This window comes from Galeopterus variegatus, unplaced genomic scaffold, assembly GCF_000696425.1.
Source record: "Galeopterus variegatus unplaced genomic scaffold, G_variegatus-3.0.2 Scaffold294, whole genome shotgun sequence".
Taxonomy (NCBI): Eukaryota; Metazoa; Chordata; class Mammalia; order Dermoptera; family Cynocephalidae; genus Galeopterus; species Galeopterus variegatus.
The window spans coordinates 291782-355438 of record NW_007726405.1 but is presented as its reverse complement, the minus strand read 5'-3'; the positions used below and the strand labels follow the sequence as shown (position 1 = coordinate 355438).

General features: G+C 40.2%; 1 protein-coding gene across 2 annotated transcripts; it reads left to right on the top strand.

The window, feature by feature from the left end:
* Positions 1–8473: 8473 nt before the first annotated feature.
* IFNAR1 (interferon (alpha, beta and omega) receptor 1) lies at positions 8474–40297 on the top strand. Of its 2 annotated transcripts, XM_008567120.1 has the most exons (12): positions 8474–8660; positions 19641–19764; positions 25748–25926; positions 28360–28511; positions 28624–28765; positions 29484–29598; positions 32556–32755; positions 32859–33013; positions 35480–35630; positions 36485–36627; positions 37350–37865; positions 39481–40297. In XM_008567120.1, exons 1-11 carry the CDS (start codon positions 8588–8590, stop codon positions 37614–37616), a joined length of 1701 nt encoding a protein of 566 aa, XP_008565342.1. In that variant the 5' UTR covers positions 8474–8587; the 3' UTR covers positions 37617–37865; positions 39481–40297. The 2 variants fall into 2 exon arrangements, with proteins under 2 accessions (XP_008565342.1, XP_008565343.1); XM_008567121.1 differs by lacking the exon at positions 19641–19764 and having other exon boundaries at positions 8584–8660.
* Positions 40298–63657: the final 23360 nt, after the last annotated feature.

The window sequence follows — 63657 nt, the reverse complement described above, 5'->3', positions numbered from 1 at the left end:
TGGGACACAATAACTAACTACATTGTATATTGACAAAATAAAAATAAAAAAAAAAAAAGAAAAAGAATTATCCTGGCTGGGCCGGCCCGGTGGCGCACTGCTATGGTGCGCTGCTTGGGAAGTGCGGCGGCGCTCCCGCCGAGGGTTCGGATCCCACATGCAGACCGGTTCCCGCTCACTGGCTGAGCTAGGCGCGGGGGCATCACCGAGGGTTGCGATCCCGTTGCTGGTCCCGGTCCGGTACGGGGGCGACACTGAGGGTTGCGATCCGTTGCCGGACACAGAAAAAGACAAAAAAAAAGAATTATCCTGGCCAAGGCGGGAGAGAATTGGGATATTTATACCCCTGCATCCGTCAGGCATTGTTTAAGAGCTGGCCCCCAGGGGAACTTTAGTTCCCAAAAACTTCTGGCCTGCATCCAGGGGTTAAATGACTGCTGCATTGTTTCATGTTTCCAGGATTTTTCCTATCTTTTATAAACTCTATGAAGGAATTTTACTTACAAAGGAGTAAGGCTGTCACTGGTATCCCAAAAGGTGCACTACATGACTTGTGCAAACCATAGTAGCCCTGCAAAAAAAGCCATGTCATCCATCCATGTACAGGTTCAAGCTTAAAATTATTCCTGAGTTAACAGTGGGATATTTCCCTTTATCTGCCCCATGGTACAGAGCCCAAGAGTTTTCCATTAATTTCCATATAAAGGCTTTTCATTAACATGGTAAACAAAAGAGAGCAGAAGCCGTAAGTCAGAGCACTCTGAGTGCCTGAGTTTCAGGCAAACAGAGAGGTGACCTGCAGACAGAGAGGTGACCTGCAGACCAGAACCCGACCGGGGCTGCAGACTAGTAGCAACCAACATGGAAAGGAAACAAATATTAAGACTTCTATTTTTATTTTTCAAATCTTTAAAAAATGTCTTTAAAATACCTTTTAAAATGTCTATGAAAGGCATCCTTTTCAAATGTCTGTTTTATATATGATTGACGATATACATAAAATAGTACAGTAGTATGTATTTAACTTATAAATAAATAATGATACACATATTGGGAATGTATGATCAGAGTTTATTTGTTTCTTTGTTTTTTTCCTGTTGGTATTATGTAACAAAAAATATCTAAAGGCACTGGTCTTGGCTCAGAGATGGCAGGAAATAGATGAGGAGGTACAATAATTAACGGGTTAATTAAAAGTCTATCAACAGAATGATAGTGCCAGAAAGTGCCTCTGCCTGCCTCACCCCTTCTTGATGCAGTTGGGCATTTACCCTTAGACAAAAAAGTTAGAGATTTATTCTTTTTAAAAAATGAGTTAACTATCCTGGGAATATTATTGGGGTTTTCAGTAGACCAAAGCAAAGTTTCACCATTTGGGCAGTTGCTGTTCCCAACCTTGCAATGGCAGGCTCCCTGCTTACCTACCCTATAGGGAAACTTCCAGAGACAAGTTCTGCCTCAAAAACAGATGACTTCATTTTCTTGGGAAAGACACTGTTTATACTAGCTACTTAGAGAAATCAGTCTGTCTTCTCTTTTTCAATATAAATGGATACCCAAAGATTACCAGACAATGAGGAAAAACTAGCAGCATTACAGAGAAAGACAAACAGAACAAATTGACTCAAAGAAACACTTGTAAAACATAGGGACAGAAGAGAATGTCACAAAAACCCAAGTCCTAAAATATTTCACATTAGTTTACCCATAAAACAAGAACAGAATGCTACATAAAAAAGAACAATCACAATAAAAAAGTGATTTTTGAAAATTAAACACATATAGCAGAATTAAAATTCCATTAGAAGTCAAGTAAGTCTCCCAGAACCAAGGGCAAAAACAAAAAAGAGATTAAAAACTAGGGAGAATAGGCTTAAGAGACATCAAGGGTCAATCCAGGAAGTACAATTTTCTACTAATCAGAGTTTAAGGGAGAACAGAGAAAAGGGCAGGGATGGGGGGGAAGTATTTAAAACGTAGTGCAAGAGTTGGACTTCTGCTTCTGGCCATGATGGAGTAATATGGACCAGATTTACTATCTTGCTTTAAACTACTAACAAACAAAAAACACATAGTAAGCAATTTTTTTTTTTTTTTTTTTTTTTTTTTTTGGTTTTAGACAATAGGCAGCCCAGGACAGTGATCCCTGAGAGAAGGGAAACAAAGGAGATGAACTCTACAATTGCCCAAGCGCACTTTCTGGAGAGAATTTTCCGACCTCAGCATAAAGAGGAGGAACCCAGATCCCTGTGGGTTGAGAAGATGGAACTGGGAGTTCAAGAAGGCTGAGGCAGCTAGATTTCACAGGGCAGAGTACCAGACAGAAGACAGCTGCACACAAAGAAAAAGCTCTGAAGAACCACAAAAGGTACCCATCAAATATTCACCTAAATACTTATCAAACCATATGTTGGGAGGAGACTTGAGGCCAGAAAGAATCACTCAAAAAAGCAAAGGGATCAATCCCCAGGGCTCATATAGGGTTGGAAATAGTTCACCAGTTATAGTGGAAAACCTCATAATTCATGGAGCATGAGGTGAATTATTCAGGGGGATATTATCTCAATAGTGGGGCAAATTTGGCCCTACATTAAATACTTCTCTGGTCCTACCTGACAAAAAGAAGTCTCAAAAGGACCAAACCATTTCCGAGTAACTTAACTGCATCCATAAACAAAGCTCAAGCATATTTATAGAAATACAAAAATATCTAGCACACAACAATGTAAAGTTTACAATGTCTGGCATCCAACAAAAATTACCAGGTGTGCAAAAGGCAGGAAAATACAACCCACACTAGAAGAAAAGTAAATCAATAGAAACAGTAGATAGAATTAATAAGATTGGTACATTAAAAGTTATTAAAACCATGTTTCATATGTTCAAGAAGGTAGAGGAAATCGTTAGTATGTTAAGGAGAGACATGAAATATATATTTTTAAAAAGACCAAACTTCTAGAGATGAAAAGTACAATGTCTGAACAAATAAAAAAAATGTACTATGCAAAAAAAAAAAGTACAATGTCTGAGATTAAAAACACAGAGTTTAGATTGATAGCTGATTAGACACTAGAAAAAAAGAGCAGAGAACTTGAAGATATAGCAATAGAAATGATCCAAAGTGAAAGACAGAGAGAAAGAAAAGGCTGAAGAAAAAAATGAAAAGGGTATCAGTGAGCACGACTTCAAGTAATCTGATATATGAGTATTTGGAAAGAGAGTAAAGAGAGGATAAGAAAATTTTTTTTGAAAAAAGAATGGTCTAGGGTTCAGCCCATGGCTCCCTTGGGAGAGTGTGGTGCTGATAACACCAAGGCCACAGGTTCGGATCCCTATGTAGGGATGCCCGGTTAGCTCACTGGGGAGAGCGTGGTGCTGACAACACTAGGTCAAGGGTTAAGATCCCCTTACTGGTCGTCTTTAAAAAAAAAAAATGGTCTATAGTTTTCCAAACTTGATGAAAACCGTAAACTCACCTATCCAACAAGCTCTATGAACCCCAAGCACAAAAATAGTACAGGAAAATTTCCTTCAGCTAAAGGGAGACACAGTCTTCAAATGGAAAGAGCCCACTGAATGCTGTTAAGCAATCAGGTGTCTGGGTGGTAATTAAAGTAACAATCAAACCTTTATTCATTTACTGCAACAGTGCAAGCAAGAAGCAAAAAGGGAGCACCAGCTCCCCAGTGTTCCCTTTTCCCCCACAGAATGGTTCAGCCAAAGAAGTGTCAGGTGGATGAATTGGTTCCTTCCTCTTTATGGATTTTATGGACTGGTGGAAAGGAGAGGGAGAGGGACCAGGAGTGGAAAGATACTGAATCAAAGTAGAGAAAAGTGCCTCAACCTAAGTCCCTAGTAAGGAGGCCTCTGAATGATGGTGCCTGGCTAGGAATGCAGATATGCTTATGGGCAGGGCTGGCCAGGGGAGAGGGGGGTCCCTGAGTCCTTGACTACAAATCCCTCTAGAAAACTGTGAGGCACTGCTATGCACCAAATCTGGTATGGGGAGGGCAGTTTCCTCCCCCATGAAGCCTAGCAGACAAAGCTTTGTAATTTCTGTGATCAGGACTGAAAGATCATGCAAGATTATGGCCGGAGGCCAAACTCCTCAAAGGAGTAGCAGAATAGTTGGGGAATAAAAGCCCCCCCTTCCCTTTCCAATACACTGATAGATATAAAATCTGGATAAAAGGAGAGAGATCTGGACTGAAGACAAGTTTGGGAGTTATCAGCATAAAAGAAGCCAATGAACTCACAGAAGGGGAAGAGATCACTAGGGGACATCACTTAGAATGAAAAGAGAAGGGGTGCTAGGACAAGGCATTGAGGGACACCAATACTTAAACCACAAGCAGTGCAGTGAGTTTGCAATGGAAATCGAGAAGAACAACCAGAGACAGAAGGGAGAGCAAATGAATCAAGAGATCCCAAGAAAAAGGGCACAGAGAATGATAGAAATCAAATGCTGTTGAGAAGTCAAGTAAGGTAAAAGCTGTAAAGAGTCTAATGGATTTGAATACTAGAAAATAGCTAGTGATCTTAGTGAGAATGGAGTAAGAACAATGATAGGAACAGAAAGCCAGACTTAGCGGGTTGAGGAATAAATGGGAAGTGAGAAAACAAAGACAGGTACAGACAAATGTAGCCAAATTTGGCTATGGATAATAGGAGACTAAAGGACAGCTTCTGGAGGTGCTGTGGATTTTTGTCTCCCCAAAACTTAGTCCCCACTCTGACAGTGTAAAGAGGGTGGGAAATCCTACTATGTAATTGAAAGGTGGAGTCTTGAAGAGGTGATTGGTTTGTAGTACCCTGCCATAATGAATGGATTAATAATGGTGGTCAGGGGCATGGTTCTGAGGGCTTTAAAAGGAGAGCACATGAGAGCCTCTCCTTCTCTGCTCCACTGTCTTCTGCCACGTGAGACCCCTGCGTTACTATAAAGCCACAACCAAAAAAGACCCTCACCAGATGTGTTCCCTGGACTTTGGACTTCACAGTCTCCTAATGAAGCAATAAATTTTGTTTTCTTTATAAAATACCCAGTTCCATGTATTTTGTTATAAGTAACAGAGACAGACTAATACAGGGGGGAATGGAGGATATGCCTTTTAAGTTGGGAGAGACTTGAGAATGTTTAACTCCTGACGATGAGCCAAAGGGAGAAGACCAAGTCATGGGAGAAGGTAATCATTGGGAAACTGTCCCTACAGAGGAGTTCTAGAGAACCAGATAGACAGATTATCATTCAATTTAAAGAGGGACATCTTCCTCATAAGAGAAGGAAAAAAAGAATGAATGCAGGTGTAGGTAAGTCTGAAGTTTTGGTGGTGGGAAGCTGAGACCTGATCTGCTGATTGCTTGTGTTTTCCAAGAAAGTAGGAATTGGGTGGGAAAACATCTGTTCCAACATCTGTTGAAAATGAGAAGAGAAGTAGTGGGTAGAGATTTGAAGTAAGTACAGAGGTTTTTAATTTCAGCTCGACTGAGGTTGGAGACTATGAAGTTTTCATCATTGGGGTTATGTGATCCTTCAGGTTTTCTCTAGCAAAACTAGATCATCCCCCATGCCCTTCTAAAGGAGGAAAAACAATAACCACAATGGTCAGCAAAAAATAGCCAGAATTTATTGAGCATCACGTGTCAGACCCTACACTAAGCTTTTTACAAGCACTAATTAACTTAAACCTCATCACACCACTATGACATACATACTTTTTGGTCCCCAGAAGGAAACAAGATTAAATAACTTGCCCAAGGTCCCAGAGTGATGGAGCTGGGATACTACCCCAGGTCAAGTCAACTTCAGAACTCATACTGGTAACCAGTAGACCCAGTGTCTGTTTCAGAGATACTTAGTTACCTGTTGGGAAGGGGCGTGGCTGTCCTCCTTGGTATCACTTAAAACAGACATGTTTCTTTCCCTGTATTCAGTGAGTATGCAACCAAGTCTTAATCTTTCCTCAAGAAACACTGAACACAGACTTTCAAATATGCTGTTCTATTTGCTTGGAACACTGTACCCCTCTTCTTTTCCAATCGATCTCTTACTTATACTTCCACTTAAATACCTCTTGCTCCAGGTCATCTGCCACAGTCTGTACGCTTTACCACCAACTAGTTAAATGTTCCTACTGTTTGCTTCATCGTTTTATATATATATACATATATACATATATATATATATATGTATATATGTATATGTTTTGTTTTGTTTTTTTACTTAGTTGCCTGTCTACTGGGATGAGGAAAGGAGTAGGATGATAAAGCATCAAGGAGAAAGGCAATTCTGGAGGTTCCAGAGTTGAATTGCTCAGAGTCCTCCCTGAGCATCCTGGAGCTAGTATTTACACACCCTAAAAGTCTGGGCTGCTGGGTTGCTGCTTAGGTGGTGACTCCGCACTTTACTCTATCAACCTCTCTGCCCAGAAAGAAGTGAACTAATTCTTCTGAAAGGTTCTGGAGCAGTGGTTTCTAAACTGGGGTGTACCCACCCTAGGGGCTTGTGTTGGAATAAAGGGTCCACTGGGGTGCAATGAAATCCTATTTGCATTCTTTAATAAGAAATAAATTAAGCTTTACAAGTATTTGATATATGGCCTAGCACTAGCACCTTCACTTAGTCCAAATGTCAAAAGATCAGATGTGACATTCAGTGATGTGTGACACACCTGAAGCAGAATGGGAAGCCCACAAGGTGGAAATGAGCAGTGATGCTTCCACCTGTTCACTTCTGGAGTTTGCGACTATGTCTAGCCATTTACTTGGCCATAATAAATGTGTTTGCAGATTATGTTACCTAATTTTAACTAAACTAATGCTCACAAAATGGATGTGACAAGACTCCTGCAAGTAAATTAAAGATAATATTATTAGCACAGAATTGAATAAGATGACGGCAGAATTGATCCATCTCCTATTGCTGTTATGAACATATGATGATATAAAAACAATGAAAATCTTATCAGACTCTTCAAGAGTCAGCTTTAGAAAAATCATCACAAAGACTATTTGTGAAATGTAGTCACACCCATTGTCATTAACCATTCACCTCTCCCTAAATTATATTGAGCCTTGACACATTAGCTATTCATAGTACAAAGCCATAACATTAGGAAAACGTTGTCCAAAAAAGCAAACCTCTACAATTTTTTCAAGCGTGTTTAAAGTTCTGTGATGCTCATTTCCTCTTGTTCTTTACAAAATTTCACAACTATTGGTGACAATATTTAGAAGCTGTTTTTTTTTAAAGATGACCGGTAAGGGGATCGCAACCCTCGGCTCGGTGTCGTCCGCACCACGCTCAGCCAGTGAGCGCACCGACCATCCGAACCCGCAGCCTCGGCACCACCAGCGCCACACTCTCCCGAGTGAGCCACGGGACCGGCCGTAGAAGCTGCTTTTGAGGTTCTTAATAGCAAAGACAAAAAGTTACATGCTACTTGTGCTTCTTGCACAACATGATGATAAAGTAAAATATATTCCTTAGTCAGCAATGCTATTGTCAGATGTATAGAAAATATGTCCGAAGATTTTAAGAAACAAGAGTTAAATTTAACAGTGTGGGTATTTTGCCATATAATTATATGGCAACGTGCCATAAAGTACACGTTTCTAAAGTGCAAGTACGCCACAAAAGCAAGCAAGAGAAACAGAGAGAGAGAGATGACAGTCGAGCGCTTGCGTATCTTGGAGGGATGTTCTTGAAGGCCTTGAATAACAGCCTTGAGAAGGGTCTCATATCCTGATTTCCAATTATTAGAAAATTAACAGCTGTGCATATTCAATCGCGTTGTTCTTTACATTCATTTTAACATGTAAATGATAATAATAGTTTAGTTGTTATAAATATTTGATAGCTTATTTCATCTCTCATCCTTTAAATTTCATTTTGCCTATTTTCATAATGTACATAATCTATTATTAAGGTATTTAAGGAAACAGCCATTTGAATGGTGGGCTCAATTGTTTTCTGATAAGGTCGGTGATCATAAAAGCTCAGAGACCGCTGTTCTGCAGACCACCTCAAGCCTAGAGGCTGTCACGGTTCTCTCCAAGGGGCCCGCGCGCTCCTCGGCCAGGTCTCCCCGAAAACGAGCGCTCGACGTCTCTTTGCTCTCCTCTGGAGCTCCCATCCTTCGCTCACAGCGCTCTGCACACACGAAACGGCCTGGTTCGCTCAGCGGCTTCCTCATTCAGCGGCTGGGGACTCCCAAGGCCGCTTGCCAAGGCCCCTAGATCAGTGACTGTGGGAGGGAAGGGCAGGACAGGAAGCGCGCGACACGCGCCCGCCCCCCGGCGGCCAAGAGCGGCGGAGGAACTCCAGCACTGCGACGTCTGCGCAGGCGCAGTAGCAACGCGCCGCGTTGCGGGGAGGCCTCGGGTTGGGCGCGATCTTCTGGGAACGAGAGGGTGGGCCGCGACTGCGCAATCACTTGCCGGAAAGCGAGCTCGCGAGGAGGCGGCGGGGCGGCCTGCAGCTTTCCAAGGCCCGCGCGCGTGCGCGGGAGGGACGGCTCCAGCGTGGAGGTTTCCCGTTCAAGGCGACTGAAGATGTGACTGACGGGCCGGCGGCGGCCAGCGAACGATGCTGGCCCTTCTAGGCGCGACGACCCTGGTGCTGGTCGCCGGGGCGCCGTGGGTGCTGCCCGCAGCCGCAGGTGAGAGGCGGGGGGGCGGGACGCGAGGCTGGGCTGCGGCGGCGGCAATGGAAGCCCCGGCGGCGATGGAAGCCCCGGCTGCTGGGAGGTGGTGAGGGGCGACAGACGCCCTCTCTGGGGAGCCTCTGCGTCGGTGCGCGGTGGTTTAGGGTCCGTAGCCTCAGCGCTCAGATCAAAGCTGACTTGGGCTGGAAAATCGAACAGGACAAAGTGGTGTTCAGAACCCTTCCACGCCGCTTGCTTGGAGCCGGCGTCCCCGTCCCCGGGCTGGCGGACCCTCCCGGCCGAGAATCTGTGGGCTCCCACCCCCGGGAAGCGGGCTGTGCGAGGGAGCCTTGAGTCGAGTTGGCTTCTTTCTGAAAAAACCGGCAGCTCGGCTGGCCCGATTGATCACAAACAAGGCAATTCCTGAAACGCATTTGCTGGATTTAGTAAACAGTTGCTCAGTCCCACGTGAGAGTGAGATGTATTGGAAGAATTCCTCCGCCCTCAGGGTTCGTACAGCCTATTAAAAATAATGATAGTAAATACAAAGGCAGGGAGACACCAGGCTAGTTTGCTGCGATTATTAATACTTAGCCTGGGTGCATCAGGGGAATGGCAAGTATTATAAGGTTGATGAAAGAGTGATAGGTAGTTCTGTAGTGAGGAGGGGTACCCAAAGAGAAAAAGTGCTTTGCATCCCAGAACAGAAATCCAGGAGGTCTGTGAGGCTGCTAGTGGGTTTAAAATACTTAACTATTTGCTTAGAAAGACATATAACTATGTGGTATGTGCTGCATGATATCCTATTTCTCAAACTCTACAAATAGGGTGCGAGGGTCCTGGTGCAACCCATAATAATTTATTTGATGTCTTTTGTCCATAAGAAATTTGCATTAAACTCATGTTTGCTTTAATGTAAAAAGAATTTCTCTAGAATTTTTATGTAGAATTGACATTCCAGGAGGATGTGCATGAAGAAATTAATTTTAAACTTGGCTACAGGAGAGCTGCTAAAATATAATTTTTAGGCAATTGGCCTTTATTGAGCTCTTAACTATGTGTCAAGCACTAATCTGTTTTAAAGGTATAAATTCATTTAACTTTTAGAACCACGAAAGATACTATTATCCTCATTTTATATATGAGGAAACTGAGGCAGTGCAATACTAAGTAACTTGCCTAAAGCCATACAGCCAGCCATAAAGCTTGAGTGGTATATTAAATCCTAAGAGACTGGCCTGATAGCCCTGGTGCTTAACCAGCCTAAACTGTTTTACTAAAGGCCAAACAATTTAAATTCTTGATTATTCACCTACATGTTAGGTGCCTAACTATCAGTATCTTTCAATTAACTAATGTGCTTTTTCCCCAAATGGGTAATAATGTTCAAAACTAAATGAAATGTTAACACAAACTGGACATCATAAATGTTGCTCTTTCAAAAGTCATAAAAATAGTCATACTTTTAAACTAGTACATTTACTTCTGTGATCCTAGACTAAGAAAACTATCCAAAATATGGGAGGACATTTTTATTCATATTTGTATGGAAATGTGTGTTTGGATTTATGTCACATAAAAAGATAGTAAACTGTTCTGAAGATGACTGAAGATGAATGTGATATGTTGGAAGCAACCAGGAGGGAGGGAGGGAGGGAGGGGGAGAGAGAGAGAGAGAGAGAGAGACAGTTGGATTAAATGCCCATTTTTAATTTTGCAAGCTAAAAGGTGAAATTAACTTATTTTTAAAAGGGTATTGCTAATTTGAATAGAGCAAAATCTGTTAAAATGAAAATCCTGCTTGGTAACTTTATTTCCAGTCTCCCAAATGCCAGGATTCTTCTAACTCCAGAATCTCCTTTCTTTAGCGATAGAGGAAATTTTTTTTTCTCTGAGGAAATCCTAGCTCTGCCCGCATCACATTTCCTCTTCTTGTTTCAAGACCTGGAATTACTAGAATTGGAATATCCTGGACAGGATATTATAAATACTTTAAATGTTAATTGGATCTTTTGTTAGCCCCTGTGTGTTAGTCCATTTTCTGTTGCTACAACAGAACACCTGAGACTGGGTAATTTATAAAGAAAAGAGATTTATTTGGCTTATGATTCTGGGACAGTGCATCTGGCATGGGCCTCAGGCTGCTTCTACTCATGGCAGAAAGTATCAGGCAACCAGAGGGTACAAGCAGATCACATGGCAAGAGGAAGCAAGAGAGAGAGAGAGGGAGGTGCCAGGATCTTTTAAACAACCAACTCTGTGGGAACTAATAGAGCAAGATCTCACTGAGGCCCCCTCCCCCAGGGAGAGCATTAATCCATTCATGAAGGATCTACCCCCATGACTCAAACAGCTCCCAACACTGCCACATTGGGAATCAGAGTTCCACATGAGTTTTGGAGGGGACAGCACATCCAAACTCTGGCTTCTGATCACAGAAGTGCTAACAACAAAGAGGTGGGTGGCCATTGTTATACCTTCCCCCATTGTTGCATACTCTCCCCCTCAAGTGATTTCCAGGGGATTTAAGGGCCAGCACCCTCTCTTTTGCCCACCCCACCCTCCTGCTGTCTTTTTTTTCCCCCCACTTTTGGGAGTTAGACATTAAAGACTAGGACATCACAAAACACTTGCATGTATGGAGAAAATTAGATAGCAACTGTGCATACCCAGGGAAAGGCTCAGAAAAGACCTTAAGTTTGCACCTCAGGTTAATCTTTGGCACAGAGACAGCCTGCAACAATAAAAAGACTTCTGATCACAGAAGTGCTAACAACAAAGAGGTGGGTGGCCATTGTTATACCTTCCCCCATTGTTGCAAACTCTCCCCCTCAAGTGATTTCCAGGGGATTTAAGGGCCAGCACCCTCTCTTTTGCCCACCCCACCCTCCTGCTGTATTTTTTTTCCCCCCACTTTTGGGAGTTAGACATTAAAGACTAGGACATCACAAAACACTTGCATGTATGGAGAAAATTAGATAGCAACTGTGCATACCCAGGGAAAGGCTCAGAAAAGACCTTAAGTTTGCACCTCAGGTTAATCTTTGGCACAGAGACAGCCTGCAACAATAAAAAGAGCCCCAAAACAATAAATAAAAACAATAACAACAAAACAGCAAACCCTAGAAAGGGAGAGAATCTGATTTCCAGAGTTACCATGTTGTTAGATTTAAATGCCCAGTGTTCAGCAAAATATCACAGGGCATACAAAGAAATAGGAAAGTATGACCCATTGAAAGGAAAAAAAGCAAATCAACAGAAACTGTCCCTGAAAAAGAGAGCTGACACACTAGGCAAGGACTTTAAAACAGCTGTTTTAAATATGCCCAAAGAACTAAAGGAAGATGGGGGAAAAGTCAAGAAAATGATAAATGAACAAGATAGAACTGTCAATAAAGAGATAAAAAACCTAAAAAGAAACCAAAAAAAAAAAATTCAGGAGCTGAAAAATACAATAACAAATGAAAAATTCACTAGTGGAATTCAAAGATAGATTTGAGCAGACAGAAGTGTTGGCTAATATACCCTCCACCAGAAAAGTAAAATGGCGTTAAAGACTGAGATACATAAAAGGGCATCTGAGAAAGTTTCCTGGAAAGCCCCACCCAGAAAAATCCTCTAGCTGCGATGTCACCTTGGGCAATTTTGCCTGCCTATGAGAAAGTCCCAGCTCAGCTTAAACCCCACTCGCTTCCCTCCCCTTCCTTCTTAGCCAATAGGAACAGTCCAGCTCAGCCTGACTGGATATAAAAGGCCCACTCCGACTCTCCCTGCTGCTGCTCCCAATTTCGAGAGGGCAGGCCCACTTGTTCATTTTGCCTGCCTAATACACTTTTGTTGAGTCCCTGTCTCCTGGTGTGTCTTATTTTGCGCTCGGGCTGGGGTTTTTCCTTTCAAGAAGAAAGAATCAGTAAATTTGAAGATGGGAGGATAGAATTATCAAATCTGAGGAACAGACAGAAAGAAGTTTGAAGAAAAGTGAACAGAGCCTAAAGGACCTGTGGGACACCATTGAGCGGACGAACATTCGCATTTTGGGAGTCTCAAAAAGAGAAGAGAGAGAAAGGGGCAAAGAGAAAATTTAAAGAAATAATGGTTGAAAACTCCCCCAAATTTAATAAAATACGTGACTGTAAACATACAAGAAGCTCAGTGAACTCCAAGTAAAATGGACTCAGAAGCGTAGATGAACACAATATACTCTAAAGAGGAAAGAACGCCAAGAGAGGAATGAACACCAAGATGCATTGTAATCAAACTTTCAAAAGACAGAGGGGAGTGACTCATCACATACAAGGGATCCTTAGTAAGATTATCAACAGATATCTGAAACTTTGGAGGTCAAAAGTCAATGGTTCAATATATTCAAAGTGCTAAAAGAAGAAAACTGTCAACCAAGAATCCTGTATCAAGCAAAACTGTCCTCCAAAAGTGAGGGAGAAATAAAGATGCTTTCAAATAAACAAAAGCTGAGGAAGTTTTTTTTACCTTTACACCTACCGTGCAAGAAATGCTAAAGGAAATCCTGAAAGGTAAAATGAAAGAACATTAGACGGTAACTCAAAGCCATATGAAGAAATAAAGATCTCAGTAAAGGTAAGTACGTGGGCAGTTATAAAACTGTTATTGGGGCCGGCCCGGTGGCGCGGCGGCGCTCCCGCCGAGGGTTTGGATCCCATATAGAGACCGGTCCACTCACTGGTTGAGCGCGGTGCGGGCATGACACCGAGGGTTGCGATCCCGTTGCCGGTCGCGACACCGAGGGTTGCGATCCCGTTACCGGTCACGAAAAAAGACAAAAAGGAAAAAAATAAAACTTATTGTAACAAGTTTGTAACTCTACTTTTGGTTTCTATATGACTTAAGAGAATAATACATTAAAAAAATAATTATTAGTCTAAAAGCTAGTATTACTGTAACATTGGTTTGTAACTCCACATTTTGTTTTCTGCATACTTTAAGAGACTATTGTAACAAGTTTGTAACTCTACTTTTGGTTTCTATATGACTTAAGAGAATAATACATTAAAAAAATAATTATTAGTCTAAAAGGTAGTATTACTGTAACATTGGTTTGTAACTCCACATTTTGTTTTCTGCATACTTTAAGAGACTATGCATTTAATTATATTTTGGGTCATAAACTTGTGATTTTGTGGCATCAACAACTATGAAATAAGTAGGGACAGAGCTGTAAAGGAGCATAGTTTTTGAATGTTATTGAAGTTAAGCTGGTATAAATTCAAATTAGAGTATTATAACTTCAGGATGTTAAATGTAATTCCCATTGTAACTACAAGGAAAATAGTTATCGAATATACACTAGCAAATGAGAAAGAAATTCAAACATTTCACTACAGAAAAAATCAGCTAAACACAAAAGAAGATAGTAATGCAGGAAATGAATGACAAAAAAAGCTGAGGTATATAGAAAACACATAGTAAAATTATAGAAGTAAGTCCCTCTTTATCATTAATTACATTAAAAGGAGTAAAGTAAAAGGCAGATTGGCAAAATGGATGAAAACACATGATCCAACTATATTCCATCTAGAAGGAATTCACTTTAAATCAAAAGACAAACAGATTGGAAGTGAAAGGATTGGAAAAAGATATTCTATGCAAAATAAACTTTAAATCAAAAAAGGTTACAAGAGACACAGAAGAACATTATGTATTAGTAAGAGGTTCACAAACATTTATGAACCTAATGATAAACCAATCAAAATATATGAAGCAGCGCTGGCTGGTTAGCTCACCTATTTAGAGCATGGTGCTTTTAACACCAAGGTCAAAGGTTCAGATCCCCTTACCAGACAGCCACCCACCAAAAAAATACCAAAAAACAAAACACAGAATATATGAAGCAAAAACTAACAGAATTGAAGAGACAAATAGTTCTATAATAGTGGTTGCAGACTTCAATACCCCCCTCTGAAAAATGGATAGAACAGCTAAACAGAAGATAAGTAAGGAAATGGAGGACACTATAAACAAAGTAAAAAGGCAACCAATAAAATGGGAGAAAATATTTGGAAATCATGTATCTGATAAATGATTAATATCCAGAATATATAGGGAATTCTTAAAACCCAAACCCAACATTTTCACTTGAACATATGCATGTTTTAGGAAAAAAGTTTTGAAAATCTAGAATTTCCATTTAAAATAAGAATAAAATAACTTTGTCCTTTAGACATGTGCATTACTTTTTAAATGAAAACTATTCTTAAATCAAAACTCAGTGTTTATTTTTCCTAAGTTTCCTTATTTCTAAAAATATAAACCCTCAAATCTAAATAATGATACATTATAAGGAAACATTTAAATATTAATTAGATTAATAATCTAATTTAAAAATCTGGTAAAAAACAACAGCAGCAAAACCTGATTCAAAAATGGGCAAAGAACTTGAATAGATGTTTCTCCAAAGATATACAAATGGCCGATAAGCACATGAACAGGTGTTTAACATCACTGATCATTAGAGAAATGCAAATTGAAACTACAATGACATACTGTCTCACATGCACTAGGATGGCTGCTCTCAGGAAAACAAAGTAACAAGTGTTGATGAGGATGTGGAGAAATTGAAACCCTTTTGCACTGCTGGTGGAAATGTAAAATGGTAAAGCTACTGTGGAAAACAGTATGGCAGTTCCTCAAAAAATTGAACAGAATTACCATCTGATCCAGCAATTCTATGTCTGGGTGTATATATCCAAAATAATTGAAAACAGGATCTTGAAAAGATAATTGTACATTTATGTTCATAGCAGCATTATTAACAATAGCTAAAATCTGGGAGCAACTCAGGTGTCCCTGGACAAATGAATGGATAAGCAAAATTTGCTATATACCTACAATGGAATACTATTCAGCCTTAAAAAGGAAGGAAATTCTGACATTTGCTACAAGACAGATGAACCTTGAGAAAATTATGCTAAGTGAAATTAAGCAATCCACAAAAGACAAATACTGTATGATTACACTTATATGAGGTAGTTAATATAGCCAAAATCATAGAGACAGAGGTAGAGTGGTAGTTGCCTAGGGATAGTGGGAGGGAGGAATGGGAAGTGTTGGGCTGGATCTTGGACCCTTCTACCCTGTCCTGTGCAGGTCCTGAGCCAGGTAAATGAGTGAAAAACTGAGCAGCTGCTGGCAAAGTGGACACGCTTTTTCTTAGACGTGAGCTCCTCCGGCCAGCAGTTCAGAGCTGCTGCCTTCCATACCAAAGAGCACACACAAGGCAACAACGAGCCAAAGGGTACAGGGGAGTGCATGCACACTAACACTACTCTTACATGACTTGTTTACAATGGATGTGCTGAATCATACCCAGCCAGACATGAGGCAAGAGGGCCTGACCAAACTAACTCCACTTTCCTCACAGGAAGTTATTGTTTAATGGGTACAGAGTTTCAGTTTTACAAGATGAAGAGAGAGAGATCAATGGTGGTGACGGTTGTACAGCATTATTAAAATATTTAATACCAATGAACGGTGCGCTTAAAAATGGTTAAGATAGTAAATTGTATGTTTTTTTGTTTGTTTGTTTGTTTTTAAAAGATGACCGGTAAGGGGATCTTAACCCTTGACTTGGTGTTGTCAGCACCACACTCAGCCAGTGAGCTGACTGGCCATCCCTATACAGGATCCGAACCCATGGCCTTGGTGTTATCAGCACCGCACTCTACCGAGTGAGCCACGGGCCGGCCCGGTAAATTGTATGTTATGTGCATTTTACCACTAATTAAAATGAGAAAAATACATCTTGTACTCAACAAGTATTTGAGAGCTGAACACAGCCACTTAGATGTGAAATTGAGTTGTGTGGATTAAATGATACAGAGTTAAAGAGAAGAGCAAGATCAACATGAGCTGGAGTATTCAGGGAAGTTTTTCTATAAGGGGTCAAATGTGAGGTGGATTTTGGATGATTTGGGTGGTCAGAGAGGAAGAGAAGTGCATTGCAGATTGGAGAGGGCAGAGAAGAAAAATGAGAAGGGAGGTAACCCCATTGGTAGATTTGTGTATGGAGTACTAAGAAATAAGGTAGGTCCGTAGATGGAAGTTCTTAAAAATAAACAGAAGGGTTCAGACTTGATAATGTTCAGCAGTCAAGACCTTTGTAGGTTTCTGAAGGACTTGGCTGACACAAATATTCATACTTCTATCTCTCAATTTTGTTATGTGAGCATTCTGTTCCTGTAAACAGCTGCCACCTTTGAAATCACATCAGTTCTCTATCAGATTGTCCCCAACTTGTGATAACTCAATTTATGATTTTTCAACTTTATGATGGGCTTATTGGGATATTAAATACATTTTCACATATGATATTTCTGACTTACAGTGGGTTTATCAGGACATAACCCCATCATAAGTCAGGGAGCATCTATATCTATTTCTGAATATAGAATGTGAAACCAAATTGAAGCTGTCAAACAGTTTGAACCTTGTATTCTTTACATCAGTTTCACTTTTAAGACCTAAGAAAAATTCTGTTTTATACAGAGATGGTTTGTCTTTCAATTGAAAGACTCATATAGGTGGGGAAAAAAAATCACCAGTTTTTCCAACTGTCTCAGATGCAGAGATACAATTAACAGCCTCCCTGTGCTGAAGGCAATCATTAGGATTTTTAGATTTTTTAAAATACAAGTGTACTTCAAAAAGTTTGTGGAAGAATGGAATTAAAAGATAAAAATAAAAAATATGAACTTTATTTCTCAACATAAGTTCCATCAAATTTAAGACACTTTTGTAAGCAATGATACCATTTAGTCCATCCCTAAAGAATTGAGGATCTTGGGAATTTAACTATGTCAATTCAGTCTTTTTTACATTATTAACTGAAGAAAAGTAGGTGCTGTTTAAAGACTTTTTTAAGATTAGGAAACAAAATGAAGTCAGAAGGAGCCATATCAGGACTGTAAGGTGGGTGCCTAAGGATTTCCCCTAGAAACTGTTGCAAAATTGCCCTTTTTGATGAGGGAAATGAGCAAGAGCTTTGTCATGGTGGAGAAGGACTTTGGTGAAGCTTTCTTAGGTGTTTTTCTGCTAAAGCTTTGGCTAACTTCCTTAAAACGCGCTCATAGTAAGCAGATGTTATCATTCTTTGGCCTTCCAGAAAGTCAACAAGCAAAATGAATTGAGCTTCCCCCAAAAAACTGTTACCGTGACCTTTGCTCTGTCTGCTTTTGCTTCGACTGGACCACTTCCACCTCTTGGTAGCCATTGATTTCATTGTGCTTTGTCTTCAGGATCATTAATAGAAGTTTAATTGTGACCCTCAAGTTTTATGTATTAGAAGCTTGATTCCTACTGTGACTGTTGGGAGGATGAGAAATCCTGTAATGCTAATTGAAAAGTGGGGCCTTGAAGAGGTGATTGGATTGTGAGGATTGTGCATACTGAATGGTGGTCATGGATGTGGTTCTGATGGCTTTAAAAGGAGCCCAGTGAGAAGGTTAGTGCTCTCCCTGCTCTGCCATTCTTGCCATGTGACACCCTGCATTCCTGTAGAGTCACACCCCCAGATGTGTTCTCTGGACTTTGGACTTCCCAGCCTCTGAAACTGTACGCAATAAATTTCATTTCTTACTGTTGGGAAAATATAAGGAAAATGGTCAGAGCTCTTTGGATGTTTGGAGTCTTGCCGAGCATCTGAGGTGGGTATGTGCGTGCGCATGGGTGTTCCTTGTCTGATGTGATTGTGCATGTGCACCCGGGTGTTTTTTTGGATTATGGACTTGAGTGTAAAGGACTACCGGCGCAGATGTGGGAAGCTTTGAGAGGATGATCCGGGAAGCCATATTAGGTCGACTGTTCCTAGTTCAGAATAAAGCCTATTATTTCTTCACCCATGGCTACAAGGACCTTTTCCTATTACCTAGCATGTAGACCTGAACGTGGAGGGTTCGTGACCCAGTCTGGACAATGGGCTCAAGGGGTCTGTGAGCCCTAGCACTAGCTTTACACTTACAAATCACGGTTTCTTAAAATTATGGAGTTTTGCAATCCATGCACAGTTTCAGGCATTTTTGTCACAAGCAACAGAAATGGACTAATACAATCATACTGGTAAAGCCATTTTTCATCTCCTGTTACAAAAATGCTTCAGGATCTTGATCCCCCTCATTTAAAATTTCCATGGAAAGCTCTGCTTTTGTCTTTAGCTGATCTGGGTACAACTGTTTTAGTAGCCATGAAGCAGAAAGTTTGCTAAACTTTATTTATTTCTTCTTCTTCTTGTTTCGTTTTGGTGGGGGTTGGCAGCTGGCTGGGTATGGGGATCCAAACCCTTAGCCTTCGTGTTATTGGCACCATGCTCTAAACAAGTGAGCTAACTGGCTAACCCTGCTCTACTTAAATTTTTCAGTCAGAATTGTGTAAGCTGAGCCAAATGAGATGTCTATGGCATTGGCTATTGTTTCTGCTGTTAATCAGTAGTCCTGTTAAATTAGAGCATGAACAAGATTAATTTTTTCTTGCAAATAGATGTGGATGGTCTGTCACTGTGAGCTTCACCTTCAACATCGTCTCATCCCTTCTTAAAATGAGTTATCCATTGTAAACTGCTGATTTCTGTTGGGCTTTGTCCCCATAAACTCTTTGTAAAACAGCCATGATTTCACAATACCAACACTATAAATTTGATGTTTGCTTTCATTTCAACAGAATTCGTGTTGCTCTGATAGGTGCTCTTTTCAAACTGATGTCTTATTTTTCTTAGTGCCTCAAACTAGATCCTGTTCAGACATGTATAACAAGTTAATATGAGTTTATTTTGGTGCAAAATAATTTTGCAATCCATGCATAGTTTTTTCATAATACCCATTTTCCATGAACTTTTTGAAGATCTCTTGTATACTTTGTTATATTTGAATGTATTATTTCTTTTAATCAGGGATGTGAGGGGAAAAATAACACTATAAAAAAATCTGTACAGTGTATTTATAACTGTCTTCTTTCTTGTTACCTATATAGGTGTAGAAAAACTAAAATCTCCTCAAAATGTAGAGGTCTACATCATGGATGACAACTTTATCCTGAAGTGGAACAGGAGCAATGAGTCTGTTGGGAATGTGACTTTTTCAGCAGAATATCAAATGTATGTTACTCTACTTAATTTGCCAGGATGGCCTGAATAATTTTTTTTTTATTAAATCATAATTGATTATACATATTTTGGGGGTTCAGCATTGACATGTGTTGATCAAATCAATATTACTAGCATATGTATTGTTACAAATCATACTTATTCTTTATGCCCCTTGTTCAAACTCTCCCTATCCCCCTCCCGCCCCCCCTTGATAATTCTAGATTTCTTCTCTCCTCTGAAAGAGTGATGGTTACTCTGTTGATTTGTTGCCTAGATGATCTGTCCAATGCTGAGAGGTATGTTCAGGTCCCCTAATATTATCATAGAGCAGATGCCTCTTTTGTCATTCTGGAATGGGCTTTGTGGAGAGAGACATCCTCTTCTTTTCTTTGGTCTCTGCTGGTGACTCTCCTTGTGTCAATGCACTGGAGTGGCTGGCAGAACACCTGCACGGTGGTTGTGGCATCTATCCACTTTCGTGGGCTGTGGTTATTATGGTGGCTGTAGTGGGCCACCCACATGGAGGTGATGTTTTTTGTCGTGCTCCTTACTTAGTTGGTGGTGGCAATGATGGTGTGCCTGGTTGTGGGCTGGGGGTCCAGTCCCTGGCTCCATTCCTCAGGACCCTGCATGGGCCCCATGGCACTGGCAGTGTGCCTGGTTGGGGGTGGGGGGTGGTCCCCGGTCAGGCCTCAGGACCCCAGGCAGGCCCCATGGTGCTGGCGGTGTGCCTAGTTGTCCCCCCTTTCTGGTCCTTCTAGGTGTTATAGGTGTTCTCTGGTGAAAAGAGACCTTAACTAGTTAATATAAAACTTTGTCACTGGTTGTGAGTACTCTATTTTTTCTTTCCGTTCTGTGTTGGATTATTTGCTGTTCCCACCACTTAAACTCTGTGCTGGAACTAATTTGTTGTCCTTTGCTTACTTCTAAAATGGGGGAACTTCCTGTGGGGACGAGTACTTGAGCTCTGTGGTTGAGCTAAATTGCTGCTTTGCTGTTGATTCCTTAGGTAAGGCTTTCTGTGCAGCTCAGGTTTTAATGGTTGACTTTATAGGACTTCCAAGTTTAGTGAAATCCAATGCACCTGGGTCGTGTAGAAACACTGGTTCGGGCCTGAGTCTTTTCATCAAACTGCACCCCATATATTCCTGACCAGTCTCCTCTGAATGGTCCTACACTGATTGGGGGGCAGATCAGCTGTTCTTACTGTGTCTCAGTGTTCTGGTGGGCCTGTCTCCCCCCACTGCCCATGCTGCAAACACTTCCCATGGGATGGTCTGTATGCCAGTCCCTTGCGATGACTCACCAGCCTCTGAGTGGCTCCTTTTTTTCAGTAGTTCCTCACTCCCATGTGGGTCCACAGAAGCCCTATTAGTGGTCTTGCTAGTCTGGAGGCCACCAAGGCCCTCTTCTCTCCTGCCACCTCCATGCAACTTCACCCGAAGGGCACTGCTGTGGCTTTTGCTGGCTCATGCTCTGTGCACTTAGCAGCTCCAGCCTGGAAGCAGCCGGGACTCAGAACAGTTGGAGAGGTTTTTTATTTCTCTCACAGGCTTCTCTGGCCTTCATGAAGGTCTTTCCTCCTCTTCCCCTGAGCTCTAGCCACCCCAGCTTGGCTGTCGTTGCTTTTTAATAGTTGTAAGTTAGTTGATTTGTGAGAGAGGGTGAAGCCAGGGATCGTCTGTTCCACCATCTTGACCAGAAGTCCTGAATAATTTTTACAATTTTAACACCATAATTCCTTTTCAGATTTGAGAAACATTTGGTTTTTCCATTTTTTAGAAATTTTATGTCTGTTTCACCTGATATTTGTAGCTTCATTTCTACAAAATAGATGCTTAGTCAAATTTATTTGGGCATTGAAACAGAAGAGATTTGGGGATGAGAGTGGTAGTCAGCTTCTCTAATCCACAGCTGTACCTTCTCTGTTCTGGATGTCCCAGCTTCATTAAATATAAATTGGGGGCCGGCCCGTGGCTCACTCGGGAGAGTGCGGTGCTGATAACACCAAGGCCCCGGGTTCGGATCCCATATAGGGATGACCGGTTTGCTCACTGGCTGAGCGTGGTGCTGACACCACCAAGTCAAGGGTTAAGATCCCCTTACCGGTCATCTTTCAAAAAAAAAAAAAAAGATAAATATAAATTGGGTGTGAACTGGAGCATATCTTGAGGATATGGGCAAGTACCCCAAAAGGCTTGTCCCAGGTCTTGGAATAGGCCACTAGGCTTCCTATGCTCAGGCTTTTCTGCTATCTCCATCATACACAATATTTTAATTTTAGATACAGCATGTATATGTCAATATATTTGACCTTGCATTTCCAAAGACTTGATGTTTCTAGAATTTCAGTGCTTCCTTGCTAGTACTGACTTTCTACTTAATAGTTGCCAAGAGTATAGGCACTCAGAGATTTGCAGAAGAAAGGACTGCAGAAGGGAACACAGCTCAGGAAGTACAGTACTTTGCCTCCTAGTCAGATATTGAAGCCCTGTCTGTTAACCATGTTCTCCTGTCCAAGAAAAAAGCAGGCAGAGAAGAAACAAGGTGTCAAGATCTCCAGAACCAGGATCCCACCACTTCAACCACAGTCAGGACACTATTGTCCTCTAATTGTTACTAAAACTGGGGTATTACTCACACAGCTTTAGTAATTGTGTGTGTGTACATATATATATGGCTTTTCTCAGAATTGATAATTTAAGAATTTTTATCTCTAGAGATTTTCTTTAAATTGAACTTTGAGTTTTATTACCAGTTTTGTTCTTTGCCTCAGTTTGGAAGTTTCTTATGAACAACTGTTTTAGATACAGCAGGGACTATTGAGACCCTTGTTTTTTGTTTGTTTTTTTTTTTTTTGACCGGTAAGGGGATCGCAACCCTCAGCAGCACGCTCAACGCACCAGCCATCCCTATATAGGATCCGAACCCGCGGCCTCAGTGCTACCAGCGCCGCACTCTCCCAAGTGAGCCATGGGTCCGGCCCTTGAGACCCTTATTTTAAAGGGGTTATCCTTATATAATGAAGAAAGAGCTACAGACCATGCTCTCATACTTTTGTTCCTTCACATGTTATTGCTTATATTAATTCTGCAGCCCATAATCATCTTTACTCTTCCATTCTGACTTTAGCATCAAATGCATTATTCATTGCTTTCTTACCTTATTTTGTTCTGCTAGCTCTATAAACAATTACCTTGTAAGAATATGTCAGACTACAAGTTTGGGAGACAATATAACACTAGCGTAGTGTAGTATGGATTTGAGCCAGGCTGCATTTAAATCCATCCTCTGCTGATTATTCTCTGTCTCAGTTTCTTTATCTGTTAAATGGAGATAATAACTAATACGACCATATATAATTTATCATCCAAACCATGATACTTTTGAAAGTGAAAAGAGGCACTTAATTTTAGATAAGCTGGAACAAGTTTAAAGCAGGACTGCCCCAAGTAAACTTGGATCGGACACCCCAATAATAAAGTATCTAACTCAGAAGGTTGTTCTGAGTTCGAATAATTATATTGAATAATTGTATATAAAGTATTGAATATTTAATAATTGTATTGAATAATTGTATATAAAGTGCTTAGGAGAATGGCACAAAGTAAGCAATCTACTGAATTATATTTATATAATTATAATTAATAGCATCAGACAGGTATATTTGAATATAGTGTTTCTCAGAACATAGGACATATACCACTGGTAATAAATGAAACACTGATGATTAAATAAGCTATTATGATTTCAGTGCCTACAGAACATGTGGAATCTAAAATATCAGTGATTGTAACTTACATCTAACATATCTAAATTTGTAACTTATTATGTTTATAATGTATACAATTCATTCTTTCATTCAACAAATATTGGTTATCTTCTATGCCAGACACTCTTCTGGGCACATAGAATACCTCAATGAATAGGAAAGACAAAGATGGCATGAATTTAAATTATGGCACTAGTTTTATGAAATGAATATGATATTGGTTACTTATTTATATTTCAAGTTATTTTATGATCTAATTATTGCATATGATAAAGGTTTTTTTGTTGTGGTTGTTGTTTTCAAGAAAATATAAAAGTAGCTACTGCTGCAGTAGTAGCTCCCTTAAATGCACAAGCAATTTTAATGGAACATGCAACCACCTCTCCTGGAGCAGGAAACACAGACAGATATAAAGGGTGACGGTGGGTTAAAACCATAATAAGGCTTAGGTTTAAATTTTTGATAAGATTTTCGGCTTATAATAAGAGTTTCTGGATTTTTAAAAATAGATTTTGATGTGGAAGAGTTTTTCAGGAATATTTGTTTAAGGTATTTTTAATGCCAGTTCTAATCTCAGACCTCACACAGGTAAAGTGGAAGGGGGAACTTGCCAAAAATAAAGTGTTCCATAGGCTAGTACATATTTTTGGTAATTTTTTAAAAAGTTTCCTCTTTGAAAAATAAGGTAGATTTGTATTGAGGTCAGCACAATAATTAGTTTGATACCGTCTCTGGTTTCTAATATCTTAAAGCATCTTTAAAATGATATCTACAGTATTACTTTTAAAACTAGTGGAACTATGAAATAAGCTTGACAAAATTGCCATCTCGGAGGATAGCTTCTCTGCCTTAACACAGGCAAAAATTCTGAAATATGTTAAGTTTTTCTGTCCCTCACTTTTACTGTAGCCTTTTTTCTCCTTTGTAGCAGGCAACGTGTCCTTTCTGTAGTAGGCACTCCATGCTAACTTGATTTTTTCATCTATTTTCCCCTTTTTAAAAAAGATGAACTTTTTGATTAACCGGTTCCACTTTGAAGAATTTATTCATTTATGTTAACATTTTAAGTTTTTTGTTTCTGGTGATGTAATAGAAGGAATTATGGAGACGGGAGGGATAGTTTGATTTTGGAGAGGGCAAATGAAGCCCAGAAACTGTACTGATTCTGAAGTCTTCCTTAGGGCAGGTAAGTGTGTTCATAGAAGGAACTCAGAAGGGAATCATGAAATCCAGTTCCCAAATTTTTAATAAGATAAGATCCAGCAACTCAAAATAGTTTGCCAGAAGTCAAGGTATTTTGAACAAAGCCAACACAAAATTCACTTTTGCCTTATGGGTCATCTATTTCTTTGCTTCCTTGAAATCTGAATGGCAACCACCCACAAAATTATATAGAACTCTATTAAAAAATGAACTATATGTCCAAATTATTCCATTTTATAAATAATAACTTAGTTTGTATGCACTCAAAAGGTGGAAGGGCATACACTGAAATGTTTTTGTTTTTTTGTTTTTTTTAAAGATGACCGGTAAGGGGCCGGCCTGGTGGCGCACTGGAGAGTGCGCCGCTTGGGAGCGCGGCGGTGCTCCCGCCGAGGGTTCGGATCCCATGTGGAGACCGGTTCCCACTCACTGGCTGAGCATGGTGCGGATGCAACACTGAGGGTTGTGATCCCGTTGCCGGTCCCCGGTACGGGCGTGACACCCGAGGATTGCGATCCCGTTACCGGTCAGTAAAAAAGACAAAAAGAAAAAGAAAAAAAAAAAAACTCCCAGAATAGCTTTAAAGAATAGATTCTTCCTTCCATAAAATATATGTGTTCTACAAATTTCAGCTTGGTATGGATATAAGCTCATTTGTGGTCCTTCTAGTCTTTGAAACAGGAAAGAAATTAGTAGTTGTCATGACATTTTACCAGAGGTATGGTGCTGATGACCGGTAAGGGCATCTTAACTCTTGACTTGGTGCTGTCAGCACCAGGCTCAGCCAGTGAGCTAACCAGCCATCCCTACATGGGATCTGAACCCACGGCCTTGGTGTTATCAGCACCACACTCTCCCGAGTGAGCCATGGGCTGGCCCATACACTGAAATGTTAACAGAACATTAACTCAAGTAGAAGAAATAACTACTTAAACTATTAGTAAATAGAAAATATATTTAATACTCTTCTGTATTTATACATTTGCTCATTCATTTATTTGCTTTTTTACTTTAAAGGCCTGAGATGGATAATTGGATAAAATTGCCTGGGTGTCAGTATATTACTAGTACCAAATGCAACTTTTCTTCACTCAAGCCAAATGTTTATGAAAAAATTAAATTGCGTATAAGAGCAGAAAAAGGAAATAACACTTCTTCATGGTATGAGGTTGACTCATTTGTACCATTTCTAAAAGGTAAGAGAAGTTGCTAGCTGAATCATATTCTTTAGCAAATACTACCAGAAGAGTTCATATCCTAAGCTCATTCATATGCATGATATAAACTCTTCCGTCTTAAAAAAAGATTCCCTTAAACCTGTATTGCCCTCCTGCTATGACTCCATTTTTCTGCTTTCTGTATAGTAGTGGTTCTGAAAGAGTGTTCCCCAAGACCCTTTCAGAGGGTACATCAAGACAAAATTGTTTTTATAATAATTCTAAGACTTATTTGTCTTTTTTGTTTTCATTCTCTTGTATACACAGTGGAGTTTTCCAAAGGAGGCTGTTTGATGTGTGATGTGGTGACTGGTGACTGATCAAATGCACAAGTCAGTATGGGATCCATCTGTCTCCCTTGTTAATCCAGACATTAAAGAGATTTGGGAAAACATGTAGAACAGCACCACTCTTCACTAAGTTTTTTGTTGTTTTGGTTTATCATTGTTATTTTTTAATGGATTTTAATACATTCTTTTAAATTTTATCAGTTTTAGGGCCGGCCCAGTGGCGCACTGGAGAGTGCGCCGCTTGGGAGCGTGGCGGCGCTCCCACCGAGGGTTCGGATCCCATGTGGAGACCGGTTCCCGCTCACTGGCTGAGCACGGTGCTGGCGCAACACCAAGGGTTGCGATCCCGTTGCCCGTCCCCGGTACGGGCGCGACACCAAGCATTGCGATCCCGTTACCGGTCAGTAAAAAAGACAAAAACGCCGCTTGGGAGCGTGGCGGCGCTCCCACCGAGGGTTCGGATCCCATGTGGAGACCGGTTCCCGCTCACTGGCTGAGCGTGGTGCGGGCGCAACACCGAGGGTTGCGATCCTGTTACTGGTCAGTGAAGGACAAAAAGGAAAAAAAATAAAATAAAAATAAATAAATAAATTTTATCAGTTTTAATGTTTAATATGCTGAATATCAAAAGACATAACCCATATAAACAAAAGCTCTTTGGGAGCCTCAATAATTTCTTTTAAGAGTATAAAGTTCCCTGTTACTGGCCAGGCACCAAAAAGAGTATAAAGGGATCCTGAGACCGAAAAGTTTGAGAGCCCTTACTCTATACCAAAACTCAAAAACATTATCTGGACTCCCTTTCTGTTCTTTTTTTCCCATTCCCTCTTTAATCCTCTCCAATCAAGCTTTGTTCCTCACCACTGTACTAAAACCACTCTTCTCAAGGTCACCAGCAACCTCCACAGTGCCAAGTGAATTTCCAGTCCTCTTCTGGCTCACTCTGTCTGTGGTGTAGGCATGGTCATCACTCTCTCTTTCTTGAAACACTTCATTTATTGGATCTCTAGGATGCTTCTCTTTTCTAGTTCTCCTGCTCATTGGTTGCTGCAATGCCAGTTCCTCCTCATCTCCCAGACTTTTAAGTGTTAGACTGCTGCAGGGCTCAGTCATTGAACTTCTTCTCTTTCTGTGCTCACCCCACTGGTAATCTTATGGCTTTCCATATACTCTTGACTCCCAAAAGTGTATCACTAGCCCCATTTCACCCCGACCACCGTCTCTATGCAGCATGTCTACTTAGATCTTTAAAGTCATCTCAAATTGAAAACGATCAAATAAAGCTCTTGATTTTTCCCTCAAAACCTGCTCTTCCTGCAGTTTTTTTCATCTCAGCTAATGACATTACCTATTTGTTTGCTTGGAGTCGTCTTTGAGACCTGTTTTTCTCACATCCTACATCCAGTCAATCAACAAATTCCTTCTGATCCATCTTCAAAGTACATCTGATTTGTTCTCACTTCTGTCCCTGCTACCAGCCTTTTCCCAAGCCTCTTAATTTTTCGCTTGATTTCTTACCAGTAGCCTGCTTCCTCATGCATTAACTAGGATGATCTTCCTAAAATGTAAACCAGATCATGGCACTTCTCCAGTCTCAACCCTCCGATGACTTCACAAACTCTGCTATGACTGCAAAGTTCTTCCTTTATTATCTGGCCTCCAGCCACCTCTCTCACTCATCTCATTTTCAACCACTTTCAGCCATTCTAGCCCCCTACTGTCTTTTGAAAATGTTAAACACATTCCCATTTGGGGAGCTTTGCACTTGATCCTGCCTTAACCTGGAATACTTTTTTCCTGGATATTTGCATGTCTACTCTCTTACGTTAGCCAGGCTGCAGTTCAAATGTCTTTCTCAGAGGGGCTTTTCCTGACTAACTTACCTAAAACAGCACTTGCTACCATTTTTTGTCCCTTTATACTTTATTTTTCTTTATAGCCCACATGATATTCTATGTTTGTTTGAGGTTTTTTGCCATATCCCCCTTGCGTATAAGCTCCATGAGGGACTTCCTCTGTTTTGCTATGCCAGGCCTCTGTTAAGCACTCAGAATTATTTGTTGAATGAGAGTTTTGGTATTGTATTAATAAAGTTGCATAGTAATTGTTTTGATTTTTACAGCTCAAGTTGGTCCTCCAGAAGTACATTTAGAAGCTGAAGATAAGGCAATAATAATAAACATCTCTCCTCCTGGAACAAAAAATAGTGCCATGTGGGATCAGGAGGACTTTAAATATAGCTTGGTTATCTGGAAAAACTCTTCAAGTATAGAAGTAAGCATTATTTTTAACCTTTGTTTGATGTGAGAGAAAAATGAGGTGAATTAATTCTAAAATTTGACTTTATACTTTTTTTAAAAGAACATACTTCAATTTTTTATTATAGGAAAGAGCTGAAACTGTTCATGCTAGAGATAAAATTTATAAACTCTCACCAGAGACTATATACTGTTTAAAAGTTAAAGCAGAACTATATTTGCAGATGAAAGTTGGTGTCTATAGTCCAGTGCATTGTATCAGTACCACAGGTAAGGAGGATGTTTTGCTTTAGATTCAATAACAATATATATAGATTGGCAATATTACATTAGTTTTGGCATTTTCCCAGTAGTTGCTGAAGTTTATATAATGGCTTAATAGATATTCAAACCATTATAACAGCATTTATATAAGCAAAAATATGCTGTCTGGGATTTTTGTCTCAAGTAAATAGTAATGAAAAGTAATTCTACTTAAAAGTCCAAATATTTTTAAATGACAAAAACTGTTTTTATTTGTTCAGAATCCACAAAAAAGGGGAAGGTCATTGCTTTAAAGTAAAGTTTTTCTCTCCTGCCTTCTTATCTCCAATTTCATTTGCCAGAGATAAGCATTGCTAGCAGTTTGTGTATACCCTTTCATAGTTTTTTCAGAACTTATATGAGTATATCCACAGACCCATAGTTTTTTGGGTTTTGTTCTGGTAATTTGAAAAATAGGATCCTGCTAGGTACGTTTTACATCTTGTTTGTTTAACCTAATATATTGAGGATATCTTTCTATATCCATCCATACATATCTGTCACATTCTTTTAAATGGCTGCATAGTATTACATTGTGTGAATATGCACCATAATTTATTTAACTATTATAATGACAAAATGTAAGCATTTAATCTTCTTGCCTATGCTGTTAAGAATTCTTGCCATATATTAACTCACTAGAATAAAAATGTATGCTTTTTTTAATGTATTCTTTGGCTTCTAGTTGAAAATAAACTGCTTCCACCAGAAAATATAGAAATCAGTGCTAAAAATCACAGCTATGTTCTGAAATGGGATTATGCATATATAAACGTGACATTTCAAGTTCAGAGGCTCCAGTAAGTTCTATTCCGTAAACTTCCTTTCACTCAATTTATTTATGATTGTTTATACCTGGTTTGATCATGCTTCTTTTCACTTTACTTCAGCCACCTATAACTCCTTGCATATAGAATGACCGAGAGATGGATATGATATATTGGCAACTTGGGAAAATTAATTCCAGCCCCAGCTCTGCCAGTAACTAGTTAGATGACATTAATCTAATCACTTAATGTCTGTGGGCCTCAGTTTCTTTATTTGTTGTAAAATGGATGTATTCTAATACCTAGGGTTTTTACTGGCTGTTTTATTAAAAAGATGTGACTCTAGTTGCATGTATTATTTCCCCAGTCTGGACAGTGGGGATTTAAGCTTCAATGAGGTTGGGGCAGTGGGGTGGGGGTGGGTGGGGGAGGATCCAGTCTACAGCACAGCTGAAGTTAAGTTGATAATTAGTAAAATAGTTTATTATAACTACAAGGTATTTAGTGTAAGCCTCATGGTAAGCACAAAGCAAAAATCTATAGCAGTCAAACAGTAGAGAGAAAGGAATTAAAGTTTGGCATTACAGAAAATCACCAAATCACAAAGGTAAACGAGAGAGGAAGAAAAGAACAAAGGATCTACAAAACAGCCATAAAAGAGTTAACAAAATGGCAGTAGTAAGTTCTTACCTGTCAATAATTACTTTGAATTTATAAATGGATTAAATTCTCTAATCAAGAGACAGAGTAGCTGAATGCATAAAAAAGCAAGATTTGAGTATATACTGCCTACAAGAGACCCTCTTTAGCCTTAGGATACACATAGGCAGAAAGTGAAGGGATATAAGAAGATAATTTCATGCAAATATAAACCAAAAGAGAGAGTGGATGATTATACTTACATCAGATAAAATAGACTTCAAGTCAAAAACTCACAAGACACAAAGAAAGCTATTATTTAATGAAAAAGGGTTCAATTCATAAAGAGAACATAAAAATTGTAAATGTGGATATATATATATATGTACCCACCATCAGAGCACCTAAATATATAAAGCAAATATTAACGAAAATGAAGAGAGAAACAGGTAACAATACAATAATAGTAGGGCAATTTAATACCCCACTTTCAACAACGGACAGATCAACCAGACAGAAAGTTAATAAGGAAATACTGGAATTGAACTGCATTTAGACAAAACGGACCTAACATATATAGAGAACATTTAGTCCAAAACCAACAGAATACACATTCTTCTCTAGTGCACGTGGAACACTCTCCAGGATAGGTATTATGTTAGGCCACAAAATAAGTCTCACCAAATTTAAGAAGACAGAAGTCAAATCAAGTATTATTTCCTATTACAATGGTATGAAACTAGAAATGAATAACAAATTTTGGAAAGTTGACAGACATGTGGAAATTAAACAACATGCTCCTGAACAACCAATGGGTCAAAGAAGAAATCAAAAGGGAAATTTTATTTGCCCAAAGGTTAGCAGAAGGAAGAAAGTAATAAAGATCAGAATAGAAACAAGTCAAATAGAGAATAGAAAAACCATGGAAAAAATTAATAAAACTCACAGTTGGCTTTTTAGAAAAAATAAGCAAAATTGACAAAACCCATAGCTAGACTTAAGAAAAAAAAGAGAGAAGACTCAAATATATGAAATCAGAAATGAAAGTGGAGACATTATAACAGATGCCTCAGAAATGAAAAGGATCATAATGTCTATTATGAACAATTATGTGCCAACGAATTTCATAACCTAGGGGAAATGGGTAAATTCCTAAAAACAAATAAACAGAAACAGCCTACGAATGTTGAATCAGGAAGAAATAGAAAGCCTGAACAGACTGATAACAAAGAAAGAGATTGAAGTAATACCAACCTAACAAAGAAAAGCTCAGGATCAGATTTCTTTACAGCTGAATTCAATCAGACTTTGAAAGAGGAATTAATAGCAATACTTCTTAAACTCTTCCAAAAAGTAGAGCTGGAGGGAATGCTTCCTAACACATTTTCTGAGGCCAGCATCACCACAAAAAAGAAAACTACAGGCCCGTATCTGTGAACATTGATTTTCCTGAATATTTTCAATGCGTGGTTGGTTGACCCCACAGGTGAAGAACGTATGGACATGGAGGGCTAGCTGTGCTTGAGGAAGGTGTATGTGGCTTCATTGTATGTGGGCAGTGGACTAAGGAGACACCAAAGACTAGGAAATCAGTTAAGAGGGTATTGTTGTTCAAGACTTGAACTGAGATGCTTTTAGATGTTGGTTTCTGAGCAAGTTACTTAACCCGTCTAGTCTCAGCTGAGTGCCAATACTTCATTCAGACTTGCTCTCATAACACTGTGACGTGTATATCTATTACAGCACTAATCCGTTGATGTACTGGTACATGGCTTTCCAGAGGGGAACAGTCCTATTTGTAGTGCTTGCTGATTATTGTGCTATAAATATTCCCACTGTGCCATTTTCAAGCTACCAGCATGATATCCTTTAATGTGGAATTGGAAAGATATGCACAGTCGCACAACATTATGTATTTCTACCATATAGATACAATAGACATAAATAGCCTCAAAAACATGGATAATAAAATACAGTAAAGGAACTAGGACAAGATGAGTTTTGAGTAGTTATTATCTTTGATTTGCAAGTTTTTATAACAACTTTTAGTAATGGCTATGTTTAAAAACCAGCATGAAGCATTCCTGAAAATTTAACAGTTGTGCACATTGGCATGAGCCACCTCTAACACACTACTACTTTATCACATGCTGGGGCAATCTTTGGTTTTCTTTTGCCTTGGGTACATGTCTCTTCCACTGTATTGTGAGTTTCCTGAGGGTGGGAACTTTATTTCTCTAACCTTAAGCCCTAACAGAGTGTCTGGCATACTATAAATACTTATATAAATACTCGATGAATATTTATTGAATTAATGTGTTTGAATTAAAAATAAAAATTTGTCTTTAAAGTGCCTATTTAAAAAGGGATTCTGAGAACTATTCAGATAAATGGGAATCAATACCTAACTGTGAAGATATCAAAATTACCCAGTGTGTCATTCCTCAAAAAAAATCCTCAAAAGAAATTTACTTTCTCCGTGTACGGGCATCTGATGGAAATAACACATCTCTTTGGTCTGAAGAGAAAAAACTTGATACTGAACAACAAAGTAAGTCAATAGTTTTTACTTGAGTTCGTAATTCTCAGATTTGGTGCAAGTTCTTAAAATTGTTTTTCTAATTGAACATTATGTCTTTACAAATTTTTTCTAGCTATCATGCTTCCTCCAGTCATTAACATAAAATCCAGTAGCGATTCAATGCGTATCTATGTCAGTGACTCAGAAGAGTCTGAAAAAAGACCTGTGAGCCAGGATTACCCACCAATTTATGAAATTGTTTTTTGGAAAAACACTTCAAATGCTGAGGTAAAAAGACTGTACTTGTATAATTTTGTAACTTAGAGTCATAGCTGTGATTTGGGGTAAACAAAGCTTGAATGTAAAATTTGGGGGAAGTTTTTAAACTTTAAGACTAGGTGATTAACTCAGATATTTACAATATGAAGAATATTAGCATTTTTTTTTCATGTTTTGCGTGGTAGAGTTATGTATCACCTGCATCTGGGCCCAGTTTGATTTTAAAAAACAGATTCCTGAGCCCATTGCTACTGAATCACAATCTCTGGGGGTAGAACTCAGGAATTTGCACTTTTTTTTTTCCTTTTTGTCTTTTTTACTGACCGGTAACGGGATCGCAACCCTCGGTGTCGCGCCCGCACCACGCTCAGCCAGTGAGCGGGAACCGGTCTCCACATGGGATCCGAACCCTCGGTGGGAGCGCCGCCGCACTCGCAAGCGGCGCACTCTCCAGTGCGCCACCGGGCCGGCCCAGGAATTTGCACTTTTAACATGATTCCCAGTTATTCATCTAACCAGGGTTTCTCAACACTATTGACATTTGGGCCAGATAATTCCTTTTGGGGGCTGTGCTGTGCATTGTGGGATGCTTAGCATCACCTCTGCCTCTCCACACTGGATGCCAGTAGCACTCCCTCCCAGTTGTGACAATGAAAAACAATCTCCAGACATTGTCAAATGTCCTCTGGTGGCACCTCCAAGGGGACAAAAATTGGTTCTCATGGGGCAAAAGAATCTTAGATATCACAATCCTTTGTGGCCCTCAAGAGAGAAAGCATGCCTCCAGAGTTCAACTTTGCCCAACAAAATCTCATTCCTTAGTATTTAATTCCATGATGGGGGAGGGATTAGAAAAAAATTATCTGAGAAGTCTCTTTAGGGCGGTAGTAATAAAAAAAGAGTTGAGAAACACTGGTCTAAACATAAATTCAAAAACTGGGGCTGGCCATTTAGCTCAGTTAGTAGAGTGTGGTGCTAATAACACCAGTGTCAAGTGTTTGGATCCCCGTACCGGCCAGCCACCAAAAAAAAAAAAAAAAACACTGGCAAAGATAATACACAGTGTCCTAAAATCTGCATGATTCCTAGATTGCTTTTCCTTTGTGCAATTACAATCAAGGAATCAACCTTTAAAAATCTTGTGCAGTAGAGTTGGTAAATTCTGTAATTTCATTTTCTTTTGGAAATCTAAGCATATTGCTTAGATCTGAGGAATGACTTGGCTCTTTTCATTTTGACTATCTGACTACTGTAACCACAGCATAATTTAGGCCATTGAGAATTATGGTCAGTTTTTGACTGTCCCTGGATCAGACAAACCTAAATTTGTGTCTCACGCTACCAGATTGTATAACTTCAGGTAAGGTGCTTTATCTTTTTGAGACTTTGTTTCCCACCTGCCAGTGGTGGTAATCCTAGCAACTAAGTTTTTCAAAAGGGTGTTTATAAGGTTTCAAATGAGGTAACATATATGAAAATACCTAGCACATCATTTGACAAACAGTAAAGATTTGATATATTTTAGTCGCCACCCGATCCTGTGGTAGATAATAATACATCAATAATTATGATAACAGTAACTCATTTATTGAATACTTAGTATGCATCAGCTACTATGTTAAGTATTTTACTTGAATTATCTCATTCATTCTTCAAAACACACCTGCCAAACGGTGTGGTCCATTACATTGCTGTTTAATACATACTTGGGATGGAGGCTTTATCCCTGCTCCACTGATGCTGAGCTTTAGACAGTGGAGCCTCAGTGGGTGCGCTGTGAGCTGAGGCCTTAAGTGTGCTTGCATGGTTTGGTTTGGCTCTTATGTTTTCTCCTGTCTGCCAGAAGGAAAGCGTATTCCACGTACTTGTAGTCCAAGGGGGATGAGAGGCTGGTGGAGCAGACCGAAACCTCATCCATGGCCTCAGGGGGAGCTCCCCCAGCCAATCCATACACTTGTGAGTGAGAAGAAGAAATAGTTATGTTTCAAGCCACTGGATGGTGAGGTGGATTTGTTACACAACAGTATTGTGGCAATAGCTAACTAATACAGATAGGAGCAGTAATTGTCCTCGTTTTACAGGTCAGAAAAGAAGGCACCGAGAAATTAACTTGCTCAAGGCTACACAGATGTACGTGATACCATAATACGGCAGTTTGAGGCCAAAACCCCTACACTGAACCATTCTATCATAAACCAGACATAATACAATGGCAATGAAATCAAATCAGCATGTACTTAAATTGGAGTTGTCTTAGGAATATATCATATGCGTTTTAGGCAGCAGCAGCATTTTTAACTGTCTTGATTTGATCATAATTAGTTGCTGAAAACAAATTTGTATTTCTTAAACACATGCCACCTGAGTGGGAGAGGCCAATCTTAGATTGAATGTAAAAGAATTCAGAAAATAGATATTTCCTGTCTGATTTCATGAGGTGACTAAATTTTATCAATGATTTAATTATTTTTATAGAGAAAAATGCTAGAGGAAAATGCTGATTTTACTGTTCCTAACTTACAACCGCTGACTGTATATTGTGTCAAAGCCAGAGCACATCTTATGAATGGAAAGTGGAATAAAAGCAGTGTTTTCAGTGAGATTGTGTGTGAGAAAACAAAACCAGGTCAGAATCTTCTATTATATCTTTTTTTTTTTAATGTAGCTAGATGTAAAAATAATTCAGTACATTGGAATTGTAAAATATTTACTCTTAACTGCTAAAAATAGAGTATTTTCTTCATGAACTAGATGAATCAAAAGTAGACCTTCAAGCTAAGTCTTTCAGTTTTACAAAATATTTTTAATGTTCAACTCAGTTCAGTGTTTTTGAATGCTTTATAATTCATCCAGTATCCACATAATTAATTTCTTTAATTATTGCTCTCCAGCATTTAGTAAGACTTTTCATTTTATTTTATTTTTTATTTATTTATTTTATTTTTTTTTTTTCCTTTAAATTTTTATTTTGTCAATATACAATGTGGTTGATTATTATGGCCCATTACCGAGACTTTTCATTTTAAATTTGCTTCCATAATCCTTAATATAATTATCATGTGGCAATCACTTAATTAGTTCAATTGTGAATTTTTTTAATGTGGGAATGGTTTAATCTCATTTTATATTTTTAAAGTTTCTGGTGTTGACTTGGAGCCTTAGTCACAGAATGTATTTTAAAATTTTGCTAGTTGTATGTTGTAGAAGTGCTGAAGGATACTTGCGGGTCTGGGCCTACATGTCAATACTTTATTCTTCCCAAAGGATCTCTTACTTCAGTTCCCAGGACAGTCTTTAAATGTAGATGTCATTGCCTACAGTTGTGTACTCAGTGCTACCAGAAATATTTTTAAGGGTATTATTTAATAGATTTTACATTTCCTCTCATATGGCTAGTCTCTCACATAAGCTGTCAGCACTATGAACGCATTCGTGTGTCAGAACATGTATTGATGCTAAACATTATTTGTGTATTTTCAGGACATACTTCTAAAGTTAGGCTTATAGCTGGAATTTGCACTGCATTATTTGCTGTCGCAGTTGTCATCTGTGCTGTGAAAGGCCTCTGGAGGTGCATCAATTACGTGTTCTTTCCATCAGTTAAACCTTCCCATGTGGCTGAGGTATGTTACTTTTTTTGTCAAGAGCTAGGAAATGAACAGGAAATATGAGGTACTTCAAAATGTTCATCAAAAAACAGAATTAAAAAATAATACGAATATTTCTGTGAACTTTGTGAAGTACCCTTGTATGTTTGATTTCAACAGAATATATAAGTTTTCTTGGTATCCAGAAAATAATACAGCCTGATTAGGATATTTTCTTCAAAGTTTTCGTAAGTTAAGTTTAGAAACAGTCATGTAGCATAATAACATAGCATGGAATACTAAGGCTTGTCCTTAATCTCATATTTTTCTGGCAATTTGGCTTCTATGGCAGTTGTTTTACCATTTAAAGTCTTTGTGATTCTTCACGATATATCAAAAAGACTGAAACATCTATCAGTGTAGAAAGTATATTCTGTGGGTGAAGTCAAAGATAATGAAACAACTGATGAAAACATGAGTTTCCTTTCATAGCACATCACAGTTTTTTGTTTCGCACTCCTAAGAGGTTAGCATATTTCATGAAAACACTAAATGCTGAGGGCCTGCACGTAGAGTACAGACTGGCAGGTGCATTCACCTGGGGTGGGTTTATGCTTGCCTTGGGAGGCAGTCTAGGTAAGAGTTCAGGCTTTGGAGTTAAAGAGACCTAATGGTAAAGGGTTGGTAAGCTGTAGTTGGTTTGCATTTTTGTTATTTTAAAGAATACATTTCTATTTTTTTTTCCTTTCTTAAATTAGTATTTCTCTGAACAACCATTAAAGAATCTTCTACTTTCAACTTCTGAGGAACAAACTGAAAGGTGTTTTATAATTGAAAATACAAACATGATTTCTGCGGTAGAAGAAACTAATCAAATTGATGAAGATAACAAAAAATACAATTCCCAAACTAGTCAAGATTCAGGAAACTATTCTAATGATGATGAAAATAATGGAAGTAAAACAAGTGAAGAACTTCTACAACAGGAAATCATATGGCCAGAGATTAACTCAGTGTACTGTTAGGTGGTTTTGTGGGAATTCCACTGGCAGCCTGAGCTCCCTGCTCCTCTCAGTAACTGAAAAGAGGATCCTCGCTTGTTGGGGGAAAGAAAACATCTTCAGATCATGGGTCCTAAAAATACAGGCAACACTTAACTATTTAAAGCTGAAAATACAGGAGTTTGGAGAAAAGTTTTCCGTGTTCTTTTCTGTGTGTAAGATCTCGAAAGACCCGTTGTGGAACAGTCTTCTATGAGGAGTTAAACCAAGAAGGTGGCCACCCGTGTTTCTAATGAGAACTTAAGTCCTGCTGTGTTATGTGTAGTGGCTAAGGAGAGTATGAGGGCACTTCAAAAAGTTCATGGCAAGATTCATATTATCTCTTTTTTTTTTTTTTTTGTCTTTTTCCATGTCCGGCAACGGATCGCAACCCTCAGTGTCGCCCCCGTACCGGACCGGGGACCGGCAACGGGATCGCAGCCCTCGGTGTTGCTCCCGCGCCTCGCTCAGCCAGTGAGCGGGAACCGGTCTGTATGTGGGATCCGAACCCTCGGCGGGAGCGCCGCCGCACTTCCCAAGTGGCGCACTATAGCAGTGCGCCGCCGGGCCAGCCCCATATTATCTCTTAATTATATTTTTCGCTTGTATGTGTGTTTCTGTCAGTTGATGCTGTCATGGGTGCTGCTGGTTACTACGTACGTCATCTATTCGTTCTCCATTCCCAGTATTATGGTTCATTATTTTTCAGGAGATATTTTGAACATTGGGTCTTTTAACACTGAGGTAGGCCCTTAGGAAATTTATTTAGAAAAACCTGAATTCCATTATCACTTGGTTTGTTGAAAAGTAGCTTATCCTAGAAAAGAGCCACAGATGCCAGAAAGATGACTCTTAAAAATGTTTGGGGAAGTTCTGTCTATTTATACCAAGGATATTGGCTTCTGCATCACATTACCTTTCCCTTACATGGTTTAGGTTTAAAACCAGGTGATCTTTTACTACACATTAAGACTTCCTGATTCGTAATTTATTAAAGCAATAGCTTCTCATTAGAATTGGCAGTCACTGGGCCGGCCCGGTGGCGCACTGCTACAGTGCGCTGCTTGGGAGCGCGGTGGCGCTTCCGCCAAGGGTTCGGATCCCACATACAGACCGGTTCCCGCTCACTGGCTGAGTGAGGTGTGGGAGCAACACCAAGGGTTGCGATCCGTTGCCGGACACGAAAAAAGACAAAAAGGAAAAAAAAAAAAGAATTGGCAGTCACTGAAGTCATAGAGAAATGGGTAGTCACCTAATTAGAGAAGTCATTATTACACTTTTAAGATCTGAGAGCATTTACAGGTTAGTCACAGTGTATGCAAGAAGTCTTGGGACCAGAAAATGCCAATGACAGAAGAGACAGAGAAGTAGAATAATTTAGCAGGAAAAGAAGTAGGTGAGAAAATAAGAATAGTATATGTAATCGACTTTTAATTATTAACTCTCTACATTTGTTTGTTTTTATGGCTCATCTGTATCTCTTTTAATACCAGGCCAGCTGCTCTACACTGTCTGCCATTGTTCAGGCACCCCTTCTGCTCAGCCTGCATGTACTCAAGAAAATGCAAATTATTTAATATCAGGGTGAGAGAAAAAAATGTAACTAGGAAGAAAAACCTAATTTTAAGAATTATATAATGCTTTCCAAAGGCACCTGTAGCCTATTTTTAGATTACTTGATATTTGGGATTATCCGTGAATATCCTTTGAAGGCAGGAAGTCTAGGAATTTGGGTGGCCCCTAGGGCAGAATTCTCACTCCAGTTGTTGCAGCAGGGACCTGCAAAAGAGAAAGTTACAGAGGGCATTCTGGGGAGTGTGTGTCACTAAGGCCAGTCTTACTTTTGTAGTTTCCTCTGCTGAGGTACCAGCATCATCCTGGTAGAAGAAAAGGTTGAAAGCAGCTGCCCTGGGGAGGGCTGTGACAATCAGCACACCCTGAGCACATATACAAGTCTGCAGACCACACCATATGGGTTCCTGGCCCTGCCGCTCCAGCTTCCTGAGCCATTCTAGCAGAGTGTGACAGCCATAGAGGAGGCCCAGGAGTCTCTTCCAATACAGCTCTGCTGGAGAATCCCTACGGTGACCTGAACACACCTTTTCATCTTTCTGACCAGAGGCAATTGGTTTAAAGCACATCTTCTGGGTTGGCCTCATGTTTGTAAAGGCCCTGTCACTTTGGAAGCTTGCCTCTTTAAGGAGACTGGGAGCATGTCATGACACCCTGCCACCATTGCCTTTCAGAATGCGCCAGTTCAATGATCCTGTCCAGCACTTGTGGCCCTGCATTAACCACAGGGAAAAGGATGCCTCAGACTGGATAGCCTGAAAAGAAACAACAGCTTTGCAGGATGTGGAGAAGAGAAAACTCAGACATTAGCATTAAAAGGCACCAGTGAGATCATTAGGTCCCTAAGATGTAGGAACACATATCTTCAAGTTATGAGACTATCTGGTTTTCAGTGAACAAGCACCTGAGCCAGCAGCAGCAGCAAAAGAAAATTTTTCTTGCTTTGTCTTCTAGAAATAGTTCCATTCCATCCTTCATTATACTGCTTAATCAGGATGTGCTTAGTTGTAAGGCAATGAGTATTTGTTCTGAACAATAACATTCTTAGAAATGCCATGCACTGGGAACACCAATAAATTGCCTCAGAATTATAATATTCATAGTTCTTTGTCTGGATATAATCTAAGAATTTATGTAAAAGACGTATCAGAGTCAGATAATGTTATATTAATGGGTAATACATATTAACATATATGTATGTGTATATGTAAGTAGTGACAGGCCTGTAAACATAGATATATACATACATATACTTAGGCACACATACATGATATGGGCCATTTTCCATTAGTATTGCCATAAAATATTAGTAGAGATTCTAATTCAAAAATTAGTAATCTGGGCCAGCCCGGTGGCGCACTCAGTAGAGTGTGGTGCTTGGGAGCGCAGCAGCGCGGAGCGCCGCCGAGGGTTCGGATCCCATATAGAGACCGGTCTGCTCACTGGTTGAGCACAGTGCGGGCGCGACACCGAGGGTTGCGATTCCGTTGCCGGTCACGGTACGGGCGCGACACAGGGTTGTGATCCCGTTACCGGTCACGAAAAAAGACAAAAAAAGGAAAAAAAAAAATTAGTAATCTGCTGAGAACTATGAACCTTGAGAATCTCACCAGAAACTTGTAACATATAAAAAGGTTACTTTAAAGATATAATTTAGAGTTTGTATCTTTTCCCCAAAAGAGGCTATGATGTTTAAAGCACCCTCAAATTGCTCTTAAGGCATTCAGGGGTGTACAGAAGCTCCCCAAACCCCCTGCATGACTCAAACCACCTGACATGTTATACATTTGTTCTGTTTGATGTCTGTCTGCCCCCACCAGAACAGAAGCTAGATAAGTGAGGACTTTATTTTACTCATTACTGTATCCCCAGCACCTATAACATTGCAGCGCCTTGCACACAGACAATACTCGGAAAATAATTACAGAATGAATGAAATCTAAAATTGAACAAGCTGGGTGTTCTTGGCTGTATTATTGGGTTGTAGAAGGATGTAAGCCCATTTTCAGTGTTTCTATGCAACAAACTTGTATCTTTTATTTGTATTTTTGTCTTAAACCCTGATGTTGTACACAATCTTTTATAATAAACACTGGGCCCAAAAGTCTTTGCATTTGTTTTGTTTTGTACTCAATACATTTTTATGCACCAAAGGTACTGCAGCTGATGCCTTTAAAAGGCATTCATTATAGAGGGTGCTGATACCTGTACCAAATGTCCCAATGCCGCATCAAGCGTCCTGAAGCAACCGCTATTGCCAATACTGTTGCGCAGAGCCTATGCAGAAAGAGCTTGTTTGCTTGCTTTTTTCTTTTGACACCCTCACATAAAGACTTGGCTGGAATACAACCTTCATTAAGTGAAAGTTTGCAGTGGTACTGCATACTCCTTGCTTTCTTTAACTGAGCTTCCTTCCATTTACAAATATTTCTTCTCTCAATCAGTATAAGTTCATTCCAAGGACGCCCCTCAATCTGACAGGTCAATAGCTCTCTCCTGCCATCTAGACACATTGGGCTTAGATGTTGATCACAGTTTGTGGTCAAGCGGAGAATCCTATATTTGTGTTTTTAAAAGTTTCCTCATTCTTTTTCATGATGGATGGGGAAGCAAATATTAATAAATCAGTTTATCTCTGATACCCGAGAAATGCCCTGTTACTTAACAGTAGTGACAAATACCAGTAATACCCAGTTTTTCTCACTACTTTTTTCCTTGGGCTTAGGGTCATCACAGAATTACAGATCTGGGGGCAACGTAAATATATGTGGATATTTGTGGTGGAGAATTTATGATGACAAAATAGAAATATCTTCTTCACCTGAAGGAAACAAAGGCAAGAAGAGAGAATTTGAAAGTATCTTTCATAAAAAAGATATACAAGGTTTCTACTCTTGTGTTCTGTCTCCACTTGGAACCATGTTCTAGCAGAGAATATCATCTGGATGAGGGAGTAATTAATGAGGACCGAGGAAAAAAAAGTTGGCAGAGTACACCTTCTGGCTTAGGGAAAGAAGGGTCTTGAGCAGTGGGAGAAAATGGAAAAAATCACACCACCCAGTAGCTGGTTTAAATTTAACATCATTTCTCACAGTGACGCACCACTTCTGCCTCCCCCACCCACTGAGTTTTCTAGATCCATCATAGAGGAAGAAGCTGAGGGAAAATTGAATAAGAAAAACCTATTTTCCTATCTCTACAGTAGAAAGTCCATCTTTCCAATATTAGCCCTTAAATATATAACAAGTAGCATCGTGCCTTTTTGTGTACCTAACTCTATTGTCTAATCCCAAATTTTACAATGCCTTTAGTCCTCTAAAATTTTACTCATAGAGATGAACATGAATGTTATAAAGGTACATCATCTGCTCCGAAATCGTCCTAAAAGACCCCTCCGCAGACACATGTAGAAGTCATCTCTGTGCCCCATCTGTACCCATATGTTTGTCTAGCATGCTCCCTGGGGAGGGGTTTTATACCAGTTGCCTTACGTATGTCTCCTTCTACCGCATGGCAAGCTCCATGAAATCAAGGACTGTCATTTTTTTAACTTTGTAGCTGTGATTGTGGGGTGTTGAAGGTACATGCGTTGACTAGATTCGCCACTAGAGGGCAACAGGTTTAGGCTCACAAGTGGCTTAAATAGATTCTTAAATGGCTGTGTCATGAGGAAACATGAAGAAGGATGTGTAGCTGAAGACCGGGTACATCGTTCAAGGTTGCTAGATGTAGCAAATAAAAATACAGAACACCAGGTTACATTTGCATTAAGCTTGAATTTTGGGTAAACAACTTTTTTTTAGCATAAGTATATTCCAACTATTGCATTAGACATACTAAAAGTTTTTTGTTGCGTAATGCTTTGAACATGCTGGCATTTTACAGGAAGAGGTCATTATGAATTTTTAAGTATAAAAATGTATCATTCCCTCTGAAATCTTCTACAATTACATCTACCACAAACATAGAAGTCACCTTTGTGCTGTGTTTATAAGTTCAGATAAACAATTTTTTAGTGTATGTCTCAGGCAATATTTGGGACATTCCTATAGTGAAGTAGTATTCATTTGTTTGTCTGAAATTCACATTTAACTGGGTGTCCGGGATTTTCTGGTAACTTTAGTAATGTTAAGCTTCAAAAGTATGATGGGCTCCAGCTACATCCCTCACCTCCTGCCTCCCACTCAGCAAACTGCAACAACCTTCTGCTATTCTCTGAATTTGCTGAAGTTTCTCTTTTCTCTGGTCTTTTCCCTTGGCCTGAAACACTACCCCAAGGGTCTGCAAACTATGGCCCATGGCCAAATCTAGCCTGCTATCTGTTTTTGTATGGTCCACGAGCTAAGAATAGTTTGGGGATTTTTTTTAAGGTAATGGATTTTTTTTAATGTGATAGGGGTTTTTTAATGAAAAGAATAATAATATTTTATGACATAGGAAAATTATATGAAATTCCAATTTCAATCCCATAAATAAAGTTTTATTGAAACACACACATGCAAAAAGTACGATTGGGCCGTCCAAATCCCCAAACCAATATAAATAATGCTTTATACAGAAATTAATATTAGTTTTATTTGTAACAGGTTTTATTTACAATTTAAAACGTGATTTAGAGAGTTAATATTGTAAACATTATATAGCCAGAAAAGTATATTTTAATATAGTCTGTCCAGAGGAGAACGTGCTCAGGGAGGCATCTCCATCCGGGGGTGTGCAGGCCCTTCTGAGAAGTGTGACCCCTCATCACTTCTCCCGTGGCTCTGATCACTTGTTTCATATTTTGGGTACCTTTATGTTTCTTATCTTTCCTCAAGCCAGTTGGTGCCTGGTGTACTGTGAGCAGCTGCTCAATAAAGAGTCTGTTGAATTGAAATGGATGTTTTCTTTTGAGTTCTTTGCTTCGGGTCCCTCTTCAGAAGCAGGATGACTTGCTCAAAAAGCAAGAATATTTTTGCCATCTGATTCTACCATATTGCATTTATTTGTGTACGTTTCTATTTTGTCTCCTAGACTGTGCCCTCCTTCAGGGTAGGGACAGCCTTGTTTTCATGTCTTTACCCTCTTCAGCACCTACATTTATTGATCGCTTACTAAGAAATCAATAAACTTAGACGAATAAATGAACCTCCAAACTCCTGTCCATTCCACTGTCTGCCATCTCGGTAAGTGGACCTACAGTGCGTCTTTTGCTGAGACCAGAAACCTACGAGTTGTCCTTGACTCTTCGTTCCTCCTCGGTCCTTCATCGAGTCTTGTTGGTTCTACCTTCTGAGCAGCTCTCGAACCTTCCACCTCCACCCCAGCGCCCCGCCCCAGTCAAAGCCTCCATCTCGTCTCACCTGGGCAGCCACACACTGGCCTTCCACCCGCCTTTCTTGCCCTGCTCCAATCTCTCTCCTCACAGAATAGTGATTCTTGAACAACATCATTCTGAACGTGCCAGGGGCTTCCCCATTGCCCTGGATGAAGCCCCAAATCCCCGCCATGCGGTCCTGTCTGTCGTGGCCCCTGCCCGCCTCTGAGCCTCACCTTCCCAGCCCGGCCATTCTGACCTCACTCCCATTCCTCAAATGCTTCCACCTCAGATTCATGGCACATTCTTTTGCCTGCAAGACACCCCTCCCTTTCTCCTGGCTAAGTTCTCAGCCTAAATGTCTGTTCTTCAGGAAAGCCTTCCTGATGCATGTGACAGCTTCCCCCTCCAACCAGTCCAGGTTCTCCTGCTGTCGGCTCCCACAGCACTCCACGCCTCCATGTCACCCTGGAAGTACTTGTTTAATGGCCTCTACTAGACCGATGGTTCTAAAGACAGGGGACTGGGACGGTCTTGTTCACTCCTGGGTCGCAGTACTCAGCATGGTGCCCGGCACAAGGTAGGTGCTCAATACATGTTTTTAAATGAGAGAACGAATTGGATGCCTTACTTGTTCCCATGAATCCACGCTGGCAAATGCCTCAGGGCCTAGAATGGGAGAAATTGGAAATCAGAAACAAAGGGGTCTGGGGAAGAGGAGTGTGAGTGGCCTCTGGGGACAGCACAAAGTGTGCAGGTCTCCATGCCTCCTGCGATGCTTTCAGAGAACATTCACTACAGGGCAGACACCTGACGACCCAGTGGACGGGCCCAGTCGCCCGCGGAGGGCAGTCATGCGCCGCCCACAGCCCCCTCGGTGTTAGACAGTGGGCTTGTGACAGGCGTGGCCATGACAGAGGATGTGCACATGCCCAGCAGCATGGACTCCCTCTTAAGGCTGACCATCCACCCCACAGCAGCCTCGACCGGTGCTGAGCCCTGCCCAGGGACACCCATCACCCACCCACGCTCCCACCACAGGGCCACTTGCAACCTGGAGTGGTGGCAATTCCTTTTTGCTGGGATTAGCACTATATCCCACGTGCCCAGCAGTGCATCAGCCTGCTGAGCCCTGCCCAGGGACACCCATCACCCACCCACGCTCCCACCACAGGGCCACTTGCAACCTGGAGGGGTGGCAATTCCTTTTTGCTGGGATTAGCACTATATCCCACGTGCCCAGCAGTGCATCAGCCCCCACCACTCTCCAAGGGTCCACAGAGTGATGGTGGCATTTTACTGGGTCAGCACAGCTAAGCCTAAGCTCCATTTCCCAGAATTTCCTTCCCTGTGTGGTTCCAGGTTAGTGGTCACCTCCAGAGCAGGTTGCCCCAATATGGAAGGAGAGGCAAGGCCATCGTGCAGCCCCACTGTCACTTTGGTGGCATGGCACAGCAGCTGGCCTGTGGCACCCCCCTTCCCGCAGAATCTCCTCCTCCGGCATCTCCACGTCCCAGGCTTGCATCTCCACGTGCAGAGCAGTGAGCAAGCAGGGGTTCCCGTTTGCCTGGGGGGTTCGATTTGTCCCCACACATTCCACCAGGTCCCAGCTGTCCCCCATTCGGGTTCAGCTCTTTGCTTTCTGACTGCCAGCCCTGCTGCCCTTCAGCGACTTCAGACCTCTGCAAACGCTCAGGCAATAGTCCCCCGTGTTCTTCTGCACCTCCTGTAACTGCTGAAGGTCTGATCCTCACTATAAGCATCTGTGTTCATTTTCTGTTGTTCCTCTAACGAATTACCACAAACAGTAACTTGAAACAACACAGACTTATTATATTATAGCTTTCTAAGTTCTGTACTTCGGAAGTCCAAAGTGGGTCTCTCCAGGCTAAAATCAAAGTGTCTGCAGGGCTGTGTTCCTGTCCAGAAACTCTCAGGGAGAACCCGTTTCCAGACTTTTCCAGCTTCTAGGGGCGCCTGTATTCCTTAGCTGTGGCCCCTTCCTCCATCTTCAAAGCCGGCAACTGCAGGTCAGATTCTCACGTCATGTCCCTCTGACCTCTGCTTCTGCCTCCGCCTCCCACATTTAAGGACGCTTGTGACTACAATGGGCCCACCCAGATGATCCAGTCTAATTTCTGTTTTAAAGTCAGCTGATAAGCAACCTTAATTCTATCTGCTCCCCTAATCCCTCCTCTGGCATCTAAACTAACATATTCACAGGTTCCAGGCATTAGGACATGGACATCTTTTAAGGGGAGGGCAGACATTATTCTGCCTATCATAACACCTGATTCTATACCACTCAGTGATTCTGCTTCTCTAATCGTACCCTGATACATTGCCTCAGACCAAGGGACTCACTTTATATCAAAGGAGATGCAGCAATGGGCTCATGACCATCAGACCCAGTCATCCTACCTAGTGATCGCTTAACCTAGTTGTTACTGGCCTGATAGAACATTGGAAAGACCTAAAATGCCACAGCTAAGACACCGGCTGGTCATGAACCTTGAGGGGCTGAGGAGCTAAGTTTCTGACAAGTAGAATACAAGGGTCTGGGAACCAATGGATGAAGGTCCTATGACACCTCTCACCATCACTCCCAGTGTTCCACTGAAAAATTTGCACTTCCTGTCCGCACAACTTTATGTTTAGCTGAACTAGATGTCCTGGTTTCCTGATGCAGGGAGCAAGGGGTTTCTTTGCCAAAGGACACAATAAGGGTTCCACTAAACCAAAGCTGTGGCTCCTAGCTTGTTGTTTTGAGTTCTTCGTGCCAGTAGACTGCAGGCAGAGGTAATTTACCCCAAATATTTCAAGGTGAAAACTATATAATGGGGCAAGGAGGAGCAGATCTGGAGCCCAGGGAATTCATAGGGGCACATCTAGGTGCTTCCATGCCAAGTGATGACTGTGAACAGGCAATTACAGTAGCAGAGACTGAAAAAGGCACAGTAACTGGGGGTGCAGGCTCCTCAGGGACAAAGACTCAGATCCTACCAGGCATGCAACCCAGGTCAGCAACGCTAGGTGAGAGCAAAGAAAATCTCAAATGGGAGGGAGAGGAGGGAGATGTTTCTTGTGGATTTGAGACCATCTGCAGGAACAGGGACTGTAGCTCTTCCAGTAATCTCCCTATCATAAGGGTTTTTCTTCTTTTTTAATTGTGGCTGGCCATCACCTGGAAGAATCATTTACAGCATGGAGTGAATTAAAGTTGGACACAGTGGCTCTGCATGGTGCAGAGTAAGCCGTAGCCCATGCTCTTGGGGCCTCCCTTATCTCCTCAGCATTTAATGTTTCTAAGCATAAAGGAACTTCCAAATCCAGCACCTGTGACTCTTTACTAAGGGCTTTTTCTGGCTTCCAAAGCCCATCTTACACAAGGATTAATGAGAGTTGGCACTTGTGGATAAAGGCCTGGGATGTGGCTAAACATCCTCCAATGCACAGGACAGTCCCCAATAACAAGAATGAATGTTAGGATCAGCTTGTCAATTTCCACAAAAATAAAGCCAGCTGAGATTTGATAGGGATTGCATTAAATCTGTAGATCAATTTGGGGAATATTGCCAGATTAAGAATTTTAGGTCTTCCAATCCATGAATACAGGATATCTTTCCATTTATTTAGGTCCTCAATTTCTTTCAACAATGTTTTCTACTTTTCAGTGTTTAAGCCTTGCACTTCTTTGGTTAAACTTACTCCTAAGTATTTTATTCTTTTCTTTTTTAAATTTTTAATGTTTGCAATTATCTTTAAGGGAAAAGGGGGGGAGGGGCAGGGACAGGAGAAGTTCCAAGAGTTTAGTTAACATTTAGTACAGAAGAATCATAGAAATACTCTAAAATCCAAATTGCATGACATAGAATATAAGCTTTACAAGCAGTTGTTAGAGCACAGCCTTATAACACCAAGGTCATGGATTTGGATCTCTATAATGGTTGGAGTTTCTGAGGCTGGGAAGTCTAAGGTCTATCTGGTGGTGATGACAGTGAACCAGGGGTCTCACATTGCAAGATGGTGGAAGCAGAGAGAGCAGAAAGCTTATTCTTTTTGACGCTATTGTAAATGGAATTTTTTAAAATTCTATTTTCAGATTGTTCATTGGTAGTGCATATAAACAAAACTTTAAAAAAAAATTTTATCTTGTATCCTACAACTTTATTGCATTCATTTATTAGCTCTAATAGTTTCTTTCCTATATTTTTATTCCTTAGGATTTTTTATAAACAAGTTTATATCATCTGTAAATAGCGATAGTGTATTAGTCTGTTTCTGTTGCCTATAACAAAATACCTGGAACTAGGTGATTTATAGGAAAACAAAATTTATTGCTTACAGTTTCAGAGCTGGGAAGTCCAAAGTCCAGGGAACACATTTGGTGAAGACCTTGGTGGTGATGACAGTGACCCAGGGGTCTCACATGGCAGAAAATGGCAGAGCAGAAAGAGACTAACCTCCGAATGTGCTCTCCTTTTAAAGCCCTCAGAACCATGCCCCTGACCACGATGATTAATCCAGTCACTACAGCATATTCCTACAATCTAATCGCCTCTTCAAGGCCACACCTTTCAATTACCATAGTAGGATTTCCCACCCTCAACAGTTACAGTGGGGATTGAGCTTCTTCAGGGAGCATAATTTGATCGGTCCGCAGCAGATAGTTTTACTTCTTGCTTTCCAATCTGGATGCCTTTTATTTGTCTTCCTTGACTAATTGCTCCAACTAGAACCTCCAATACAATGGTGAATAAAAGGGAATAGAGTGTCTTGTTCCTGATCTTAGGGAGAAAGCTCACAGTCTTTCCCCATTAACCACAATGTTAGCTGTGGGGTTTTGACAGATGCCCATTATCAGATTGAAGAAGTTCCCTTTCATTCCTAATTTGCTTAGTGTTTTGTTTTGTTTTTTAATCATGAAATGGTCTTGGATTTTTGTCAAATGCACTTTTTGTCTCTACTGAGATGGTCTTTTTTTCTTTTATTTTATTAAAATGGTATATCACATTATTTGGTTTTTGTATGTTAAACCAACCTGCGTTCCTGGTATAAATCTCACTTGGTCATTGTGTATGATCTTTTTTATATGTTATTGAATTCAGTTTGCTAGTATTTTGTTGAGAGTTTTTTGCATTTTTATTCATAAGGGATGTTGGTCTGTAGTTTTCCTTTTTTCTGATATCGTCGTCTGGTTTTGGTATCAAGGTAGCGCTGGCCTCTGTTTTGTATCCTTTTATGTGATGGTCACTCAGGTATGGTCACAGGAGAGGCTCAAGAAAAGACAAAGCTTATTATACTCACAGGTCCTAGGGACAGGAGGCAGAGGACACCACACAGGGCCACATGGGGCACCAGAGCTGTCAGGAGGCAGGAGACAGAAGTGAGGAGACCACTGCCTTTCTTGGGAACAACAAGAAAGGGCAGGGCAAGCAGTTCCAGACTGGCTGGTTTGAATAATTTCAGTAGGCTTTGGGCCATAGGGATGGTTCCTAGTTGCCTGGAACTTGGCACTGGAATGATTAGGCAGTGTAATATTGCCTCCTGGGACTTACAAGCCAGATAGAGGAGAAAGGCTCTGGATTGGTTAGACTACATATCAAAGTCAGGCTTCCTGTTGGGCCCTGTATTAGTCAGGGTTCTCCAGAGAGACAGAATCAATAGGATATGTTATAATTGTATGAGAGGGATTTATTAGGGGAATTATCTCAAGTGACTATGACAAAAAGTCCCACGATAGGTCATCTATAAACTGGATGCCGGTAGCGTGGTTCAGTCCAAGTCCAAAGGCCTCAGAACCAGGGAAAATTATCTCAAGTGACTATGACAAAAAGTCCCACGATAGGTTATCTATAAACTGGATGCCGGTAGCGTGGTTCAGTCCAAGTCCAAAGGCCTCAGAACCAGGGAAGCTGATGGTGTCCTTGGTGTAAGTTCTGGAACCCAAAAGCTGAAGAATCTCAAGTTCTGATGTCCACGGACAGGTGAGAAGAATGTGTCCCAGCTCCAACAGATGGAGAGAGAGCTTCACCTCTTTCCTCTGTCTTTTGTTCTCTCTGGACCCCCAGTGGATTGGATGGCTCCCACCCACACTGAGGGTGGGTCTTTCACACCCAGGCCACTCAGGCTGTCACACTAATCTCTGCTGGAAACACCCTCATGAACACACCTGAAAAGATTGCCTTATCAGATTTCTCAGCGTTCCTTCATCTAACCAAGTTGACACCTAGAATTAACCTTCACAGGCCCTTTGCTATTGCTGAGAATTGAGAAGCCCTGGAAGGAATAGTGTCTCCCCATCCAGAAAGATTTTTTGATATGTTGAAATATCATAATATACAAAAAAAATTAAATATATTTACAATATAGACTCATAGAATGAGTTGGGAAAGGCTCCCTTCAACTCTATGTTTTGGAACAGTTTGTGAAAATTTGGTGCTAATTTTTCTTTAAATGTTTGGTAGAATTCACCAGTGAAACCATCCTGACCTGGGCTTTTCTTCGTGGAAAATTAGACTATAATTGGATTGGATTACTAATTCAATCTCTTTACTAAGAGTCTATTAAGATTTTCCATCTCTTCTTGAATCAGTTTTGGCAGTTTGTATCTATCTAGGAATTTATCCATTTCATCTAGGTTATCTCATTTTTCGGCATGCAGTTGTTTGCAGTATTCCTTCATAGTTCTTTTGATCTCTCTAAGGTTGGTAGTAATGTCCCCTTTTCATTCCTGATTTTAATAATTTCAGCCTTTTCTCTTGTTTTCCTTGATCATTCTAGCTAATGGTTTGTAAATTTTGTTGATCTTTTCAAAGAACCAACTTTTGGTTTCATTGATTTTTCTCTTCTGTTTTCTAATTCTCTATTTCATTTACTTTTCACTCTAATATTTATTATTCACTTCCTTCTACTTGCATTGAGTTCAGTTTGCTCTTCTTTTTCTACTTTCTTTAGGCAGAAGTTTAGGTTATTGATTTGAGATCTTTCTTCTTTCTTAATCTAGGGGTTTACAACTATAAACTTCCCTCTGAGTACTGCTTTCACTGCCTCCCCTAAGTGCACTTTTTCTTTTTCATCAAACTATGTGAGATTCTTCATAGTTTGATGGAAAAAAAAATAATAATGGCTGAATTGGTTCATGACAGGGTGTGTGGTAGGCAAGCCATGCTGAACTCAAAAGAACCTACATTCTGACCAGAATCATTCTGCCAGTGGCAACTTAATTTCAACAAAGCAACATTATTTGAAACATTGAATACAGTTAACATCACTTGGCCACATATGGCTGGTACAGATCATATTAAGCCCATCTCTGTTTACATCCTGGAAATGATCAAAATAGTACTACTGTGCCTTGAGAAGATCCTAAACACAAACACACAGTAGATTTATTATTATGATTCCAGCATACACTTAATTTTTTAAAGATTATCATCAAAGTGAAAGCAAATTTTTTAATTTCTGGAAGAGAGGTAGTTTACCCTCCAAATAACTCAGCAGTTTGGAAAACACTGGCTAGAATTTTTCTTTAATGGTTTGCCTTGGCCCTTTCCAAAGGGCTCTATGTGAATCCTTAGACACTGTTACCCTCAGAAGATACTTACTCAAAGTATATTTATTCAGGGAGTTTCTTAAAGTTTTATTTGTGGTTACCTCATCTTGAGCAATGAGGAAAATAACACAAAAACAAGAATCTCAGGGGCCGGCCCGGTGGCGCACTGCTACAGTGCGCCGCTTGGGAGCGCGGCGGCGCTCCCGCCAAGGGTTCGGATCCCACATACAGACCAGTTCCCGCTCACTGGCTGAGCGCGGGGCGGGCGCAGCACCGAGGGTTGTGATCCCGTTGCCGGTCCCAGTCCGGTGCGGGCGCGACACTGAGGGTTGCAGTCCGTTGCCGGACACGAAAAAAGACAAAAAGGGAAAAAAAAAAAAAAAAAAAAGAATCTCAGGCTGCTCACCATGACCTGATCCAGGAGTGGTTTTGTGGTTGGTTTTATGAAGCAAAACAGAGCAGTGGAGCAAATGCTTAGCCACGGCCTCCTCTGCCACTACCTCCTTCACCTTTTCATGAGCAGGACTTTGCAGTAAGGGAGTTGTTGAGAAGGAAGCCCCACATCCATGGTAACAGCTGTGGACACAGTGGGAAGAAGTAGGCCTTGCTTCGGGGCTGAGATGGACCTGAAAGGAGACAGCCCTGGCCCCAGGGAATGATCACTGCACTGCACCCCCTGCTGGCTGAGATGACTCATGATGATCTGACTCAGCTCCTTACCCTCACTTTTGAACCATCAGCTAAAAAGGCAGAGAACAGAACAGTCAGAGACCAAAGAGATGACTAATACTTCAGCGTCACCTGCCCTATCCACCCCAGGGAGAGGCCAGACCATGCAGGGTACCAGCTGGAGTCTATGTCAAGGGTGGAGTGTGGGAACAGCATTTGGTATCACTACTTCCTTCTTTGTCTGCTGTAACCAGTAAATAGCAAATTATAAATGGCTTATGCCATCTCTTTCTACAGAAACTTATTAACTCATGTGGGAAGGTTTTGCAAGGACTGGAATAGAATGTTTGCCTTTCATCTTAAGTCAACTGTTTAACTCAGGGATAGAAGTTAACTACTTTTAGAAGATGCAAGAAAGCAAAAAACCTTTTCCCAAAATGATAGGCAGATTAGTTTGTTAGGTACACTGTATTCTAAAGTTCTCTTCCAAATTTCTTCTTAACAATCCATGAAACTGGGTCCCTCCTTACATTTTACTTGGAAGATTTGTCCTAAGCCCAATTTTTATGTTACTGAACATTACTCTACTTGCATCTCACCAACCATCTGTTCAGAGTTATATTAAGACGTTTTGCAATGTTAACCAAGCTTTCTGACTGCATGCATGATAGGAGGAACCTGGGATGGCTTTCTAATAGAGGAAGAACATGAGTTGGGTTCTTAATTTTCACCATCTGGCACCTCCCTCCTCCCAATCACACAGCACGTCTACAGTTCAGGCACATCCCAGAGGGCTCAACCTGAGAACTGCTCTCCGTCCTGTCAAAGCATGGCTGAGAGAGCATGGCAGAAGTGGACAGGGCTCACGTAACCATCCACTTCTCTGAACATAGAAAGCAGCACAGCACATCAGCTTCGATATGCGCTATGAATGTTCCTTTGCTAAACCACAATTCAATATTATTCTGCAGGCAGTTCAAGGGGATGGCCTCTACCACCTCTCCCACCTTCACCTCTAGCCTTTTTTCTCCTTACCTACTACACTCTAGCCATATTGGCCTCCTTTTTGTTCTTGAAGCTCTTTCCTGCCACAGGGCCTTCACAGACAGGGAGCTCCCGGCACCCCCACCCCCATGGTGGTCCCACCATCCCTCCCCAACCATCCTCACCTGGCAGTCTCTTGCTCTCAGGTCTCAGCTTTCATATCACCTCCTCAAAGAGATCTCCCTGTTAAACCCTAAACCACCTCCTGGATCATTTTCTGTAGAGGATATTGACTAAGAAGTTATTAATGAGATAGAAATAGAACACATGTATATTGCAGGACCAAAGTCCTTAGCATAGAAGGCCAAAGCTCAACCCTCTAGGAAAACACATAGAAATGCTGAGATTGAGAAAGACCAGAAAACTCTCACAGGACTAAAGCCTTTGATGTAGATAAGAGAACTGAAGCACAGCAAAAGTGATTGCTCTGGGGGCAGTTGCCCTTAGTGCAGTTAAACCTAAATGATGGGAAAATATGTGAGCTAAAATCTTCAAGGATATTCTGCTAGTTAGTGCTTGGGGGATGTTCCACATCTTGCCCTAAGCTGTTTCTTTGAGTTTCTTGGGGAGTTAAGTGCTTTGGTGATTATCTCATTGTTTCTTTTTGTACATCACATAGCTTAGTTTTATGACTCCTTTTGATGGTAAATTGCTTGAACTATTTTAAGTTACACCTGCTTTAATGAAGATCATCATGTAGCTAGTCTGTTTGTGTTTTCACTATGATTGATTAATCACCTGTTTTTCTTCTGTAACTTTCTTGTCCTTACAGTAAAAACTGAAGCAAAAACTGACTCAGGGCTGTGCCTGGGCTCTCCTCTCTTGAAGTAGTTTTCCTCGGTGCAGTCCCTTCGGGCTTCTCATTGCTCTGAATACATGGGCTCTGAGTAATCTTTTGCATCTCCATCACTCTGCAAGAGGTGACAATTTTCTTCATTGTCCTTATCACAATTTGTCATTTTTTTATGTGTTTGGTTACTAGTTTATTTTCTGTTTCCCTCAATAGAATCTAGACTCAAAGAGGCAGATATCAAGTATGCTTTATCCACCAATATATACCCAGATTCAATCATGGTTCCTGAAATATGTGGGCACGTGATTTATATCTGTTAGCGAAAGAATAAATAAAAGAAATAACTTCAAAAATGTTTATTTTCTGTAGAATCATAGCTGAGGATGTCATCTATTATATGACTCAATAGTTCCAGCAAGGATAAATGAAATAAAATTTCCCATTAAAAAAAGTTTGTGTTTCTAGAGTGCTAAATCCAGGGCAGACTAATGGACTCATCAGAGTTGCCAAATACAAATCATCACACAAAAATTGGTGGCATTTCTATATACTAATAATGAACAATCAGAAAAGGAAATTTTAAAAAATAATCCCATTTATTAAAAAATAATCCCATTTACAATAACATCAAAAGGAATAAAATACTCAGGAATAAATTTAACCAAAGACTGCTAAGTGAAAGAAGCCACTCTGTAAAAGCTGCATACTGTATGATTCCAACTGTACAGGGGTCTTCAAAACATTTATGGAAAGATTTGTATTATCTTTTAATTGTATTTTTCTTTTTTTTTTCTTTCTTTCTTTTTTTTTTTTTTTTTTGTGGCCGGTAAGGAGATCGCAACCCTTGGCTTGGTGTCATCCGCACCGCGCTCAGCCAGTGAGCGCACCGGCCATCCCTATATAGGATCCGAACCCACGGCTCCCAGCGCTGCACTCTCCTGAGTGCGCCACGGGGTTGGCCCTTAATTCTATTTTTCCATGAACATTTTGAAGTATCTTTGTATGCCGTTCTCCAAATGGACATTACTCCAAGAAAAATATATAAATGGCCAAGAAGCATCTAAAAAGACATTCAGCATCACTAATCATTAGGGAAATGCCAATCATGATGAGATATCATTGAGATATCACCTTACACCCATTAGGATGGCCACTATCAAAACAACAGGAAATAACAAATGCTGGTGAGGATGTGGAGAAATTGGAAACCTTGTACATTGTTGCTGGACATGTACAATGGTGCAGCCACTATCGAAAATGGTATGGAGCTTTCTCAAAAAATTAAAAATAGAGTTATAGTATGATCAAGTAATCCCATTTCTAGGTATACATCCAAAAAAATTAAAAACAAGATTCTGAAGAGGTATTTGTACACCCACGTTTACTACAACACCATTCACAGTGGCCAAGAAGTGGAAACAACACAGATTTTCAGTAATGGGTTAATAGCTAAAGAAAATGTGGTGTGTACATACATTGGACTATTAATCAACCTTTAAGAAGAAGGTAATCCTGTCACATGCTACAAATGGATGAAGCTTAAGGACATTATGCTAAGTGAAATAAGCCGGTCATAGAAAGACAAATACCATATGTATCTACTTGATAGAATCGTATATTATGAGGTATCTCAAGTAGTCAAGTTCATAGAAACAGAAAGTAGAATGGGGGTTGCCAGGGCCTCAGGGATGAGGGAATGGAGAGCTGTTGTTCAATGGTATAATGTATCAGCTTTGCACGATGAAAAATGTTAGTTGTACAACAACATGGCAAGTTAACACGACTGAACTGCACATGTAAAAATAATCAGGATGGTAAATTTTATGCCATGTGTTTTTCACCACAATTTTTCTAAAAAAGGAATTAGCTATGGATATTTAGTCAAAATTCATAATTAGTTGTTTTAGAAAAGAAAATAAAAATTTAGGGATTTTGTGTGTTTTTTATTTAAAAGATTTCAATCACAGTTTAGCCATTTTGTAAGTCTAGATTTTCAAATTTTGGCTTTTGCTGATGAAGAGCAAACCTTCACATTATTACATGTTTTTCATAGGAGATTCTTTGCATTTTATTTCCTGTCAACAATTAAAGAATTAAAGAATCAGATTTGGATGTTTTCAACACTGGACAAATCATCTGAGTTGTACACAAACTGAGTCAAAATAAATTGACCGGTAAATGAACTTAGACACTCCAGGATTAAAGGCTAATATATTTTTTTAAATGTGTCATTTTAATTTTTTTTTTTAAATTTAGGGAAGACTTAACAGTAACCACTTCATCCTCGGTTCCTGATAACATTATTTCCTGCTTTCTTCTCTGAAGGAAATCTGTTCTCCTGTCTGCCATTGTTTTATCTGCCCAGAATATAGAAATGTTTTATTATAAGCTATGCAAGTCCTTTTTGAAAGTAAGTATACAGTGAGTCACACAGGCTTTTGTCGATGTTGATATAAAGCAAGTACCTATTTCCCTGTTGCCTTTACTCAGTGAAGAAACATGAATGCCAATGTTTAGACTGAGAAGTACGGCCAGGAAACTGGAGATGGGAAGACACTGAACATTTAATGTCTTTAAACATTTTGCTTGTTTACTCCTAAAAGAATTTTGTGAATCAGTGTGCTCCTCCACACATTTTAATTGAAATCTAAAATATTTCCTAACAAGTTAAAATAGTTGCAAAGGATGTACTTTCCAGTAGGTTGTAAATATTAACATTTTAAAATAAACATGCTTTATCACTCTTATACCTGAAATCTAATACCAAATACAATGAAATCTAATACCAAAACAATTTGACTCGCACCATCATCTACTTTAAAATTACCAAAACTCTTCTTTATTGGTTCTGAAACTTTATATCGTGAAAGTTGTCAGAATCATAATGGAGTCACATGTGTTAAAAAACCCTGACAAACAGAGCCAAGGAAAGCCATGAAGCAGGAAATTCTCAGGCATAAATGCCTGCTAACAAGAATCACCACAGGACTTGGCAAAACCACAACGTGGCACAAAAAATATTTTGGTGAGGATGTCTGCCCAGCAACTGCCTGAGCAACCTTGGACTGGTGTCACCTTCATTATTGATCCATGTAGCCAAGGATAATTATCCCAACATAATTATGTAATCCTCCATCATTTTTCCTTTAAATACTTTTGTCTTCTGTTACCTCCCTGAACATGCACAAAGTTTGCTATGGCAGTGCATTTCCATTGTGATGACCTATTCCCAGTTAAACTCATTATATTTTTAGAGAGCCTCTCTCTGTTATATAGCTTGACAACACTATTCCTTTTTCTCCTTGAATTCATATTCTTCTTACCACAGAAGTTTATCATAATGCAATAGATATATTAATCATCTATCATATATCTTTGCAATGAAAAAGTATATAAATTGATATATTTCTTTTTAATTTTCTATAGTCTCTAAATGTTAAAAAATTCTTTTGGATTGAATTATTATTGCAATTATTAATATACAATTAATCAAGACAAATATTTCACAGCTTTTGATAAATAATTTTTAGGCATAAAAAGTAAAATGTCCTTGTCTTGTTCCTATTCTTAAGGGAAAGGTTTTCAGCTTTTCCCCATTCAGGATGATATTGGTGATGGGTTTGTTGTATATGGTTTTTATCGTGTTGAGATATTTTCCTTCCATACTTAATTTTTTTTTTCCCTTTTTGTCTTTTTTCATGACCAGTAACGGGATCGCAACCCTCAGTGTCGCGCCCACACCGCGATCAACCAGTGAGCGGACCAGTCTCTATATGGGATCCGAACCCTGGGCGGGAGCGCCGCCATGCTCCCAAGCACCGCACTCTACTGAGTGCGCCAACGGGCCAGCCCCTTCCATACTTAATTTGCTGAGAATCTTTATCATAAAGGGTCAAATGCTTTTTCTGCATGTGTTGAGATAATTATATGGTTTTTGTCCTTGATTTTGTTGATGTGGTTTATCACATTTATTCACACATATGTTGAACATCCTTGCATCCCTGGGATGAATCCCACTTGACACACACCCACTTGCTGGTGTATAATTTTTTTGATGTGTTGCTGTATTCTGTTTGCTAATATTTTGTTGAGGACTTTTGTGTCTATGTTCATCAAAGATATTGGCCTGTAGTTTTCTTTTGTTTTTGTATCCTTGTCTGGTTTGGGTATCAGGGTGATGCTGGTCTCATAGAATGAGTTTGGGAGAATGGCCTTTGCTTCAATTTTCAAGTTTGAAGAGAATTAGTGTTAATTCCCTTTTAAAAGTTTGGTAGAACTCCACAGTAAAGCCACCTGGTCCTGAGCTTTTGTTTGTTGGGAGAGTGCTGATTACTGCTTCAACTCATTACTTGTTATTGGTCTGCTCATGTTTTCTATGTCTTCTTGGTTGCCTTGGTAGTTTGTATGTGTCCAGAAATGTATCCATTTCCTCCAGGTTTTCAAATTTGTTGGCACATAGTTGTTTGTAACAGTCTTTAATGATTCCTTGTATTTCTGTGGTATCAGTTGTAAGGTCTCCTCATTCATTTCACATTTTTGTTATTTGGGTCTTCTCTTTTTTTTCAGTTAGCCTTGCTAATGGTTTGTTTATTTTGTTCATCTTTTCAACAAACCAACTTTTTGTTTCATTGATCTTTTGTGTCATTTTGGGGGTCTCTATTTCATTTAGTTCTGCTCTGATCTCAATTGTTTTTCTGTCTACCAATTTTGGGATTGGATTGTTCTTGTTTTTCTTATTCTTTGAGGTGTAGCATTAGGTTGTTTCTTTTAAATTTTTCTATTCTTTTGATGTAAGCATTTATTGCAATAAACTTCCCTCTTAGTACTGCTTTTGCTGTATTCCACATGTTTTGGTATGATATGTTTTTATTATCATTGGTTTCAAGAATTTTTTTGATTTCCTGTTTAATTTCTTCTTGGATCCATAGGTTGTTCAGGAGCATGTTGTTTAATTTCCATGCATTTGTGTAGTTTCCAGACTTTCACTTGTTACTGATTTCTAGTTTTAATCCATTGTGGTCTGAAAAGATACTTGAAATGATCTTAATTTTTTAAAAATTTGTTGAGACTTGATTTGTGACCTAACATGTGGTCTATCTTGGAGAATGTTCTATATGCTGATAAGAAGAATGGATATTCTGTGGTTGTTGGATGAAATGTTCTGTAGATATCTGTCAGGTCCTATTGGTCTAAAGTGTAGTTTACATCCTGTGTTTCTCTATTGATTCATTGTCTAGATGATCTGTCTAATGGATAGAGGTGTGTTCAGGTCCCCAAATATTATTGTATTGAGGTCTATCTCTCTCTTTAGGTCTAATAGTATTTGCTTTATATATCTGGGTATTCCAGTATTGGGTACATATATTTTTTTGATTGTTATGTCTTTTTGTTAGATAGATCCCTTTATCATTATATAATGGCTTTTGTTGTCTCTTTTTGTAGTTTTTTTTTTTTTCCCTTTTTTTGTCTTTTTTACTGACCAGTAACGGGATCGCAACCCTCGGTGTTGTGCCCGCACCGTGCTCAGCCAGTGAGCGGGAACTGGTCTCCACATGGGATCCGAACCCTCGGCGGGAGCGCCACCACGCTCCCAAGCAGCGCACTCTCCAGTGAGCCACTGGGCCGGCCCTCTTTTTGTAGTTTTTGATTTAAAGTCTATTTTATCCAATATAAGAATAGCTACTCCTGCCCATTTTTGGTTTCCATTTGCATGGTGTATCTTTTTCCACTCCTTCACTTTTAGTCTGTGTGTGTCTTTACAGGTGAGGTAAGTCTCTTGTAGACAGCATATGGTTGGGTCTAACTTTTTAATCCAATCAGTCAGTCTGTCTTTTAGGGAATTTAATCCATTTACATTTAGGATTGTTATTGAAAGGTATTGTCTTACTCCTGATATTTAATTGCTTCTTGCCTGGTTGATTAGAATATCTTTTGTTCCTTTCTTTCCCTTTTATTATTTGTCTTCAGTGTTCATTGGTTTTTTGAGGTGGTATGGTATAGTTTCTTTCTCTTTCTCCTTTGTATATCTGCTCTATTGATGGTGTTCTTTCACCTGCATTCATGTGGTGAATATTGTTTTTCATGTTCCAGGTGTGAGACTGCCTTTAGATTTCTTGTACATCTGTTCAGTGTGGTAAACTCCCACAGCTTTTGTTTGTCTGGGAAATACACTATTTCCCCTTTGTTTCTGAAGGATAACCTTGCAGGGTATAGTATTCTTGTCAGGCAGTGTTTTTCTTTTAGTACTTTGAATATATCATTTCATTCTCTTCTGGCCTATAGGATTTCTGCTGAGAAGTCTGCTTTTAGTCTGATGGAGACTCCCTTATAGGTGGCTTAATGCTTTTTTCTTGCTGTTTTTAGGATTCTCTCTTTGTCTTTGACTTTTGGCAGGTTGACTACAATGTATCTTGTAGAAAATCTTCTTGGGGGTCAGCCCGGTGACGCACTGGATAGTGCGCCGCTTGGGAAGCACGGCGGCGCTCCCGCCCGAGGGTTCGGATCCCACATACAGACCGGTTCCCGCTCACTGGCTGAGCGAGGCGCAGGAGCAACACCAAGGGTTGCAATCCCGTTGCCGGTCCCCGGTCTGGTACGGGGGCAACACTGAGGGTTGCGATCCGTTGCCGGACACGGAAAAAAAAAAAAAGAAAAAAGAAAATCTTGGATTGAATCTGTTTGGAGATCTTTGAGCCTCTGGGATCTGGAAGTCAGTATCTCTATGAAGTTTTCCACTATTATTTCATTAAATGTGTTTTCAAAGCCTTTTCTTCTCCCCTTCTGGAACACTCAGAATAATTTGAATGTTTGTACACTGAAGATTATCTGTTAGCTCTCTTAGATTTTCTTCATTTCTTTAAATTATTTTTTTCTTTTTCTTTTTCTTTTTCTTTTCTTTCTTTCTTTTTTTTTTCTGTCTGCTTGGGTTATTTCAAAAAGACTGTCTTCAAGATCAGAAATTCTTTCTTCTCCTTTCGCTAGCCTTCTGCTTCACTCTCAATTGAAGTTTTTATTTTGTTAAATGAGTCTTTCAGCTCCAGGAGTTCTGCTACATTCTTTTTTATGGTATTCGTCTCCTTGTAAATTTCCTCCTTTGTAACCTAGATTTTCTTTTCACTTCAACTGAGTCTTCTTGTGTCTCACTGAGTTTCTTTAACACTGTTACTTGGAATTCTCTTTCAGACACTTCAAGGGATTCTTGTTGTTTGAGGTCTGGTATTTGAGAATTATAGTGTCTTTTGGTGGTGTCGTATTTTATTGCTTTTTCATGTTTCTAGTATTCCTACATTGATGCTTAGTCATCTACTGGAGTGGTTGCTTCTCCTATTACCCTGGGGTGGCTTTTGAGAAGAGAGACTCCCTCCTGTAGATTTGTTATATATTGCTTATTGAGTGGGATGTTTTAGTTTTGGTTCTTGGAAGACTCAGTAATTTCAGTACTTCCAGGTAGACTCAGTTGTTCTGGTTAGACTTAGCAGTTGTGGGTAGACTCAGCCATTCTGGGAGCTATCCAGAGCAATCAGGCAAGGGAAAAAAAATAAAATGCACCCAGATTGGAAAGGCCAAAGTCAAATGGTCCCTGTTTGTAGAGGACATGATCCTATACATAGAAAAACCTAAAGACTCTGTCAAAAATCTCTTAGAACTGTTAAATGATTTCAGTAATTGCAGGACACAAAATCAACATACAAAATTCCATAATGTTTTTATACTCCAACAAAGAACTAGCAGAAAAAGAAATCCAGAAAGCAAGCCCATTGGCAATAGTTACCAAAAATAAAAGAACCCTGCAATGAGAACTATAAGTCACTGTTGAAAGAAGTTAAAGACACAAAAACATTGAAAGACATTCCATTCTCTTGGATTGGAAGAATTAACATTGTGAAAATGTCCACACTACCCAAAGTGATCTACAGATTCAATGCAATCCCCATCAAAATACCAATGACATTATTCACAGAAATAGAAAAAACAATCCTAACATTCATATAGAACAACAAAAGACCCTGAATAGCCAAAGCAATCCTAAGCAATAAAAAATAAAGCTGGAGGTATTACACTTCCTGACTTCAAATTATATTACAAAGGTATAGTAACCAAAACAGCAAGGTACTGGCCCAAAAATGAACATTCTGAACAATGGGACAGAATAGAAAATCCAGAAATTAACCCACATGCTTACAGCCAACTGATCTCTGATAAAAGCACCAAAAAGATACATTGAGGAAAAGACTGCCTCTTCGATAAATGGTGCTGGAAAAGACTGGACATACATACGTAGAAGAATGAAACTAGACTGATACTTCTCACCATATACCAAAATGGATTAAACACTTAAATATAAGACTTGAAACTATAAAACTCTTAAAAGAAAACATAGGGGCTCTCTCTGCTTCCACTGTCTTGCAATGTGAGACCCCTGGGTCACTGTCACCACCACCAGATGGACTTTGGACTTCCCAGCCTCAGAAACCAATCAACATCTCGGAGGGAGCAAGATGGCGACGGGTCTGGAGTGAGCGTGCCAGAGGACAGAGCGAGCCTGTGAAGTGTGCGCTGTGCTGCCAGAGTACTATTTGCATTTCCAAGAGCAACAAAAAACAAATAAATCACTGATCAACTAATCTACAATGAAAAAAAGCAACTACAGTCTCGAGGTTTTAGGGCCGATGCAAAAGAAGATCCCTGAGAGCGCTGCAACCGTGCCTAGAGACTGAGCAGCCCAAGGCAACAAAGGCCAGGAAAGACGGCAGCGGCGACGCAGAGATGGAGAGGAAGGCGCGGGACCGGCCCAGCTCTGGGAGCTTTGTGAGTGACCCCCAGCCCAGCCCCAGTGGGGGGCAAAGGCCCGCCCGGCCCCCGCTTACCACACCAGGCTAGGCGCCAGCACCACCGCTGCCTCCATTTTCTCCAGTGGGGGCGGAGCCGGCCAGCTCAGATTGGGCAGACCAGCCATCTTCGCTTGGCGTGGCTCCTCACTGAGCCGTGCCACTTGTGTACCTCGACACGGGGCACCCCGGGGCCTGTGGACCGGCCACCAATCCCACTCCTCCCGCGGATCTCTGGTGGGGCTGGTGGCGTGGGGAGCCCCTGGCCA

Bases quoted from the DNA above. Each gene is read 5' to 3' on its own strand.
- IFNAR1 (XM_008567120.1), top strand. From the start codon at position 8,588: ATGCTGGCCCTTCTAGGCGCGACGACCCTGGTGCTGGTCGCCGGGGCG. The intron at 29,599-32,555 runs GTAAGTTCTATT...TTGTCTTTAAAG, and splicing joins TTTCAAGTTCAGAGGCTCCA to TGCCTATTTAAAAAGGGATT. The intron at 35,631-36,484 runs GTCAGAATCTTC...GTGTATTTTCAG, and splicing joins GTGTGAGAAAACAAAACCAG to GACATACTTCTAAAGTTAGG.